Consider the following 72,089-nt stretch of genomic DNA (forward strand, 5'->3'; position numbering starts at 1 on the left):
CCTCTCCTCACAGTCACAGCATGATCATGGGTATACTGTGTGACTTCTCTTATATACAGCAAGTTCTGATTACTATAACACCCTCTCCTCACAGTCACAGCATGATCATGGGTATACTGTGTGACTTCTCTTATATACAGCAAGTTCTGATTACTATAAAGTCCTCTCCTCACAGTCACAGTATGATCATGGGTATACTGTGTGACTTCTCTTATATACAGCAAGCTCTGATTACTATAACACCCTCTCCTCACAGTCACAGCATGATCATGGGTATACTGTGTGACTTCTCTTATATACAGCAAGTTCTGATTACTATAACGTCCTCTCCTCACAGTCACAGTATGATCATGGGTATACTGTGTAACTTCTCTTATATACAGCAAGTTCTGATTACTATAATGTCCTGTCCTCACAGTCACAGCATGATCATGGGTATACTGTGTGACTTCTCTTATATACAGCAAGTTCTGATTACTATAACACCCTCTCCTCACAGTCACAGCATGATCATGGGTATACTGTGTGACTTCTCTTATATACAGCAAGTTCTGATTACTATAACACCCTCTCCTCACAGTCACAGCATGATCATGGGTATACTGTGTGACTTCTCTTATATACAGCAAGTTCTGATTACTATAACACCCTCTCCTCACAGTCACAGCATGATCATGGGTATACTGTGTGACTTCTCTTATATACAGCAAGTTCTGATTACTATAACGTCCTCTCCTCACAGTCACAGCATGATCATGGGTATACTGTGTGACTTCACTTATATACAGCAAGTTCTGATTACTATAACACCCTCTCCTCACAGTCACAGCATGATCATGGGTATACTGTGTGACTTCTCTTATATACAGCAAGTTCTGATTACTATAACGGCCTCTCCTCACAGTCACAGCATGATCATGGGTATACTGTGTGACTTCTCTTATATACAGCAAGTTCTGATTACTATAACGTCCTCTCCTCACAGTCACAGTATGATCATGGGTATACTGTGTAACTTCTCTTATATACAGCAAGTTCTGATTACTATAACGTCCTCTACTCACAGTCACAGCATGATCATGGGTATACTGTGTGACTTCTCTTATATACAGCAAGTTCTGATTACTATAACGCCCTCTCCTCAGTCACAGCATGATCATGGGTATACTGTGTGACTTCTCTGATGTATAACTAGTTCTGATTTACATGTAAAACATATCCCACATTCAGAGCAAGAATACCGCCTCTCACCTGTTACTTCTCTGATGTACAACAAGTTCTATATTACTTCTACAAGCTTTCCCGCATTCCGAGCAAGAATATGGTCTCTCACCTGTATGAACTCTCTGATGTCTAACAATTTCTGATTTATATGTAAAATATTTCCCGCATTCAGAGCAGGAATATTTGGATGCTCCTGTGTGAATGATCTGATGCCTAACAAGTTGTGACTTTTGTTTAAAACATTTCCCACATTCCGAGCAGGGATATGGTCTCTCTCCTGTATGTATTCTCTGATGTCTAACAAGCATTGAACCTTGTGTAAAGCTTTTCCCACATTCAGAGCACGGATACGGTCTCTCTCCTGTGTGAATCCTCTGATGTATAACAAGTTTTGATTTACATAGAAAACATTTCCCACATTCAGAGCAGGAATATGGTCCCTCACCTGTGTGACTCCTCTGATGTATATCAAGTTCTGATTTACGTGCAAAAAATTTCCCACATTCAAAGCAGGATCCCTCACCTGTGTGACTTCTCTGATGTATATCAAGTTCTGATTTACGTGTAAAACATTTCCCACATTCAGAGCATGAATATGGTCTCTCACCTGTGTGACTTCTGTGATGTATAACGAGTTCTGATTTACATGCAAAACCTTTCCCACATTCAGAGCAGGAATATTTGTATTCTCCTGTGTGAACCATCTGATGTATAACAAGTTTCGACTTTTCTTTAAAACATTTCCCACATTCTGAGCAGGGATACGGTCTCGCTCCTGTGTGACTTCTCTGATGTATAACAAGTCCTGAATTACTAGCATACCCTTTCCCACATTCAGAGCAAGAATATGGTCTCTCACCTGTATGTACTCTCTGATGTTGAACAAGTTCTCTAGTAGTACAACACACTTTCCCACATTCCGAACAAGAATATGGACTCACTCCTGTATGTATTCTCTGATGTCTAACAAGTTCTGCATTAGATGTAAAACCTTTCCCACATTCAGAGCAGGTATATTTGTATTCTCCTGTGTGACTGATCTGATGCCTAACAAGGTGTGACTTTTGTTTAAAACATTTCCCACATTCTGAGCAACAATATGGTTTCTCTCCTGTATGTATTCTCTGATGTCTAACAAGTTCTATATTATTACTACACCCTTTCCCACATTCCGAGCAAGAATACGGTCTCTCTCCTGTATGAACTCTCTGATGTTTAACAAGTTCTGATTTACATGTCAAACCTTTCCCACATTCAGAGCAGGAATATTTGTATTCTCCTGTGTGAATGATCTGATGCCTAACAAGTTGTGACTTTAGTTTAAAACATTCCCCACATTCCGAGCAAGAATATGGCCTCTCTCCTGTATGACTTCTCTGATGTTTAACAAGTCCTGAATTAGTTTTATACACTTTTCCACATTCCGAGCAAGAATACGGTCTCTCGCCTATATGTATTCTCTTATGTACAAGTTCTGAATTAAGAGTGTCAGTGTGTGTGAGGTCTCCTCCATCACATGAGACTGATTCCTCCTTAGTATGAGTAAATGTATACTGTGTATGATATGTGGTTGTATAATTGTCAGTGTGTGTGAGGTCTCCTCCATCACATGAGGCTGATTCCTCCTTAGTATGTGTAGGTGTATAGTGTGTATGATATGTGGGTGTATATATGTCCGTGTCTGTGAGATTTCCTCGATCACATGAGGCCGATTCCTCCTTAGTATGTGTAGGTGTATACTGTGTATGATATGTGGGTGTATACATGTCAGTGTGTATGAGGTCTCCTCCATCACATGAGACTGATTCCTCCTTAGTATGACTAGATGTATACTGTGTATGATATGTGGGTGTATAATTGTCAGTGTGTGTGAGGTCTCCTCCATCACATGAGGCTGATTCCTCCTTAGTATGAGTAGGTGTATAGTGTGTATGATATGTGGGTGTATATATGTCAGTGTCGGTGAGATTTCCTCCATCACATGAGGCCGATTCCTCCTTAGTATGTGTAGGTGTATACTGTGTATGATATGTGGGTGTATATATGTCCGTGTCTGTGAGATTTCCTCGATCACATGAGGCTGATTGCTCCTTAGTATGAGATGGATCTTTAGAACGTTCTGTGGGTAAAAACACAGAGGTTAGAGTCATAAGATGTAATTGTCCAATTCACTCCACAGCATTAAACCCTCATTAAATTGAGAAAAAAAAACAAATAAAGCCCCCCAGGGTAGATATCCAGTTTATAGGGAGATGGAGATCCACTAAAGGATCCTTTGTACAGGAAGATGGAAATCTGCTTTAAGAAAATGCACTTCTTCAGGTACCGTGCTTAAGTCAATGGGTAGGATTCATTTCCGCATGATCTGAATAGCGCCGGGAAGGAGCTCTCGGAGGTATTTAATTATTATGTCGGAGAATGTCCATTCTCGCACCTTAAACATGGTGTTTAGTCACAAGAGCCGGCATTGCCCAGCGCGATGCTGTTTCCGCCACACTAAGGCCAGAAGACAGCATTGTATCTGTAGTATTCGCGGACTTCTGCTCGTACCCCAGGAGAGATGCAAGAGAGTCTTAGTCAGGCTAAACAGCGCACTTCTCCACTGTTTCCACTGCTTCATACATCTACCCCTCTGTGTGTGTGTCACTGCGTCACACATCTACCCCTCTGTGTGTGTCACTGCGTCACACATCTACCCCTCTGTGTGTGTCACTGCGTCATACATCTACCCCTCTGTGTGTCACTGCGTCATACATCTACCCCTCTGTGTGTGTCACTGCGTCATACATCTCCCTCTCTGTGTGTCACTGCGTCATACATCTCCCCCTCTGTGTGTGTCACTGCGTCATACATCTCCCCCTGTGTGTGTCACTGCTTCATACATCTCCCCCTCTATGTGTGTCACTGCTTCATACATCTCCCTCTCTGTGTGTGTCACTGCTTCATACATCTCCCCCTCTGTGTGTCACTGCGTCATACATCTACCCCTCTGTGTGTGTCACTGCTTCATACATCTACCCCTCTGTGTGTGTCACTGCTTCATACATATCCCCCTCTGTGTGTGTCACTGCTTCATACATCTCCCCTCTGTGTGTGTCACTGCGTCATACATCTACCCCTCTGTGTGTCACTGCGTCATACATCTACCCCTCTGTGTGTGTCACTGCGTCATACATCTACCCCTCTGTGTGTGTCACTGCGTCATACATCTACCCCTCTGTGTGTGTCACTGCTTCATACATCTCCCCCTCTGTGTGTGTCACTGCTTCATACATCTCCCCCTCTGTGTGTGTCACTGCTTCATACATCTACCCCTCTGTGTGTGTCACTGCGTCATACATCTACCCCTGTGTGTGTGTCGGGCCACTACTCTACGCATTATATCACAGAAAGACTTTCTGTATGGAAGTATATAAGTGAAGGGAATTCTTCAGTCAGTCAGATATGGTGACAGCGGCTATTTGGTGCACATGTTGAATTTATTTTGATAAAATGTAAATATATATCTTCCTGGTGAAAATTAAAAAATTTATATTTTCTTGGCCTTTACTATCAAGTAGTCGAACCATATAAATGTAACAATACGAAATTAAAAAAAAACAATTACACTTTAAATGGCCCTAAAGGAAGTATAATAGTAGCAACAAAATGTAAAACAATGTTGCCAGAGATTTCCAGAACTGTCTCCTGATCCAGAATTAGTAAAAGGATCCCCTACATTTGTGTCAGAGGCATTTAGGCTACAGACCTGTGTATTAGATGTCTCTATGAGCAAAGCTCCACGGTAAGAGGATCCTCAAGACAGACAGTAATATGGATACGGAACTTATGTGGACTGCAGCAATGTATCAGACAGGAGAAGAAGGGGCCAATTTACTGACCCTATGGCTGGGTTTCATGTCACTGAAAAGACTGAAGTCCCTGTAATTCTTCACACTGAAAACTGGACATTAGGAAAGCATAAATATGCCTCTACTTATGCCCAAGGCAGGAGTAGGAGAGAAGAGAAGGAAGATCAATCCACTCTAGAAACACTCTCAGAGGATGAGGGAATCCGTGACCGAGAAAAAAATTCCCAGAACAAAGCCCATCTGAAACCAGGTGTGTCAGGGTGGGCGTCCTGTGGGCCTAAAGGACATTGAAGAAATAGAGTTAACATGGGAAAGTTAAACCATAACTCAATTTCTCCTTCAGGGTCCACAGGGATAACCATGGGAGCACCCTAAAGCAGTTTCCCTAAGGGTGGGGTTGCTTTTGAGTAGGAAGGAGAATCCTGCCCCCAACGGAAGCATCCTGAGGCAAAAAAAATCAAAGGCAAAAACAAACCTAAGGAAGGTGTGGAACGGAAGCCCATGTGGCCACCCTGCACAATTGTCTAGCAGATGCACCACGGCAAAGCATACATGAAGATCTGACAAAGTGGAACCACACACTCCATTCAAATGATAAACCCGGGATAACACTTTTGGAAAGTAACTATCCGGGTACTGAGAACAACTCTGTCCTAGATAAAAAAATAAAACAAAAGCACCCAGACACCCCTAAAACCATAGGGTCATAACATCTGGATGAGCACTGTTTAAAAATAAGAGTGCTAAGCTCTGTGACAGATGCGGGTTGTGGAAGGCTTCCTCATCCTAATCAGAGCTAGAGAAACATTTGGCTCTTAAGAGGGATGACTCAAGAGCCACGCCCTCAAAGACAGACTAGGGAAGTCTGAGTGCAGACAAGGACCCTGTGCTAAAAGGTCCTGCCATAGAGGAAGTAGAAAGGGAAGGTCTATGGAAAGATTCTGGTGCCTGGGCCAGGCTGGAGCTATCACTATCACTGTGCCACCTTCCTGCCTTAATCTCCAGAGAACCCTTGGAAAAAGGGAGATCAGAGGAAAGAGGTAAGCGAGACTGAAGTCTCACCTCGCTGCCAGAGCATCCACGAAGGGGGCTAAGGGGTCTCTGGTCCTGAACCTGTACCTGGGGATCTTGTGGTTATGACATGAGGCCATGAGGTCTACGTCTGGCAAGCCCCATTTGACCACAAGGAGTTGAAAAACACCCGGGTGAAGAGCCCATTCTCCTGCGTGTATATCCTATGGCTTATGAAGTCCGCTTCCCAGTTGAGGACTCCAGGGATGAATACTGCAGAAATTGCCAGGAGATGACATTCAGTCCACATTAGGATATGTGCTACTTCCTCCATGGCTGCCCGACTTCGCGTTCCTCCCTGATGGTTGAGGTTGGCAGCTGTGGTCGCATTGTCGGACTGGATTTGGACCGACTTGCCCTGGAGAAGGTGTTGTGCCAAAGTGAGCACTCTGTACACTGCTCAAAGCTCCAGGGTATTTATGGGCAGGCGACTTTCCTACCTGGTTTATCCATCTTCCCTGAAAGGTATGACGACCTGTCACCACGCCCCATCCACGAAGGCTGGCATCCGTAGTGAGGAGCTCCCACTCTGGGATCCAGAAGGGGCAACCCTTGTCCAGATGAGATGTCTGCAGCCACTATGAGAGGGAAAGCCGCACCTCCTGGGAGGATCGTCTGGGACCGGATCAGATGATACTGGTCATTCCACCATGATAGAATCAGTTGTTAAAGAGGCCTGGAGTGGAACTGGCCATATTCCACCATATCGAAGGTGGATACCAGCGACCCCAGGACCTGCATTGCTGAGTGAATGAATACTCTTCGGTTGAGGAGAAATATGTGCATACACAATTGCAGTACAGAAATCTTGTCTGCTGGCAGAAAGATCCTTTGTACCCGAGAATCCAGGAATGCATACAGACGTACCATCCTGTGTTGAAGAGATCCAGGCAATGGTCAGCTGGAGAAGGCATTGTAAAACAGCCTGTGTGTGTCAAAATTAAGAGGTCATCTAGGTACGGCAGGATTCTGACACCTTGACGCCTCAGGTAGGCCGTCATAATTGCCATTATCTTGGTAAAGACCCGAAGGGCCATTACCAGACCAGAAGGCAGTGCCCGAAATTGGTAATGTTGCTGCAGAACAGCAAACCGCAGAAATCATTGGTGGGATGGCGTAATAGGCACATGCAGATATGCATCCTGAATGTCCAGGGAAACCATAAAATCCCCAGGTTCCATTGCCATAATGATAGTTCGTAGAGTTTCCATACGGAACTTGGGCACCCGGATAAACCTGTTGAAAGATTTGAGATTCACAATAGGCCGGTGAGAACCATTGGGCTTCTGAATCAAAAAGAGAGTGGAATAGAAACTAGTTTCTCGAAGATCCGAATGAACAGGTATTACCACACTTAAGCTTAGCATGTAGTAAATGGCTTTCTCGAAGGCTTGGGCCTTGATGGGGTCTAATGGAAGACCTGTACAATAAAAAATAAAAAAAAATAGCTGGGGAGGACGTCTCTGGAAAGTGAGAGCGTATCCATGAGAGACCACTTCTCTGACCCAGGCGTCTGTGGTTGTCTGATGCGATGAGTCAGCGAACCGCAGAAGTCGGTCTCCCACCCTGGGATCCCCCAGGAGGAGGCCCACCCCATCAGGCGGAGGGACTGTCACCAAACTTAGGAGCTGGATGTCTGGCCGCCCAAGGCTGCTTAGATCTAGACTTGATGGTCTTGTTTGAAGCAGGGTGCCTTGGAAAGGACTGTCCTTGTGCCTTACCTTAGGGACGAAAGGCCCACCTATTAGGCTTAGGGGTAGCTGCTTATTGTAAAAAGGCATATTTTGAGGTTGGCAGATTAGCCACAATCTTGTCCAACTCTGCGTCAAACAGTCTCCAAAGAAGGGTAAGGATTCGGGCGCCTTCTTGGATTCCGTGTCCGCTGTCCAAGATATAGCCGAAGGACTCTGTGGGCGACTACCGAGGTCGCAGATGCTTTAGAAGAATTCAGTATTTAACGCAGCTTCTCCCAAATAAGAGGTCGCTTCCCGCATATTGGAGACAAAGGCCAGCTGGTTTCTGATGACATGCTTTCTTCAAGTGCATGTATCCATCTTTCAATAGCCTTAGCTACCCAGGCTGCGGCCATAGCACCAGAAAATGAGTGAACATACTTAAGAGAAGTTTATAGTTTTTTATCTGTAGCATCCTTAAGGGAAGATGTGGAGGGTATAGGCAATGTAGAGCTTTTAACTAATTATGCCACATGAGAATACACGGTAGGAGGGACTTCCCATTTAGTACACTCACCAGGTGGGAAAGGGTAAAAATGAGAGTTATGGTAACACTTACCTTTTTTAACTCTCTTTCTTCGAAGTCCATAGGGTCCACACGGAGACCTTGGGGTGTAGATGGTGGATGAGGAAACCGGGCACAATGCAGATAAAGCTTTTAGCTCCCAGGATACACTGGTCAACTCTCCCTATACCCCGCCCCCGAGCCAGGGGCACCTCAGTTTTGTGACAAGTCAAAGGCCGGAGGAGGATGAGAGAAGGAAGACAGAAAATCGGTGACCAGAACAAAGCCCATCTGAAGCCAGGTGCGTCGGGACGGGTGCCCTGTGGACCCTATGGACTTCGAAGATAGAGTTAACAAAAGGTAAGTTTTACCATAACTCATTTTCTTCTTCAGGGTCCATAGGCTCCACAGGGAGACCTTGGGGATGTCCCAAACCAGTCCTTTAAAGGTGGGGACGCTCCTGCGCTGAGAGGAGAATCCGGCACCCAAAGGACGCATCCTGGAGAGGCGAAGGTATCAAAAGCATAGAACCTCAGAAAAGTATGGACAGAGGATCACGGGGTCGCTTTACAGCTCGGTGCCACGGCGAGCCGCCCACGAGGGACCCACAGACCGAGTAGAATGAGCAGTAACAGAAGCTGTAACAGGAAGACCCGACTGCGTATAAGCCTGTGAGATTGTCATACGGAGCCATCTAGCCAATGTTAGTTTCTTTTTTTTTTAAAGGTTGTATGTTACAGCGCTCTTATGGAATTCACTAGGCTAATTGTTCTGAGTAGCAGCTTAGCTTGTGAGGCGTCCTCTCACGTTTTATGACGCAATGATATGTTTCTGCACCAATGGTAATAAGAAACAAAGGGGGGGAGTATAGTATACGTTCTATGATATGGTCTCAGTGGGCATACCTGGGTGTCCTCTGTAGCTTGTAGCAGTCAATAATACTCTAGTGTTAGTGTCCTGTACGTGAGGTTGGTAAGTAGTGTTCTGGCGGGGTGGCGTCCCATACCCCCAGGTGCACTTACTTACTCTCGACGTCCTCTATGCACACCTCCTGGTGTGCTGCGTCCTCTTGCGTTCTCCTTCAGGTATCTCCTGGTAGTTGGTGTCCCGTGTCCTCCTCCTTGTCAGCGTTCTCGCTGCTGCTATGCCTGTGCTACTATCCACACTGCTTTAGCCGCGAGACTTCTGGGTGATGCGATCTCATGAGATCTCGCGGCGCCCGGGCTCAGCATCATGTGCAGTGGCTCTACTCGGTTGTGCTGCCAAGGAGACTTCTGGTGGCTTCTGAGGGCTTGTCAGTGGGTGCAGGTAGGTAGTGGTGTCATTATTCTCCTAGGAGGAGAATAACGACACCGCTAACTACCTACACCCACTGACAAACCCTGAGTGGTAAAGGTGTAACCGGTCGTCTTTCCTTATTTTCACATGGACTTCTGGAGTTGGCAGACACTGCATAACAATGGAACCACAGGTGGAACCGCAGAAGAGGACAGAGAAGTAGGTTTGGAGAGAAGAGATGGAATATGTATAAGAAAGTTGGACTCATGGTAATGGTTACTGAGGTCAAATACTGCCCAGAGCCACCAAATTGGTGAACAAATCCTTTGAGATGTGAGGCCACGGTCTTTCTGGGATGGGTAGAGGGAGTGATGGACTGAGCAGAGACAAGGATACTTACTCCCTCTTATGGCTTCTGCTGACTGCCAGAAAAATTCCTTGAACCAAACATATAGGTAGTGATCTAACAAGCCAGACAGCTCACGAATATGATGTCAAATAAGATAACTGGCCATTGGGTTGGGAGTACAGACCCAGAATTGTAAAAATCTTGGCCGGGAAGGTGATTCTCCATTAACAACTGGGAAAGCACAGGAAAGAGGGAAGAAGACCAAGACAGCATTAAAGCATGCAGCAGTAGCCATCTGGAAGATGCAATATTCAGATACTACATGCAGGAAGGGAACGCAACATATGTCCACATATACTGCAAGTCCTATGATCTGCAGACAATACCAAGCCTATGGTAACTGTGACCAGATGGCCTTATTCCACTGGCTGGTACACATTGTGGGGAGGTTACTTATTCCTGAATGGGTTACTTTGTCACTAATGCTGCACAAGGATTCCCTCCATCAGCAGCCACCTATTACTGACACCTCCGACTGCTTTGCACAAGGGTAACTCGCTGCCACCAGGCTCCTACACTGGCACCGCTTGCTTCTTGGTTATTGTTGTAACCCAGCTGTAACACCTCCAGGTTGGTGCCTGAAAATCCTCCACTGGCCACTTACTATGGATCATCCTCAGGATAGGCAAAGTACAGATCAGCGTATTGTGCTAAGCTGGTAGGCACAGTATAAAAGCATATACAGGCGTCTTTTGAAGCAGGAAAAGCTTTATTTGCGCCATTAATTTTTTTTTTTAAAAAGGTACAAGAAATATCACATCATGCAGATGTTCTTGGCCGTTCAGATGATACACCCCATGTTCAAAGGATCTACACATTTGAGCTCTCAGAGCCCTTCTTTGAGTTTTAAAAGTGATGTTGCCCATAGCAACCAATCGCATTCTAGCTATTATCTTCCAGAAGGTGCTAGTTAAATGTTAAGTAGAATCTGATTGGTTGCTATGGGCAACATCACATTTAAAACTCACTTCTAAAAACTCTGTTTAGTAAATTTACCCCAAAGTCTCTTCCCATCGCTCAGGGAATGAATTACAACAATGTGTCAGAGGTAAGAATGACATCTCTTGTAGTGATATATGACAAATACCAGAGAGTGTGGGGAGGAGACTGGTCAGATCTCTGGGCTGGTAACACACAGTGACATGATGTGAGGGGGAGAGCAGGAGTATAATAGGGGCTGATGGCTCTCGACTCCCCCAATGGGCAGATGCTATGTCCTCATTGGTCTGTAGTGACAGAGGAGGGTGTAGGATAAGAGAGTGCTGTAGTGACAGAGGAGGGTGTAGGATAAGAGATTGCTGTAGTGACCGAGGAGGGTGTAGGATAAGAGATTACTGTAGTGACCGAGGAGGGTGTAGGATAAGAGAGTGCTGTAGTGACAGAGGAGGGTGTAGGATAAGAGAGTGCTGTAGTGACAGAGGAGGGTGTAGGATAAGAGAGTGCTGTAGTGACAGAGGAGGGTGTAGGATAAGAGAGTGCTGTAGTGACAGAGGAGGGTGTAGGATAAGAGATTACTGTAGTGACAGAGGAGGGTGTAGGATAAGAGAGTACTGTAGTGACAGAGGAGGGTGTAGGATAAGAGAGTGCTGTAGTGACAGAGGAAGGTGTAGGATAAGAGAGTGCTGTAGTGACAGAGGAAGGTGTAGGATAAGAGAGTGCTGTAGTGACAGAGGAGGGTGTAGGATAAGAGAGTGCTGTAGTGACAGAGGAGGGTGTAGGATAAGAGATTGCTGTAGTGACAGAGGAGGGTGTAGGATAAGAGAGTGCTGTAGTGACATAGGAGGGTGTAGGATAAGAGAGTGCTGTAGTGACAGAGGAGGGTGTAGGATAAGAGAGTGCTGTAGTGACAGAGGAGGGTGTAGGATAAGAGATTACTGTAGTGACAGAGGAGGGTGTAGGATAAGAGATTACTGTAGTGACAGAGGAGGGTGTAGGATAAGAGAGTGCTGTAGTGACAGAGGAAGGTGTAGGATAAGAGAGTGCTGTAGTGACAGAGGAAGGTGTAGGATAAGAGAGTGCTGTAGTGACAGAGGAGGGTGTAGGATAAGAGAGTGCTGTAGTGACATAGGAGGGTGTAGGATAAGAGAGTGCTGTAGTAACAGAGGAGGGTGTAGGAGAAGAGATTGCTGTAGTGACCGAGGAGGGTGTAGGATAAGAGATTACTGTAGTGACCGAGGAGGGTGTAGGATAAGAGAGTGCTGTAGTGACAGAGGAGGGTGTAGGATAAGAGAGTGCTGTAGTGACAGAGGAGGGTGTAGGATAAGAGATTACTGTAGTGACAGAGGAGGGTGTAGGATAAGAGAGTGCTGTAGTGACAGAGGAAGGTGTAGGATAAGAGAGTGCTGTAGTGACAGAGGAAGGTGTAGGATAAGAGAGTGCTGTAGTGACAGAGGAGGGTGTAGGATAAGAGAGTGCTGTAGTGACAGAGGAAGGTGTAGGATAAGAGAGTGCTGTAGTGACAGAGGAGGGTGTAGGATAAGAGAGTGCTGTAGTGACAGAGGAGGGTGTAGGATAAGAGATTGCTGTAGTGACATAGGAGGGTGTAGGATAAGAGAGTGCTGTAGTAACAGAGGAGGGTGTAGGATAAGAGATGGCTGTAGTGACAGAGGAGGGTGTAGCATAAGAGATTGCTGTAGTGACAGAACAAGGAGAATATGTGACTGTTCTGTACTTAGTGATTATTACTCACCTGTGCTGATAGCTGTAGGGATTTCCTCCTCCTTACACTGCTGATCACCCATCACATACGTCTCTTCTTCTACCATTAGGTTTTCTACTTTAGTAAGTTCTTCAACCTGAATATCCCACAAGACAATACAAATAACATACATATAATAATGACTGATTTAATTCTGAGTAAACAGAAGACATCAGTGTATGAGACCCGCACAGCTGTCCTACAGATCATATACTGTAGCGTCACTTTGGTATTGGGCAACTCCCTGAATTTCACCTACCTGATCCTCCTGTAGGACACTGTGATTCTCCTCTGTATCATCCTGGGAATAAAGAGGACGGGGACATCTCTCTGGGGTATTTCTGTTACTGGCTCCATCTGTAGGACACACACAGTGACTGATTACACTGTATATATGTAATTATCAGATGATGTGTATATAGGTGGCCCCATAGCTGCTCTCCCCATTACAATACATGACAGTCTCCTCTTACCCAGTGATGTGAGGGGCCGGTGATTCTCCATCATCACGTCCTTGTACAAACTCCTGTGTCCTTCTATATACTCCCACTCCTCTATGGAGAAATAGACAGTGACGTCCTCACACCTTATAGGAACCTGACACACACAATGATACAGTCATCACCCAGACACATCCCCTGGTGTTACTGTATAATGTCCCATTCCCAGCAGTCACCTCTCCAGTCATCACCCAGACACATCCCCTGGTGTTACTGTATAATGTCCCATTCCCAGCAGTCACCTCTCTGGTCATCACCCAGACACATCCCCTGGTGTTACTGTATAATGTCCCATTCCCAGCAGTCACCTCTCCGGTCATCACCCAGACACATCCCCTGGTGTTACTGTATAATGTCCCATTCTCAGCAGTCACCTCTCCGGTCATCACCCAGACACATCCCCTGGTGTTACTGTATAATGTCCCATTCCCAGCAGTCACCTCTCCGGTCATCACCCAGACACATCCCCTGGTGTTACTGTATAATGTCCCATTCCCAGCAGTCACCTCTCCGGTCATCACCCAGACACATCCCCTGGTGTTACTGTATAATGTCCCATTCCCAGCAGTCACCTCTCCGGTCATCACCCAGACACATTCCCTGGTTTTACTGTATAATGTCCCATTCCCAGGAGTCACCTCTCCGGTCATCACCCAGACACCTCCCCTGGTGTTACTGTATAATGTCCCATTCCCAGCAGTCACCTCTCCGGTCATCACCCAGACACCTCCCCTGGTGTTACTGTATAATGTCCCATTCCCAGCAGTCACCTCTCCGGTCATCACCCAGACACCTCCCCTGGTGTTACTGTATAATGTCCCATTCCCAGCAGTCACCTCTCCGGTCATCACCCAGACACCTCTCCTGGTGTTACTGTATAATGTCCCATTCCCAGCAGTCACCTCTCCGGTCATCACCCAGACACCTCCCCTGGTGTTACCGTATAATGTCCCATTCCCAGCAGTCACCTCTCCGGTCATCACCCAGACACATCCCCTGGTGTTACCGTATAACGTCCCATTCCCAGCAGTCACCTCTCCAGTCAGCAGCTGAATGATCTTGTTGGCGAGTTCCAGGATCTTCTGGTCATTGTGTCACTCATGTATCAGTGAGTGAGGTGGAGGCACCGTGATGGGGCTCTGGGTCCTGCTCAGTCCTCCTGACACACGGGGACGGCTGCTGGGTGTCTAACACTCACCGGATGTCTTCTTCACTACTGTGTAATCCTGTATATTGAGAGACATTAATGTATAGACTGTGACATTCCAAGAATTACCCAACTCCCCAGTCAGGTCCCTGTGTTAGTAATAGAGATAATAGTGATGTCACTGTGACACTCCCAGACTCCCTCACCCCCCAGTCAGGTCCCTGTGTTAGTAATAGAGATAATAATGATGTCACTGTGACTCTCCCAGACTCCCTCACCCACCAGTCATTACTGTACCAATGATGGTTATCACCGATGGTACCATCGATGGAAAACCACCGATGGCAATCCCTAGAAAATAGAGACACTACAAGACCAGTCTGAACTTGCCAGTTGCAGGGTTAGTGCAAGAAGGGTTGAACTGCAGTTATTTAATATTTTTTTTTACTCCTGTTCCCAAAGGCTTCCCCCAAAAAAGAAAAACTTCTGCCAAAGAGAGATTGTATTTAAGTGTATAACATACTTTATGTACAAAAAAAATTAAACAAACTTTTTTTTAGATATTAAAAGGTCAATGGTCACATCATGTGACCTTGAAATGTAAAAGTCAATATTTAAATATAAAACTTATTTTTTTTTTTTTTTTTTTTACATTCAGCTTCAAAACAGGACCAAAGTGAAGCTTTAGCCACAATTAGAAGCAAAGTTGCCCAGGTCACACATAACACACAGTAATCACTACACACAGGTCCCACGTACCACGCGCTGATCACTACACACAGGTCCCACGTACCATGCGCTGATCACTATACACAGGTCCCACGTACCACACACTGATCACTCCACACAGGTCCCACGTACCACGCGCTGATCACTATACACAGGTCCCACGTACCACGCGCTGATCACTATACACAGGTCACACGTACCACGCGCTGATCACTATACACAGGTCCCACGTACCACGCGCTGATCACTATACACAGGTCATACGTACCACGCGCTGATCACTATACACAGGTCACACGTACCACGCGCTGATCACTATACACAGGTCACATAACACAGTAATCACTACACACAGGTCCCACGCGCTGATCACTATACACAGGTCACACGTACCACGCGCTGATCGCTCCACACAGCTCCCACGTACCATGTGCTGATCGCTCCACACGGGTCCCACATACCACGTGCTGATCACTATACACAGGTCCCACGTGCTGATCACTATACACAGGTCCCACGTACCACGCGCTGATCACTCCACACAGGTCCCACGTACCACGCGCTGATCACTATACACAGGTCCCAAGTACCACGCGCTGATCACTATACACAGGTCACACGTACCACGCGCTGATCACTATACACAGGTCACACGTACCACGCGCTGGTCACTATACACAGGTCACACGTACCACGCGCTGATCACTATACACAGGTCACACGTACCACGCGGTGATCACTATACACAGGTCATATTGGTACTACACCTGATAATACTGAGCTCCTAAATCCAGGTGCTGATGGTCTCTCTCAGGGTCGGAAGTAAAGATGTTTGTGGAGAGTGTGTACATGTGCTATCAGATATGGAGGAGGACTTAAATCTAAACACTAGAGGTAGTGTATGTAAATGTATAAATTTCTCTCATTACGGACATTTTCCTGAAGACCATCATTTACTTTGAAACATGAGCGGTCTTACACATAATGGCGCCTGTACAGGAGACATCATATTACCAAATGTAACTCTTCTGCAGCATTCTTTGTATAAGACGTCTGTGTGGCTGCTGATTGGTTGTTATGTGTAAACAATATTACCCATGATCCTCTCCTGTTGGTGATGTGTGTAATGTATCTGTGTTGTGGTCAGTGTCTGTCTCTTCTCTACCCCAGGGGGCAGGGTGACCTGTGGCACTCCAGCTGCTGAGGAACTACACATCCCAGCATGCCCTATAACAGCAGTACTGTGGGAGAGCATGCTGGGATGTGTAGTTCCCCAGCAGCTGGGGTGGCTGCCCCTGGTGTAATGTGACAGAGATAGGATGTGATAAGAGGTCTCTGTGTTATACACAGCTGTCACCTAAGCTGCCATCATATATGTTATCATTGGGAATGTTCCTGTTAGTGAGTACAGAGCAGCCCCACAGTACAGCACATCTCATGCATGTATGTATGTGTTATGTGCTGCAGCTCTCGCTGTCTCTCTCTCTTATTATAGGTTATTATGTAGTAACGCAGAGACACAAACTTTCCTGTTGGCCAAGTGGTAAAACAAACCGGCGTCACTGCGGCACATACAGGAGGAGAATGGGACACGGGTATGTGTAAGGGAGGGAGCTGTGTCATACATGCCGACGTCTGTAACAGCCCCTCTGGGGGAGTCCTGTGGGGGGGGACCCTCTGATAGGGACGTGGTGCCGTGTTCAGGTCATCGCGGCTCTCAGCATCTTACAGCAGGGAGTTGGGGTAGGGTCACCACCTGTCCGGGATTCCTCCAGACAGTCCGGAAACCAGAAGATCTGTCCGGAGGACCTTTAATCCCAGATGGGCAGTTCCTGTAAATCTCCTGGGGGCGGCACCAGAACACTACTGACAGTCAGTGCACCCACCTCCCGCTGATCTGCAGCCTGCGCAATGGTACACACATAGATCCTCTTCCCTCTGAGAGCAGGTGATGGCCGGGCATGGGGGCGGAGCTTCTGATGGCAGGTGCCAGGCGGGGTCACCCAGGCAGCAACTGGGGGTGAGAGAGAGAAGAGCCCAGGATGTATAGAATCTGATGCTCCCATGGCGGATATATATAATGCATATTTTCCAAAACTGCCGGTACTCTCAGTACATAGAGCAGCTGTCTCAGGTCCTGGATAAGCAAACAAATAAATGTTTTGTCTGTACCTGTGTGTGTATATATATATATATATATATAGATAGATAGATATACATACACACTGTCCTCAAAATTCTACACACAATACCCCATAATGACAACGTGTGAGAAGTTTTTTTTATATTTTTGAAAATTTAATTTAGAAAAACCTAAGAAATCACATGTACATAAGTATTCACAGCCTTTGCCCAATACTTTGTTGATGCACCTGTGGCAGCAATTATAGCCTCAAGTCTTTTTTAATATGCCACAAGCTTGGCACACCTATCTTTGGGCAGTTTCGCCCATTCTTCTTTGCAGCAGGGGAGGCGTCGGTGCACAGCCATTTTCAGATCTCTCCAGAGATGTTCAATTGGATTCAAGTCTGGGCTCTAGCTGGGCCACTCAAGGACATTCACAGAGTTGTCCTGAAGCCACTCCTTTGATATCTTGGCTGTGTGCTTAGGGTCATTGTCCTGCTGAAGGATGAACCGTCGCCCAAGTCTGAGGTCAAGAGCGCTCTGGAGCAGGTTTTCATCCAGGATGTCTCTGTACATTGCTGTATTCATCTTTCCCGCTATCCTGACTAGTTTCCCAGTTCCTGCCGCTGAAAAACATCCTTACAGCATGATGCTGCCACCACCATGCTTCACTGTAGGGATGGTATTGGCCTGGTGATGAGCGGTGCCTGGTTTGCTCCACACATAAGGCCTGGCATTCACGCCAAAGAGTTCACTCTTTGTTTGTCATGGTCTGAGAGCCCTTCAGGTGCATTTTGGCAAACTGCAGGCGGCCTGGCATGTGCTTTTTACTAAGAAGTGGTTTCTGTCTGGCCACTCTACCATACAGGCCTGATTGGTGGATTGCTGAAGAGATGGTTGTCCTTCTGGAAGGTTCTCCTCTCTTCAAAGAGGAATGCTGTAGCTCTTTCAGAGTGACCATCCGGTTCTTGGTCACCTCCCTGACTAGCGCCCTTCTCCCCCGATTGCTCAGTTTAGACGGCCAGCCAACTCTAGGAAGAGTCCTGTGGTGGTTCCGAACTTCTTCCATTTACGGATGATGCAGGTCACTGTGCTCATTGGGACCTTCAGAGCAGCAGATATTTTTCAGTACCCTTCAAATCTGTTGTGCCTTGAGACAATCCTGTCTCGGAGGTCTACAGACAATTCCTTGGACTTCAGGCTTGGTTTGTGCTCTGACATGCACTGTCAAGTGTGGGACCTTATATAGACAGGTGCGTGCCTTTCAAAATCATGTCCATACAACTGAATATACCACAGGTTTTTTTTTTTTTTTTTTAATTTAAGTTTGCAAACATCTCAAAAAAACATTTTACACGTCATTATAGGGTATTGGGTGTAGAATGTTGAGGACAAACAAGAAAATATATATATATATATATATATATATATATATATAACAGTCCTTTGTAAACCTCCCTTTAAAAATCCTGCCTTTGCAGGGGGCTTTGAGGCTGGCAGGAGGCAGCAGGACAATGGTATAGATACTGGGTAGCTTGGTTTTTCACTATTTAAACTTGCTATTTATTTAAGTAAACTGAACGTTCTATTTAATATCCTCCTTTTTCCCCAATTCAAATTGCTGAGAGATTTAGGCTATCGGGGTCAGTGTGGGAACTATGTGATTCTAGCAAATCCCCAGGAAGAAGGATATAAAATTGATGAAAATCATAGGCGTCAAAGTGAGGAAATGGGGGCAAGGGGGCGGCTCGCCTCCCTCCCAAACATTTGAAAGGCACCGGCCACAGACGGTCAGGACTGTGCTTTATAGCAATAGGCTGCACTGTGCACTGCAAGGAGGAGGAGGTGTAATGTATAGTCTCTAAGCTAATAGACCGCACATTACATCTCCTCCTCCTCTGTGCGGTGCTCAGCAACTGACCATCCATGGCCGCTGCTCCAGTCTAGTCTCTATGTAGGCGTGATGGTTGCCCAGGACCATAAGATAACTAAAATTGTGGTGCACAGCTTGGCATCACAGGCAAGGGGGGGGGGGGGGAGTTTAAAGCCTGGCATTGCAGGCAGGTGAGATGAGTGGTGGACAGCCTGACATCACAGGGATGGTGAGTGGGGCACAGTCTGGCATTGCAGGGGGAGGGTGAGTAGTGCACAGTCTGGCATTGCATGGAGGGTGAGTAGTGCACAGTCTGGCATTGCATGGAGGGTGAGTAGTGCACAGTCTGGCATTGCATGGAGGGTGAGTAGTGCACAGTCTGGCATTGCAGGGGGAGGGTGAGTAGTGCACAGTCTGGCATTGCATGGGGGGGTGAGTAGTGCACAGTCTGGTATTGCAAGGGGAGGGTGAGTAGTGCACAGTCTGGCATTGCATGGGGGGGTGAGTAGTGCACAGTCTGGCATTGCATGGGGGGATGAGTAGTGCAGTCTGGCATTGCATGGGGGGGTGAGTAGTGCACAGTCTGGCATTGCAGGGGGGGTGAGTAGTGCACAGTCTGGCATTGCAGGGGGAGGGTGAGTGGGGCACAGTCTGGCATTGCATGGGGGGGTGAGTAGTGCACAGTCTGGCATTGCATGGGGGGGGTGAGTGGTGTACAGTCTGGCATTGCATGGGGGGGTGAGTAGTGCACAGTCTGGCATTGCATGGGGGGGTGAGTGGTGTACAGTCTGGCATTGCATGGGGGGGAGGTGAGTGTTGGACATCCTGGCATCACAGGGGGACGAGTGGGGTACAGCCTGGCATTGCAATAGGTGGTGTGGGGTGAGTGTTGGATATCCTGGCATCACAGGGGGATGAGTGGGGTACAGCCTGGCATTGCAGGTGATGAGGGGAGCAGAGTGGTATAAATCCAAGGCTTGCAGGGAAGGGTGCACAGCTGGTACAGGTGTATGAACATTACACCATCACACTGAAAACCTTAGCCAGCCATGTAGCAGTGCCTGGCCTGACCTGTGTGCAGGCTTCTTAGGGTTAAAAGCTTAGTAAGAGTTAAAAAAAAGTGTTTAAAAGACGCTGTGGGGTCCCCCCTGGATCCATAACCAGTCCTGGACCTATCAGCCTGGCCTGCTCATGAAAAATCAGAAGTAAAATCTGCATGGGGTTCCCCTACTATGCCCTAACCAGCACCAGACGGAACCAGTTAGGGTGGTAATGCCACAGCAAGAAGACGCAGTGTGGGGTCTTCCTGCCAAAGCATTAAACCAGCCCCCAAATTGGTCAGCCCAGGGCTGGCAATCCTTAGAAAGTGGGGATCCCCCCACCCAAAAAAAGGTTTCCCCCTCCCAAGCAACAACAAGCTCAGGGCCCTTCCCTGCATCCCTGGAGGCAGTGGGTGTTTTTCACAGTGGGACTACAGGTACCAGCAAGCCTGCCTTGCGGCACTTGTAGAACTGGCACCGGGATGCAATCGGGAAGCCGACTGACGTAAGCCCGACAGCCGGCTTCCCAACTGCATTATCCCGACGAGGGTTAAATGACAGGCATCTAAATCTAGACGCCTGTGGGCGCCGCCAGCGGACAGCCGCGGGGGGGAGGGTTAGGTTTAGGGCTCCTGGGGGGGACTTAGGGTTAAGCACCCCCCCCGGGAGGGTTAGGCTCGGGGGAGGGAGGGTTAGGCACACCCCGGGGAAAGGTTTGGGTTAGGCACCCCCCAGTGGGACTTAGGTTCAGGCAGCGGGGAAGGGGGGGGGGTAGGCATTTAGAGGGGAGGTTAGGGTTAGGCACCCATAAGGAGAGTTAGGGTTAAGGGGGTTAGGTTAGTAGATACTTACCTTAGGATGATCAGGATTTCCAGCGCTGTCGGGCTTCTGCTGCCGGGCTCTGCTGTTTTGTCGGGCTGCCGGGATTCGAACTCCCGGCCATGTGGCCGCTGAGATATCATACCGATTCCCTGGTACCGGTATGCCCACTGTGGAAAAAATATATTTTTTAAAACTACAATACATACACATCAAATACTTTATTATTTTATTACACATTCACTGACCCGTACTCACTCTAGCAAGTGATGATGACATCTTGAGAAGGTCTCTGGCATCCAGGAGTCGAAACACATTGACAGCACTTACACACTACCCTTACCTGCTCCGTACACCTGCTTGACTCTTGAAGCTATCAGCAATACCACATGTAGGTTCCGGTAACTACCTTTTGTGGGCACACTCAGCCGCACACTAACAGTTTGCCAGACCTCTGTCATGTGAGTACAAAGGCATAATAAGGGATTACCCTTTCACCTCTCCGTTCCTGCCGTCATGGCAACTAATTGCCGGACATTTGCTCCCTGCCTCGTCACATAACTAGGGTTAGCACCATCATAGCTGGGACGGCCCTGATTCAGAGCGAGCGCACTGTCAGAGCGTCCGGCTCTGAATCAGGGCCACTGTTCCTGGTTTATTTTTATCTTCTCAGGAGAGTTTTCAGCACAAACTCCTATCACTTGCTGCTATGTCAATGTAACTATTTTATTATAGTGTCGGGATTCTCCTTGTGGTTTTCCACTAATAGTCTGACATGTGGGTAAGACAGGAACCAGCTTGTAGGGTCAGGACACCAGGTTCAGTAACAGTCCGGGGAATGGTCAGGACACACTGAGGTGAAGGATCATAGAACAGGGGATAAGTTAAAGGTCAGGTAAACAGGAAATCCACATAGTAAATGATCACAAGGACACTAGTAAAGGAGAACTAATGCTCTGGCACCGTACTGAGAGCTCGGTAGGATGGAATAGGTTAGGTATTTGGAACTGAGCAGAAAACATGAATTTAGCTGTCTCATGAGCTCAGTTTTAAAAAGACTGGAATTTCAAAAAGTGTTCTCACTAGGGGGCGCACATCCACATACAGCAGATTCTGCCCGTGTCATAGATTCCTGGAGCTCGTAACTGCCGCCGTCCACTGAGAATGTGCCGGGAATAGGACTCAGCAAGTAAGATCCAAGACCCGGTGCAGCTTACGGCAGTATTCTCTGTCTTATGAGTAGACCCCAAACACCCCAAAAGGTGTTAAAGGTATTTTTTTATTGAAGAGTTGAGAATTGGATAGACATGAGTGTCGGTGGTTTTCACCCATGAACATCTCCCGGCCATACGCCTTCCAATCCACAAGCAATTGTTCTCCTCTCCTGTAAATGCGGGAATGCAAAATTTGATTAGTGTTAGGAAGCGGAGGTTTAGTCAAGGAGTTTTATTGCTGTTACAGCCTTTGGGCAGGTGACCTTCGCTGATTGTGGCCTGTGGACAGTGAGCAAGATGTGGCCTTTGGGCCGAGTAGTGGCCTTGAGGGCTGGTATTCAAAAAATAATTTAGGTGTGTATGTGTGTACTGAGTCACATATGCCAAAGGCCTACATGTGGATCAGTAACTACACATACAAACAACTGGGTGCTAACCGTAGAACAGTCTGACCAATAAATTCAATAAATAAGCACTAATGTAATCCTATAACCTCATGCTGCTCCCCAAAGACAAACGTTGGGGGTGCTGACCCCCACAAAAATACCTAGTTAAAAAAGAGAATTGTGGAGCGCTAGGTAAAAAGGATATGAATCTATTTTATTATAAAACTTAAAAATGGGGGCGTGGCTTGATTGAGGACAAGTGCAGACGTGCTGTCCGCGAGCTCCCGTTATTAAGGAGAATTTACTCCGCAAATTTTGCCCATCCAGGCTTCGAACTACATTCAGGTGGTCTTATTATCCCCCCTGCCTACCTGGCTCTGCTCCGGTGAGGTGAACTGCAGCGGCGAGTGATACCCGGCACTGAGGCCTACTCCCGACACTGGAGCCTCGGCCTCGCGTGGCGGCTGCCAGAAGTTGCCGTCACCTCCGTTCTGCCCGCGCCAGCTCTGCTGTACCTCTCTCTGGCTGCAGGTGAGCTGCCTGTGCCCCTGCCTGCCCTGCTGTATTCGGCCTCAGAGTGCGGCTGTATAGCGGGCGGCGCTCCCATCGCGGCCGCCGCCGCAGGCCCCTGCTGCCTCCCGGGAGGTGACGCCTCCTCACCTCGGTGGGTCCCTTATAGATGTGTCTCCACTCCTGCCTCCTCAAGCTCCCTGGAAACGGCTCTATAGAGTGCTCAGAAGCGTGAACGGCACCAAACATACAGCTCCCACTCCCTGTACAGCCTTCATAATAATATCCACTCAGCCCTTGCCTGTGTGATCGCCCTGAGGATACAAGCAAGAGCCCAGGTCCCCCACTGTGTATAAGGGGGTTAACCAGCTCAGCTGGATTCAGCACCCATTCACATAAGACAGAGGTGGCCATTTTCCTCTAATATCACCGCACTTACAGGGAATCTCAATCTCCTGCAAACAGGTACTCTCTCATAACATCCCCTTTATAGGAATTGGACTTCCTTTACAGTATTTCGGTACAAGGGCAATCATAGAAATAATCGGCTAGTTTACCTGCAGTGGCTACCTTGACCAAATAAAGTGTTGTGCAGGGTGAGGTCTCATTTATCAGCAAGCTACAAGCCCTCCATATTATTATTATCACTATTACTACTTTCTCCTCGGAGCTAAATCTCAGGGAAATGTTCCTACGTTAAACACGCTGATAACCTCCATCGTTCTTGCTATGATATGACATTTTTGTGAAGTACAAACTACACCTCAATCTGCATTGATCCCGATATGTTTTGCGGATTTCACTAGCTCTCATCATCCCATCGGATTACTGCCTGTTTCATTATGGGCCCTAAATGTCAGAAACCTCCCACAGCAGTTCCCCCAGTAAGCTTCTTTAAGGCGTCACCATCGTCTCAACCACCTAAAACAGGCCCAGCACAAGATAAGAGTTCTAAACAACTGTCTGCTCTCAGTGCGCCTTTTGAATTTTCCCCTCCTCTGCCGACACAACAGAGCAGTATGGCGGATGATGCCCCCTGACAATGGGGTCCATGAAGCTGCTATTGTCATCTTTTAAAGCCGATATTTCCGCCGACTTTAAAGCTGCTCTACAAACGTGCCAAAGATCGGTTGATGATTTGGGAACCCGCACTGATCACCTCGAAAATAAACTAGAGGAGGTAGTTAAATCCCATAACGAATTGATCAACCAACACGAGGAACTTCAGGCAGAAGTAATCTCACTCAAGAGCAAAGTGGGGGACCTCGAAGACAGGTCCAGACGCAATAATATTAAAATCCGCGGCATTCCGGAATCAATCTCCAATACAGACCTCAAGCAGTATGTAACAGATTTATTCATGAAGCTGCTTCCGACCACCTCGATTACCGATTTTCTCCTGGACCGCATACACCACCTACCCAAGGCGCGTGCCGCTCCACCCGGAGCCTCTAGAGACACCTTAATGCGTCTCCATTATTTTCACATAATAGAATCTATATTACGTGCAGCCAGACCATCAGATTTTTCTACTCCGATTCTAGGTGACCTCCAAATATTCGGGGACCTCTCTGCGGCTACTTTGGCCCTCCGCAGATCCTTCCTATCAGTCACCAGAGCCCTTCAGAAAGCGGACATCCCATACCGTTGGGGATTTCCCACCAAGTTGCTAATAAGACGAAATGGCTCTATTACCGTTATCTCTGGGAAGGCATACAGCAGTTGGTATCCTGGAACACACAGGACATATCTTTGAAGTTACCAGGCAGTCCGCGGATCGAAAGGGAATGGTCACAGGCGGCCTCATCAATATGATATCCTTTCATATTCGCTTCTGTTTACCTTTACCACAATCTTGTTATCCTAACTCTGTGTTCTGCTTTAGGGAGAAGGGGTTTCTATGTCACTTAATGTTTTTACATGAACAAACGTGCCTTGTAGTCGGTTGTGATCATTGTTAAGGATACTAACTCCCTACATGGTATTTCCAATGTTCTCAGCCTCTATAATCAGAATTTATTTGTTTCTACCCTGTTTCTCCTGTGGAAAAGTTAATTATAATTCGTCCTAAACTTGATCCTATGGGGTTTAAAAATGTGTTTGGATCTTCTCTACCACAGAAGATAGTTAATTAATTATATTATGGTTTCTCTTACTGGCTTAATGTGTTATCTAGTACATTACTATATGCAGAGTAGATCCTTTTTTTTTTGGGCCGTCTGGAGACCCCCATTGTGTATCTCCCCATTATTATTATTATTACTAATATTGAGGTTGAGATTATCATTGACATGCAAATTGATAACTGATAAGTTTTCCTTTCCTTTTGCAAAGTAGTTTGTACTATTTTTCTATCTATATGTATCGATGACTGAATGATGGAGGTCCTTATCCTCCGCCACTTTCCCCCCAATGTGCCGCCACGGGTGGCGGTCTTTAGTAGTTCCTTTGGTACTATTTTTCTTGTCTCTATGTATATCCTCACCATCTATTATGCTCAAGATCTCCTCTTTCTTTTTTTCCCCTATTTTTTTTCTCTCCTTCTCTTTTTTCCTGGTACACTGATAGATATATGTGTTTGCATTGTGTTCATATGTGCAATGGTTTTTAGCATGTCATTGCTCTTGCCTGATGGTTAGGATTCTCTCACTGAACGCTAAGGGTCTCAATTCCCCTAGTAAGAGAAGATTGGCCCTCAAATATTTTGCCAAAGCTAAAGCTCACATCGTTGCACTACAGGAGACCCATTTCCCTTTCTCTTCCCCTCCCCAAATGTCTGATTCCAAATATCCTAAATGTTACATGTCTAATGGACCCTCTAAGAAAGCGGGGGTCGCAATACTTCTATCTAATTCTTGTAACTTTGTAATGCAAGAACAAATAACAGACAAGGAAGGCAGGTATTTAATTCTTATCGGTTTTTTAGATGATAAACAAGTGACAATAGCCTCTATATACGCCCCAAATACCAAACAACCTGCTTTTATTAGGAAATTCTGTGCGTCTCTCCAATCTTGTAGTAAAGGGTCAGTTCTGATTCTGGGAGATTTTAACATGATTCTCGATCCCTCTCTTGATAAATCATCTGTCAGAACCATGGCCCACTCCCGACATAGCCAAGACAACTCCCACCTATTTAAGCGTATTTTATGTGAATACGATTTGTATGATGTTTGGAGGGCCAAACACCCTGGTGAAAAAGATTACACCTTCTATTCCCACGTCCATAAATCTTATTCGCGTATTGACCTGGCCCTTTCGGACAAATGGACACTCGAACTTCTATATTGCCAGTCACCTGGTCCGATCATGCAGCTTTATCCCTATGTTGGGATGTTACCCATTCCAGAACCCCTCCTGGTCCCTGGCGATTAGGTGAACATCTTCTAAATTCAGAAGCTAAACATACTATAGCTAACTCCCTTTCTTTATTCTTGGAGACTAATGATCCAGAAGATACATCCCAATTTACATTCTGGTGTGCCTTAAAGGCAGTGGTGAGGGGATCGACCATTCAAGCCGCAGCACGTATGCGTAAGAAGGCAGCGTCAATTCAGGCTGATATAGAATCTCGACTCTCTGATTTAGAAGTTAAACATAAGACAGAACCGTCCAATGATAAAATTTATCGTAAACTCCTTAAAGCTAGATAGGAATGGAACGCAATGGCATTGAAAGAGATTCACAAATCCCTATTCAAATTAAAGCAAAAATTTTATGTTCAGGGTAACAGGGCTGGACGTATGCTTGGAAGGAAATTAAGGGGCAAACGAGCGAGGGACCACATTAGATTGATATCCACTTTAGGAGGCAAGAAAATATCAGCCCTTTCTCTATAGCAGATGCCTTTTGCTGAGTACTATACCACCCTGTACAATTTACAGGCTGACTCTGAGGTCTACCAACCAACGAAGGTTGATATAGCAGACTTCTTGGGGAAACTTAACCTCCCTACGCTGGATCATGACTCGCTTATCATACTTGAGCAACCATGGTCTAGTGAGGAAATTGGGTCAGTTATTAAATCCCTTCCTTTGGAGAAGGCCCCTGGTCCAGATGGATACACCAATTCATTTTACAAACATTTCATAAACATCTTAACCCCACTTCTAGCTCAATTGTTTAATGAGGCTTCCACAGTAGGATCTTTCCCAAAAGAAATGCTTGAAGCAAGGATCATAGCGTTTCCTACACCTGGGAAAAATCAGACATTACTACCGAATTATCGCCCAATTGCACTCCTTAATACAGATGTCAAAATTGACGCTAAATTAATTGCAAATCGGATAAACCCTTTACTTCCTACGCTTTTCCATCGGGACCAGGTTGGATTTGTTCAAGGACGTCAGTCTTCTGACAATACGAGACGAGTGATTGACATAGTGGATGCCTTCTCCAAAATAGACCAGCCCCTTTTGTTGTTAGCATTAGATGCCGAGAAGGCATTTGATAGGTTGCACTGGGGGTACCTTCATGTTGTCCTTCGTAAATTTGGCTTCAAGGGCTTAGCACTTTCATCGATAGCGGCATTATATTCCAACCCTTCAGCTCGAATTTTTATTAACGGTATTTTATCATCAGTATTTCCAATTACTAATGGCACGCGGCAGGGATGCCCTCTCTCCCCACTAATGTTCGCATTAGCGATTGAACCCCTTGCCGAAACCATACGATCGCACCAATTTATTCAAGGACCAGTTTTATTTAATCAGACATATAAAATTAGTTTGTTCGCGGATGATGTCCTTCTGACCCTCATGAACCCTACTACTTCCCTACCTTACTTACATTCAATACTAGACTCTTTCTCTAGAGCATCTTATTATAAATTAAACGGTTCTAAAACCGAAGCTTTGCCTATCAATTTCTCTTCGACAATGATACAATCCCTAAAATCAGAATACTCGTATTCCTGGCAAGAGAATAGTATCAAGTATCTAGGTATTCATTTAACTCCCACTACTAATAATTTAATATCGGCCAATTATTTACCCTTGTTGCGAAGCGTAACATCATTAACAAATGACTGGATGATGCAAAACATACCCTGGCTAGGCCGCATGTCGGCCATAAAAATGGTGATTCTACCGAAAATTCTATATTTATTTCGGACAATTCCTATATTAGTCCCAAAAACAACTCTTAATAAGTTTCATGCAGTATTTATTACATATATATGGAAGGGCAAGAAACCTAGATTAGCTAGGAAGACTTTGTCTTATCCAAAATCGGAAGGGGGTTTATCTTACCCAGACTTACGATGTTACCAACTAGCTACAATGATCTCCCAACTTAACGCTTGGTTTACTCAAAGTAATCCAAAATCGTGGGCCTTATTGGAGCGCGATATGGTTTCCCCATTCCCCCTCACGGACTGTCTATGGCTCCCTTCATCGGTATCGGTGGGGGCTTTGGGACAGTCAGTGTCAGTTTCCAACTCCCGTAAAGCATGGCTTGAACTAACCACGATAACATCGAACATTGTCCTTCCCTCTGCTAACTTTTCCCTTGAGGGATTGGCTACCTTAATTCCAAATCTATCTTTTGACACGTGGCAGGCCCGAGGAATCTTAACTTTAGAGGATGTAACTGCCCCTGATTCTTTGTTATCATATACTCAACTACAAACATTATTTTCTCTCCCCTCTCCCCTCCAGATTTTTTCAAGTATCTACAATTAAGACATTGGCTAGGTAGTATTATTCCCTCTCCATACATAGTGCAGAGACCACCCAAATTTATCATTGATTGATTGTGTGGGATTGGAGGCAGAGGAGAAATTTCCTGGTGGTATTTATATTTAACTACTCCTCATGATTTCACCAAATTTAAATCCCTCCTGAAATGGGAAGTAGATCTTTCATGTATAATCCCTGAGGAAGATTGGCATATAATTTTTCGAACTTGTTTTAATCTCTCTAAGTGTATTACCCACATCGAACAGTGCTATAAACTGCTCCATCGTACATATCTCACCCCGGTGCTAATGCATACCTTTTGGCCCTCACAGTCCAACCTGTGTTGGCAGGACTGTGGAAATGTGGGCTCTCTAATCCATATATTTTGGTCATGCCCTTGCATCAAAGTGTTATGGTCATCGGTGTTTGGCCTAATCTTTAAAATCTATCCCACCTAGTCCATCAATAGCTCTATTCCATCTATACCATGGTGGCTTGACCAACAATGATCGCTATATTATGGGTCATGTCTTCCTGGCCACTAAACTGTTGTTGGCACGACAGTGGCGTACACCTTATATTCCCAGCCTAGATGCTATCGAGAAGGAGGTGCAATCACATTGCGAGTTCGAGACAGCGGGAATATTGTACTCCTCCTCTGCCTCCAGCCCTCCTATTAGATGGTTTAGATGGTCTGAATATTGGGAGTCAAAGATGAGGGCCTAGCTTTGTGTTCCTCCTGTATTCTTATGATCCCTCAACGAAATGTTATGTATTTTCTAGATATTTTATTGTACAATATTTCACTGTGTGAGCATTTTGTATTGATATACTTTATATATGTCTTGATAATGTGTACCTATGTTCGTGTTTTTTTTTTTCCCCTCTCTCTCCTTGTACTTCTTTAATATTTTCTGTATCCTATTGTTTTTCAAAGAATTCAATAAAAATTTAATGTTGCAAAAAAAACTTAAAAAATGAAAACTAGACTGAAACATGTTTTGCTCAATATCCCTGGATTTAGCACCATCCATCTTTCCCTCGACTCGAATCAGTTTCCCAGTCCCTGCTACTGAAAAACATCCCCACAGCATGATGCTGCCACCACGTTTCACTGTGGGGATGGTGTTCTTGGGGTGATGGGATGTGTTGGGATTGCACCAGACATAGTGTTTTCCTTGGTGGCCGAAAAGTTCAATTTTAGTCTCATCTGACCAGAGCACCTTCCTCCATACATTTGGGGAGTCGCCCCCATGCCATTTGGCAAATTCAAATCGTGTCTTCTTATTTTTATCACTAAGTAATGGCTTTTTCTGGCCACTCTTCCATAAAGTCCAGCTCTATGGAGTGTATGGTTTACTGTGGTCACATGCACAGATACACCAGTCTCTGCTGTGGAACTCTGCAGCTCCTTCAGGGTTACCTTTGGTCTCTGTGCTGCCTCTGATTAATGCCCTCCTGGCTCGGTCTGTGAGTTTTGGTGGGCGGCCCTCTCTTGGCAGGTTTGTTGTGGTACCATGTTCTTTCCATTTGTTGATAATGGATTTGATGGTGCTCTGGTGGATCATCAAAGATTTGGATATTTTTTTTATAACCCAACCCAGAATTGTACTTCTCAACAACTTTGTCCCTGACTTGTTTGGAGAGCTCCTTGGTCTTCATGGTGTGATGCCTCTTGCTTAGTGGTGTTGCAGCCTTTGGGGCCTTTCAGAAAAGGTGTGTTTATACTGACAGATCATGTGGCACTTAGGGGTAAATTTACTAAGAATTGAGATAGGTCGAGATGACAATCTCGTGGTGTTTTTAGGCATGTTTTTCATCTCGCAAATTTACTAAGGGCAAACTCGGGTGGGTTTTTCAGTGAGTTTTGTTTCCTCACTTTTTTTTCTCTCCCGAGATGTAAATCTCGGCTTACCTCACCATTGGCAAAAATCAGTCAGTTTCTTAATGTCAGATATACATCCCGCAAATTTACCAAGAATCGAGATTGTAAACAGGCCTGGGAAATTCCTTATCTCGACCGAGATTTCCCGTTTCAAACAGACCTGCCTGTCATCTACGGGTTTTGTTTAAACATTGCAAAAATTTTTTTTCTTTTTTTTCAAAATATCTTAATTTTTTTTTTTTAAATTACGTGAGGTTCCCCCCCCCAAAAAAAAAACACTAAACAGCCCCGGACTTGGCAGCCTGTCCTGGTACCTAAAATTACCGAGAACAAAATGAATAGGGTTACCCCGTAAATTAGGCACCAAGCGGCAGGGACAGGGCTGGTTTTAAATATAGGGGCAAAAAATTTGCGTAGTGGTACCCCTATATTTAAAACCAACCCTGGGCCCTTACTAGTGGGGGGCTGATGCTACAGCCAGGGGAGCCCTTTCACTGGGCCCCCCAGCCGCAGCATCAGTCCTGACCGCTAGTCAGCCCAGGCCAGGGGTCCCTGGGGAGTTGAGTGCCCCTTCAATCAAGGGGTACCCCTCTCCAGGGCACCACTGGCCTAGGCTGATAGCCGACGGCTATCCCCGCCACCCCTGGGCGGTTTGTAGTTCAGTCAGACTTGTCAACTGAACGATTTTCAATAAGGGAATATGCAAAAATTGTTTGTAGTTCATAAATATCGTTCATTACACTTTAAAAAATCTGACAGTTAATCTGACAGAAAATCGTTCATAAAATCGTTGTGTATGCAGCTTCAGTATGCAAAACGTGTGGTCTCCAATTAGTATAAAACCAGGTCATAGATCATGAATGGTGTAATAAATCAGTTACTGTCTTAGCATGCAGTCTCCGTTTGTATGTAAATAGAGTGAAAAGTGATAAGAAATTGATAAGGTGCCAGCCAATCAGCTCCCAGCTGTCATCTCACAGGCTGTGTTTGAAAAATGACTGTTGGGAGCTGATTGGCTGGCACCTTATCACTTTTCACTCTGTCTCCTAACACTGCTTAGTAAATAGACCCCACAGTCACAAATAATGTTGGTTCTGAGAATTGGCAAAGCTTGCAGTCTCCAGTTACAAAGCATGTAGTCCCAGTCAGAGAAGCATAATATTGTTAAAGAGCAGGCTAGTAGCGTATGTATGGTGAACTTGATATTACCCGGACACAGGTCTGCTGTCCCTGATCAGCGGTGGCCAGCCGCGACACTGAGGGGCTGTCTAGGCAGTCAGAATAGTGATTCCTGGAGTCCAGGTCAATTCAGGGCTGCTGCTATGAATGGACGCTGATTAGGATGGTTCCAGCGTGAGTATGGAGACAGGTCATAAACCATGTGCAGCTGTGTTTCCCATCGTGAGACTCTGGTCTACACACTCCTTGCGGGGAGGGGAATCCCACGGCTGTGAGAGAGACAGTGTATTCTGTGAAACACTTCCTGGTATGCTGAAGTCACCTGTATCAGGGCAGGTATGCCTTGCCAAGATGAGGCTTTTGGGCGGAGCAGCTGCCTTGAGGGCTGGTATACCTTGGCTGGTTGTAATAGAAGATAATCTAGTGTCACTGGGTTGACACTAAGGATGGTACACAGGAGACGTACTTAAGATGCAGGTTTGCAACTTGTGTTGCCGGGTTGACACAAGCGTTGGTACACTGGGTTACGTACCTAGGACGCTGAAGTGCGGCCTGTGTTGCCGAGTTGACACAAGCGATGATACGCTGGTTTGCACACTGAGGACTGTGAGTGTACCGTCTGGATAACACACGTGGCAGGAAGCAGGAACGCACACCGTGCCGCCCAGGTGACACAAGCGGCAGATATTATGCGGACCGTGCCGCCTCGATGGTACAAACGGCAGATAAGAAATAAAGCAGGCAGGATGACCACAACCGGAAACACGTGAAACGCAATCACCGGCATCAGAGCAGCGTTCACACCAGGAGGAAAGAGAAGCAGGAACCAATCCAGATCAATCCGGGCATGATGGACAGGAGGTAGGAGTTTCAGCGAACGCTCGCCCGGCATTAGTCTTGCCCTGCATTCACAGTGCCGCGGCTTGTGACAATTAGACTATTAATTAATATTGGTGTTGAATAATAGCGGGAGGAGGATGAGGACTGGAGAAAACCGATTAACAAGAGGTTTCAGAAGGGGAACCCACATAGACAGGGAACCTATAAAGAAGCTGGTACCATAAAGCGAGGTGCTAGTTTCATGGTGTGAGTCTAAGGAGTAAACTTCAAGTAAGATAACCACACTCCGGGCTTGATACAGTTTATTGATTAGCAGTTATTATACTGAGCACATATATTTCATAGCACGGAACATAAACATCTACATTTCCCACACAGAGAATGAATATGGGTATGTTTCCGTGTCATTTCCCTGATGTGTAACAAGTTTTTGATTTTTGTTTTAAAACATTTCCTGTCTGACTTCTCTTATATACAGCAAGCTCTGATTACTATAACACCCTCTCCTCACAGTCACAGCATGATCATGGGTATACTGTGTGACTTCTCTTATATACAGCAAGTTCTGATTACTATAACACCCTCTCCTCACAGTCACAGCATGATCATGGGTATACTGTGTGACTTCTCTGATATACAGCAAGCTCTGATTACTATAACACCCTCTCCTCACATTCACAGCATGATCATGGGTATACTGTGTGACTACTCTTATATACAGCAAGTTCTGATTACTATAATATCCTCTCCTCACAGTCACAGCATGATCATGGATATACTGTGTGACTTCTCTTATATACAGCAAGTTCTGATTACTATAACGTCCTCTCCTCACAGTCACAGCATGATCATGGGTATACTGTGTGACTTCTCTTATATACAGCAAGTTCTGATTACTATAATGTCCTCTCCTCACAGTCACAGCATGATCATGCGTATACTGTGTGACTTCTCTTATATACAGCAAGTTCTGATTACTATAACACCCTCTCCTCACAGTCACAGCATGATCATGGGTATACTGTGTGACTTCTCTTATATACAGCAAGTTCTGATTACTGTAACGTCCTCTCCTCACAGTCACAGCATGATCATGGGTATACTGTGTGACTTCTCTTATATACAGCAAGTTCTGATTACTATAACGACCTCTCCTCACAGTCACAGCATGATCATGGGTATACTGTGTGACTTCTCTTATATTCAGCAAGTTCTGATTACTATAATGTCCTCTCCTCACAGTCACAGCATGATCATGCGTATACTGTGTGACTTCTCTTATATACAGCAAGTTCTGATTACTATAACACCCTCTCCTCACAGTCACAGCATGATCATGGGTATACTGTGTGACTTCTCTTATATACAGCAAGTTCTGATTACTATAACGTCCTCTCACAGTCAGAGCATGATCATGGGTATACTGTGTGACTTCTCTTATATACAGCAAGTTCTGATTACTATAATATCCTCTCCTCACAGTCACAGCATGATCATGGGTATACTGTGTGACTTCTCTTATATACAGCAAGCTCTGATTACTATAACACCCTCTCCTCACAGTCACAGCATGATCATGGGTATACTGTGTGACTTCTCTTATATACAGCAAGTTCTGATTACTATAACACCCTCTCCTCACAGTCACAGCATGATCATGGTTATACTGTGTGACTTCTCTGATATACAGCAAGCTCTGATTACTATAACACCCTCTCCTCACAGTCACAGCATGATCATGGGTATACTGTGTGACTTCTATGATGTCTAATAAGATGTGATTTACGTGCAAAACATTTCACACATTCAGAGCAGGAATATGGCCTCTCAGCTGTGTGACTTTTTTGATGTATAACAAGTTCTGATTTACATGTAAAACATTTCTCACATTCAGAGCAAGAATACGGTCTCTCCCCTGTGTGACTTCTCTGATGTATAACAAGGTCTGTAATACTACCACATTCTTTCCCACATTCCGAGCAGGGATATGGTTTCTCGCCTGTATGTATTCGCTGATGTCTAACAAGTACTGAAACTTGTGTAAAACATTTCTCACATTCAGAGCAGGGATACGGTCTCTCTCCTGTGTGACTCCTCTGATGTATAACAAGTTTTGATTTACATGTAAAACATTTCCCACATTCAGAGCATGAATATGGTCTCTCACCTGTGTGACTTCTGTGATGTATAACAAGTTCTGATTTACATGTAAAACATTTCCCACATTCAGAGCAAGAATATTTGGATGCTCCGGTGTGAACCATCTGATGTCTAACAAGTTTTGACTTTTCTTTATAACATTTCCCACATTCTGAGCAGGGATATGGACTCTCTCCTGTGTGACTTCTCTGATGTGCAACAAGTTTTGATTTATATAGCAAACATTTCCCACATTCAGAGCAGGAGTATGGGTCCTCACCTGTGTGACTCCTCTGATGTATAACAAGTTCTGATTTAAATATAAAACATTTCCCACATTCAGAGCAAGAATATTTGGATGCTCCGGTGTGAACCATCTGATGTCTAACAAGTTTCGACTTTTCTTTAAAACATTTCCCACATTCTGAGCAGGGATATGGTCTCTCTCCTGTGTGACTTCTCTGATGTATAACAAGTCCTGTATTACTAGCAAATCCTCTCCCACATTCAGAGCAAGAATATGGTCTCTCTCCTGTATGTATTCTCTGATGTATAACAAGTTCTGATTTACATGTAAAACCTTTCCCACATTCAGAGCAGGAATATTTGTATGCTCCGGTGTGAACCATCTGATGTCTAACAAGTTTCGACTTTTCTTTAAAACATTTCCCACATTCTGAGCAGGGATATGGTCTCTCTCCTGTGTGACTTCTCTGATGTATAACAAGTCCTGAATTACTAGCATACCCTTTCCCACATTCTAAACAAGAATACGGTCTCTCACCTATATGTATTCTCTGACGTACAAGTTCTGAATTAAAAGTGTCAGTGTGTGTGAGGTCTCCTCCATCACATGAGACTGGTTCCTCCATAGTATGTGTAGATGTATAGTGTGTATGATATGTGGGTGTATAAGTGTCAGTGTCGGTGAGATTTCCTCCATCACATGAGGCTGATCCCTCCTTAGTATGAGATGGATCTTTAGAACGTTCTGTGGGTTAAAACACAGAGGTTAGAGTCATAAGATGTAAATGTCCAATTCACTCCACAGCATTAAACCCTCATTAAATTGAGAAAAAAAATAAAAATAAAGCCCCCCAGGGTAGATATATAGGACCTTGCAGCATTTGCATCAATATCCAGTTTATAGGGAGATGGAGATCCACTAAAGGATCCTTTGTACAGGAAGATGGAAATCTGCTTTAAGAAAATGCACTTCTTCAGGTACAGTGCTCAAGTCAATGAGTAAGATTAATTTCCGCATGATCTGAATAGCATCGGGAAGGAGCTCTCGGAGGTATTTAATTCAGCGCACTATTGGTGTTTAGTCACAAGAGCCGGCATTGCGCAGCGCGATGCTCTTTCCGCCACACTAAGGCCAGAAAACAGCACCATGTCTGTAGTTTTCGCGGATTTCTGCTCGTACCCCAGGAGGGATGCAAGAGATTCTTAGTCAGGCTAAACAGCGCACTTCTCCACTCTTTTCACTGTTTCATACATCTACCCCTCTGTGTGTGTCACTGCTTCATACTTCTATCCCTCCGTGTGTGTCACTGCTTCATATATCTCCCCCTCTGTGTGTGTCACTGCTTCATACATCTACCCCTCTGTGTGTGTCACTGCTTCATACACCTCCCTCTCTGTATGTGTCACTGCGTCATACATCTCCCCCTCTGTGTGTGTCACCACGTCATACATCTACCCCTCTGTGTGTGTCACCGCGTCATACATCTGCCCCTCTGTGTGTGTCACTGCTTCATACATCTACCCCTCTTTGTAGGACACTGCTTCATACATCTCCCCCTCTGTGTGTGTCACCGCGTCATACATCTCCCCCTCTGTGTGTGTCACTGCTTCATACATCTCCCTCTGTGTGTGTCACTATCATACATCTACCCCTCTGTGTATGTGTCACTGCGTCATGCATCTACCTCTCTGTGTGTGTCACTGCGTCATACATATACCTCTCTTTGTGTGTCACTGCGTCATACATCTACCCCTCTGTGTGTGTCACTGCATCATACATCTCCCCCTCTGTGTGTGTCACTGCTTCATACATCTACCCCTCTGTGTGTGTGTCACTGCGTCATACATCTACCCCTCTGTGTGTGTCACTGCGTCATACATCTCCCCCTCTGTGTGTGTCACTGCTTCATACATCTCTCCCTCTGTGTGTGTCACTATCATACATCTACCCCTCTGTGTGTGTGTCACTGCGTCATACATCTACCTCTCTGTGTGTGTCACTGCGTCATACATATACCTCTCTGTGTGTGTCACTGCGTCATACATATACCCCTCTGTGTGTGTCACTGCTTCATACATCTCCCTCTGTGTGTGTCACTATCATACATCTCCCCCTCTGTGTGTGTCACTGCGTCATACATCTCCCCCTCTGTGTCACTGCGTCATACATCTCCCCCTCTGTGTCACTGCGTCATACATCTCCCCCTCTGTGTGTGTCACTGCTTCATACATCTCCCCCTCTGTGTGTGTCACTGCGTCATACATCTCCCCCTCTGTGTGTGTGTCAGGCCACTACTCTATGCATTATATCACAGAAATACTGTTGGAGGGTGTTGGTGGTGAAACGTGTGGGGTTGTGGTGACATACACTGAACAGCTGGTATGTGGCCTGTGGTTCCTATATTGCTGGATGGAAGTATATAAGTGATGGGAATCCTGCAGTCAGATATGGTGACAGCGGCTATTTGGTGCACAGATTGAATTTATTTTGATAAAATGTAAATATATATCTTCCTGGTGAAAATTAAAAAATGTATATTTTCTTGGCCTTTACTATCAAGTAGTCGAACCATATAAATGTAACAATACGAAATAAAAAAAAAACAAGTACACTTTAAATGGCCCTAAAGGAAGTATAATAGTAGCAACAAAATGTAAAACAATGTTGCCAGAGATTTCCAGAACTGTCTCCTGATCCAGAATTAGTAAAAGGATCCCCTACATTTGTGTCAGAGGCATTTAGGCTACAGACCTGTGTATTAGATGTCTCTATGAGCAAAGCTCCACGGTGTGAGGATCCTCAAGACAGACAGTAATATGGATACGGAACTTATGTGGACTGGAGCAATGTATCAGACAGGAGAAGAAGGGGCCAATTTACTGACCCTATGGCTGGGCTTCCTGTAATTCTTCACACTGAAAACTTGGACATTAGGAAAGCATAGATATGCCTCTACTCATGCCCAAACATGCCCAAGGCAGGAGTAGGAGAGAAGAGAAGGAAGATCAATCCAATCTAGAAACACTCTCAGAGGATGAGGGAATCCGTGACTGAGAAAAAAAATTCCCAGAACAAAGCCCATCTGAAACCAGGTGTGTCAGGGTGGGCGTCCTGTGGGCCTAATGGACTTTGAAGAAATAGAGTTAACATGGGAAAGTTATACCATAACTCAATTTCTTCTTCAGGGTCCACAGGGATAACCATGGGGGCATCCTAAAGCAGTTTCCCTAAGGGTGGGGTTGCTTTTGAGTAGGAAGGAGAATCCTGCCCCCAACGGAAGCATCCCGAGAGGCAAAAAAATCAAAGGCAAAAACAAACCTAAGGAAGGTGTGGAACGGAAGCCCATGTGCCTGCACAATTGTCTAGCAGATACGCCACGGCAAACCATACATGAGGATCTGACAAAGCGGAACCACACACTTCATTCAAATGATAAACCCGGGATAACACTTTTGGAAAGTAACTATCCGGGTACCGAGAACAACTCTGTCCTAGATAAAAAAATAAATCAAAAGCACCCAGACACCCCTAAAACCATAGGGTCATAACATCTGGATGAGCACCGTTTAAAAATAAGAGTGCTAAGCTCTGTGACAGATGCGGGTTGTGGAAGGCTTCCTCGCCCTAAGCATCGTCCTAATCAGAGCTAGAGAAACATTTGGCTTTTAAGAGGGATGACTCAAGAGCCACGCCATCAAAGACAGACTAGGGAAGTCCGAGTGCAGACAAGGACCCTGTGCTAAAAGGTCCTGCCATAGAGGAAGTGGAAAGGGAAGGTCTATGGAGAGACTCTGGCGCCTGGGTCAGGCTGGAGCTATCACTATCACTGGGCCACCTTCATGCCTTAATCTCCAGAGAACCATTGGAAAAAGGGAGATCAGAGGAAAGAGGTAAGCGAGATTGAAGTCTCAGCTCGCTGCCAGAGAATCCACGAAGGGGGCTAAGGGATCTCTGGTCCTGAACCTGTACCTGGGGATCTTGTGGTTATGACATGAGGCCATGAGGTCTACGTCTGGCAAGCCCCATTTGACCACAAGGAGTTGAAAAACACCCGGGTGAAGAGCCCATTCTCCTGCGTGTATATCCTACGGCTTATGAAGTCTGCTTCCCAGTTGAGGACTCCAGGGATGAATACTGCAGAAATTGCCAAGAGATGACATTCAGCCCACATTAGGATATGTGCTACTTCCTGCATGGCTGCCCGACTTCGCGTTCCTCCCTGATGGTTGAGGTTGGCAGCTGTGGTCGCATTGTCGGACTGGATTTGGACCGACTTGCCCTGGAGAAGGTGTTGCACCAAAGTGAGCACTCTGTACACTGCTCAAAGCTCCAGGATAGTTATGGGCAGGCGACTTTCCTGCCTGGGTTATCCATCTTCCCTGAAAGGTATGGCGACCTGTCACCACACCCCATCCACGAAGGCTGGCATCCGTAGTGAGGAGCTCCCACTCTGGGATCCAGACGGGGCAACCCTTGTCCAGATGAGATGTCTGCAGCCACTATGAGAGGGAAAGCCGCACCTCCTGGCAGGATCGTCTGGGACAGGATCAGATGATACTGGTAATTCCACCATGATAGAATCAGTTGTTAAAGAGGCCTGGAGTGGAACTGGCCATATTCCACCATATCGAAGGTGGATACCAGCGACCCCAGGACCCGCATTGCTGAGTGAATGAATACTCTTCGGTTGAGGAGAAATATGTGCACACACAATTGCAGTACAGAAATCTTGTCTGCTGGCAGATAGATCCTTTGTACCCGAGAATCCAGGAATGCATACAGATGTACCATCCTGTGTTGAAGAGATCCAGGCAATGGTCAGCTGTAGCAGGCATTGTAAAACAGCCTGTGAGTGTGCCAAAATTAAGAGGTTGTCTAGGTACGGCAGGATTCTGACACCCTGACGCCTCAGGTAGGCCGTCATAACTGCCATTATCTTGGTAAAGACCCGATGGGCCATTACCAGACCAGAAGGCAGTGCCCGAAATTGGTAATGTTGCTGCAGAACAGCAAACCGCAGAAATCATTGGTGGGATGGCGTAATAGGCACATGCAGATATGCATCCTGAATGTCCAGGGACACCATAAAATCCCCAGGTTCCATTGCCATAACGATAGTTCGTAGAGTTTCCATACGGAACTTGGGCACCCGGATAAACCTGTTGAAAGATTTGAGATTCAGAATATGCCGGTGACAACCATTGGGCTTCTGAATCAAAAAGAAAATGGAATAGAAACTAGTTCCTCGAAGATCCGAATGAACAGGTATTACCACACTTAAGCTTAGAATGCAGTAAATGGCTTCCTCGAAGGCTTGGGCCTTGATGGGGTCTGATGGAAGACCAGTACAAAAAAAAAAAAAAAATAGCTGGGGAGGACGTCTCTGGAAAGTGAGAGCGTATCCATGAGAGACCACTTCTCTGACCCAGGCGTCTGTGGTTGTCTGATGGGATGAGTCGGCGAACCGCAGAAGTCGGTCTCCCACCCTGGGATCCCCCAGGAGGAGGCCCACCCCATCAGGCGGAGGAACTGTCACCAAACTTAGGAGCTGGATGTCTGGCCGCCCAAGGCTGCTTAGATCTAGACTTGGTGGTCTTGTTTGAAGCAGGGTGCCTTGCAAAGGACTGTCCTTGTGCCTTACCTTGGGGACAAAAGGCCCACCTATTAGGCTTACGGGGTAGCTGCTTATTGTAAAAAGGCATATTTTGAGGTTGGCAGATTAGCCACAATCTTGTCCAACTCTGCGTCAAACAGTCTCCAAAGAAGGGTAAAGATTCGAGGGTCTTCTTGGATTCCGTGTTCGCTGTCCAAGATATAGCCGAAGGACTCTTTGGGCGACTACCGAGGTCGCAGATGCTTTAGAAGCAAGAATTCAGTATTTAACGCAGCTTCTCCCAAATAAGAGGTCGCTTCCCGCATATTGGAGACAAAGGCCAGTTGGTTCCTGATGACATGCTTTCTTCAAGTGCATGCATCCATCTTTCAATAGCCTTAGCTACCCAGGCTGTGGCCATAGCACCAGAAAATGAGTGAACATACTTAAGAGAAGTTTATAGTTTTTTATCTGTAGCATCCTTAAGGGAAGATGTGGATGGTATAGGCAATGTAGAGCTTTTAACTAATTATGCCACATGAGAATACACGGTAGGAGGGACTTCCCATTTAGTACACTCACCAGGTGGGAAAGGGTAAAAATTAGAGTTATGGTAACACTTACCTTTTTTAACTCTCTTTCTTCGAAGTCCATAGGGTCCACACGGAGACCTTGGGGTGTAGATGGTGGATGAGGAAACCGGGCACAATGCAGATAAAGCTTTTAGCTCCCAGGATACACTGGTCAACTCTCCCTATACCCCGCCCCCGAGCACCTCAGTTTTGTGACAAGTCAAAGGCCGGAGGAGGATGAGAGAAGGAAGACAGAAAATCGGTGACCAGAACAAAGCCCATCTGAAGCCAGGTGCGTCGGGACGGGTGCCCTGTGGACCCTATGGACTTCGAAGATAGAGTTAACAAAAGGTAAGTTTTACCATAACTCATTTTCTTCTTCAGGGTCCATAGGCTCCACAGGGAGACCTTGGGGATGTCCCAAACCAGTCCTTTAAAGGTGGGGACGCTCCTGCGCTGAGAGGAGAATCCTGCACCCAAAGGACGCATCCTGAAGAGGCGAAGGTATCAAAAGCATAGAACCTCAGAAAAGTATGGACAGAGGATCACGGGGTCGCTTTACAGCTCGGTGCCACGGCGAGCCGCCCACGAGGGACCCACAGACCGAGTAGAATGAGCAGTAACAGAAGCTGTAACAGGAAGACCCGACTGCGTATAAGCCTGTGAGATTGTCATACGGAGCCATCTAGCCAATGTTTGTTTCTTTTTTTTTTAAAGGTTGTATGTAACAGCGCTCTTATGGAATTCACTAGGCTAATTGTTCTGAGTAGCAGCTTAGCTTGTGAGGCATCCTCTCACGTTTTATGACGTAATGATATGTTTCTGCACCAATGGTAATAAGAAACAAAGGGGGGGGGGGGGGGGGGGGGGGGAGTATAGTATACGTTCTATGATATGGTCTCAGTGGGCATACCTGGGTGTCCTCTGTAGCTTGTGGCAGTCAATAATACTCTAGTGTTAGTGTCCTGTACGTGAGGTTGGTAAGTAGTGTTCTGGCGGGGTGGCGTCCCATACCCCCAGGTGCACTTACTTACTCTCGACGTCCTCTATGCACACCTCCTGGTGTGCTGCGTCCTCTTGCGTTCTCCTTCAGGTATCTCCTGGTAGTTGGTGTCCCGTGTCCTCCTCCTTGTCAGCATTCTCGCTGCTGCTATGTCTGTACTACTATCCACACTGCTTTAGCTGCGAGACTTCTGGGTGATGCAATCTCATGAGATCTCGCGGCGCCCGGGCTCAGCGTCATGTGCAGTGGCTCTACTCGGTTGTGCTGCCAAGGAGACTTCTGGTGGCTTGTCAGTGGGTGCAGGTAGGTAGTGGTGTCATTATTCTCCTAGGAGGAGAATAACGACACCGCTAACTACCTACACCCACTGACAAACCCTGAGTGGTAAAGGTGTAACCGGTCGTCTTTCCTTATTTTCACATGGACTTCTGGAGTTGGCAGACACTGCATAACAATGGATCCACAGGTGGAACCGCAGAAGAGGACAGAGAAGTAGGTTTGGAGAGAAGAGATGGAATATGTATAAGAAAGAGTTGGACTCATGGTAATGGTTATTGAGGTCAAATACTGCCCAGAGCCACCCAATTGGTGAAGAAATCCTTTGAGATGCGAGGCCACGGTCTTTCTGGGATGGGTAGAGGTAGCGATGGACTGAGCAGTGACAAGGATACTTACTCCCTCTTATGGCTTCTGCTGACTGCCAGAAGAATTCCTTGAACCAAACATATGAGTGATCTAACAAGCCAGACAGCTCACGAATATGATGTCAAATAAGATAACTGGCCATTGGGTTGGGAGTACAGACCCAGAATTGTAAACATCTAGGCCGGGAAGGTGATTCTCCATTAACAACTGGGAAAGCACAGGAAAGAGGGAAGAAGACCAAGAGAGCCTTAAAGCATGCAGCAGTAGCCATCTGGAAGATGCAATATTCAGATACTACATGCAGGAAGGGAACGCAACATATGTCCACATATACTGCAAGTCCTATGATCTGTAGACAATACCAAGCCTATGGTAACTGTGACCAGATGGCTTATTCCACTGGCTGGTACACATTGTGGGGAGGTTACTTATTCCTGAGTGGGTTACTTTGTCACTAATGCTGCACAAGGATTCCCTCCATCAGCAGCCACCTATTACTGACACCTCCGACTGCTTTGCACAAGGGTAACTCGCTGCCACCAGGCTCCTACACTGGCACCGCTTGCTTCTTGGTATGCGTCGTTACCCAGCTGTAACGCCTCTAGGTTAGTGCCTGAAAATCCTCCACTGGCCACTTACTATGGATCAGTCTTGTGCTTGATAGAGGGCAGAGGGCTTGAGATTGGAGACACTGGCTCATCCTCGGGATAGGTGAAGTACAGATCAGCGTATTGTGCTAAGCTGGTAGGCACAGTATAAAAGCCTATACAGGCGTCTTTTGAAGCAGGAAAAGCTTTATTTGCGCCATTCAATTTTTTTAAAAAGGTACAAGAAATATCACATCATGCAGATGTTCTTGGACGTTCAGATGCTACACCCCATGTTCAAAGGATCTACAGATTTGAGCTCTCAAAGCCCTTCTTTTGTACCATTCTGACACAGGATACAGTAGGGGTAATCTAGCCCCAGGCCCTGTAACCTATGCACAGGGATACTTGCACTATGCACGTGTTTCCTCCTGTAGAGGATACATGGTTACCAGTGGACAGAGGGTAATGTTCTCCCCTCTGTGCTTGAGGCTACCTGGGAAGTAAGCCCAGCCCTTAGCTATTAGAAGGAAGCTGGAAGCCTAGGAGTGGGTGATGTTATCTTTATATCCCCAACTAGAAAACTTATAGGTGGGCTACTCCAGCCTTTTTCCCCTGGTCAAAAATGGTCTCCAGAGGACAGGAATCCAGACTCTGATTCAGCAATCCCCCTGCCACAGGGGACAGGTCCTCGGCCACAGTAAGGGGTACATTTACGAAGATGAGAGTTTTTAGAAGTGGAAATGTTGCCCATAGCAACCAAGCAGGTTCTACTCAACATGTAACTAACACCTTCTAGAAGATAATAGCTAGAATCGGATTGGTTGCTATAGGCAATATCTCCACTTCTAAAAACTCTCACTTTAGTAAATTTACCCCTAAGAGTATTAGAAGCCAAGAAGCGTGTAGGTTCTAGTTAGAAACCTCCACTCTCCAGGGTCTAATAAGTTACCATATATCTTCCCTGTTATGGACAGTAAGACGTTGTCCCCAATTACTAGCATTACCCATGGTCTGAAAATATGAGATATGGTAAGAACTTACCCTTGTTATCTCTATTTCTACGAAGTCCATAGGGTTCCACAGGATACCTTGGGGTATAGGTGTGACGTCAGTCGCAGGGCACCAAAGAGTTAAGCTTTCAGCCTCCCAGGATGCACTAGGTCCCCCTCCTATACCCCGCCCCCGGGCCAAGGCACCTCAGTTAGTTACCAAGCCATAGGCCGGAGGATGAGAAGGAAGAGAGAGAACAAAGATCTGGACACATACAAGAATCACATTCTCACCAGAGGGAGACGGAAAACCGGTGACCAGAGCAAAGCCCATCTGCAGCACAGGTGCGACAGGGCGGGAGTCCTGTGGAACCCTATGGACTTCGTAGAAATAGAGATAACAAGGGTAAGTTCTTACCATATCTCATATTTTCTACTTCAGGGTCCATAGGGTATCCACAGGATACCTTGGGGATGTCCCAAAGCAGTATCCTTTAAGGGTGGGGACGCTCCTGTGCAGAAAGGAGAATCCGCCGCCCGAAGGAAGCATCCTGAGAGGCGAAGGTGTCAAACCTGTAATACCTCACGAAGGTATGGACAGAAGACCACGTAGCAGCCTTGCAGATCTGAACTGCCGAGGCACCACATCGAGCTGCCCACGAAGGACCCACAGACCTAGTGGAATGAGCCTTCAGAGAAGGAGGGACCGGTAGGCCTTCATGAAGATAAGCTTCAGAAATAGCCATACGGATCCAGGCTGCCAAAGTTTGCTTTGAAGCAGGCCAACCCTTTTTACAGAAGCCATAGAGGACAACAAAACGTCCGACTTCCTAAACAAAGAAGTGCGGTCAACATAAGTCCTTAAGGCCCGCACAACACCCAAAGAGGCCTCACCCACGGAAAGACCCGGTGAGTTAAAGGCCGGAACAACTATTTCCTCGTTAACATGAAACTGGGAAACAACTTTGGGAAGAAACTCGGGCCGAGTGCGGAGCACTGCCCTGTTCCCATGAAAAACCAAGAAAGGGGGTCTACAAGAAAGAGCCCCTAACTCAGAAACACGTCTGGCTGAAGCAACGGCCAGAAGGAAAACAGTCTTAGCTGTTAGCCATTTAATATCCACTGAGCCCAGTGGTTCAAACGGCGGTCCTTGGAAAGCCCTCAGGACCACAGCCAAATCCCAAGGCGCCACAGGTGGAACAAAGGGCGGCTGAATACGGAGAACACCTTGCATAAAGGTGCGCACATCCGGGATTGTAGCAATCCTACGGTGAAACCAGACAGATAGGGCCGAAACCTGTACCTTCAAAGAAGCAAGGCGAAGCCCATGATCTAGTCCCGCTTGCAGGAAGGCGAGAATCCGAGACAGACGAAACTCCCGCGGTGCATAACCTCTCGGTCGACACCACTGGAAGAACGTATGCCACACGCGATGGTATATCCTCGCGGAAGACGGTTTCCGAGCTCGTAACATGGTACGCACCACAGAGCTGGAAAACCCCCAGGACCTCAGCATGGCCGTCTCAACAGCCACGCCGCCAAAGACAGCCGAGTCAGGTCCGGGTGAAGACAAGGACCCTGAGACAGAAGGTCCGGTCGTAGCGGCAACCGCAGAGGACTGTCCACGGACAGACCCTGAAGGTCTGAGAACCAGTGCCGTCTGGGCCACGCGGGAGCTATCAACAGGAGCGTCCCTCCTTCCTGTTTGAATTTCCGGATTACCCGTGGAAGAAGGGAGACCGGAGGGAACAGGTATGCGAACCTGAACGTCCACCGGACGGACAGAGCATCCACCAGAGACGCCCCTTCGTCTCTTGTGCGAGACCCGTACACCGGCAACTTGTTGTTGTGCCGGGACGCCATGAGGTCGATTTCTGGAAGACCCCACCTGTCCACCAGTAGTTGAAAAACGTCCGGGTGCAGGGACCATTCCCCTGGATGAACGTCCTGGCGACTTAGAAAGTCCGCCTCCCAATTTAGCACTCCCGGGATGAAGACCGCTGATATGGCCGGAAGATTGCGCTCCGCCCAAACCAGGATCCGAGAGACCTCTACGAGAGCCGCCCGACTGCGAGTTCCTCCTTGCCTGTTTATGTAGGCCACGGTGTTAGCATTGTCCGACTGGACCTGCACCGGGTGACCCTGGAGAAACCGCTGTGCCTGCAGGAGAGCATTGAAGACCGCACGGAGTTCCAAGATATTTATTGGAAGCTCCGCTTCTGTCGGTGTCCACCTGCCCTGGAACAAGTGTGGACCCGAAACTGCTCCCCAGCCCCGAAGACTGGCGTCCGTTTTCAACAGGACCCAATTTGGAACCCAGAACGGACGTCCCTTGTTGAGGTGGGTCGTCTTTAACCACCACGCAAGGGACAGGCGAACCTCCGGGGTGAGCACAATCGTCTGGAACTTCAGAGACTGAGGCAGCCCGTTCCACTTGGACAGGATCAGGTGCTGCAGAGGTCTGGAGTGAAACTGGGCGTATTCCACCATGTCGAACACCGACACCATGGAGCCCAGTAACCTCATCGCCGAGTGTAAGGACACCCGGCGGCTGTGCAGACAACTGCGCACCCTTGACTGTAAAGCAGAGATCTTGTCCTCCGTCACGAAGATCCTTTGCTGTCCCGAGTCCAATAAGGCTCCAAGATGCTGAATCCTCCTAGACGGGATTAGAGTGGACTTCTGCCAGTTGATTAGCCAGCCGTGCCGTTGCAGCAGTGCAATGGTCAGGTCCAAGTGGTGTAACAGGAGCTCTGGAGATCCTGCCACCAATAACAGGTCGTCCAAGTACGGCAACATGCGGACTCCTTGCAGCCGCAGAGAAGCCGCCATGACCGCCATAGCGTCCTGTATGTCCAATGACACCATGTAGTCCCCAGGTTCCAGCGCCAGAATGATGGACCGTAGGGTCTCCATCCGAAACTTCGGGACCCGCAAAGACTTGTTGAGTGCTTTGAGGTTGAGAATCGGACGATATGACCCATTGGGTTTCTGTACCAAAAATAGAAACCCTGGCCCCTCTGGGAGAATGGAACAGGCACTATAACTCCAGCCTGGAGCATAGTGTGCAATACTTTCCGCAGCTCCGTAGCCTTGTTCCGGTCTGATGGTAGACCCGTGGTGAAGAATCGAGCCGGGGGTCTGTGCCGGAAGGAGAGGGCGTACCCGTGAGAGACCACCTCCAGAACCCAAGTGTCTGTCGTAGTGAACGACCAACACCGGGAGAACTGCAGCAGGCGGCCTCCCACCCTGGGATCCCCCAAGGGGAGACCCGGACCGTCAGGCCGCAGGCTTGTCATCTGGCTTGGGGGCCGGACGTCTGGTACTCCATGCCTGTTTCCGGGGCTTGACCGATTTCTTAGGGCCAGCCTGTCGAGGAAACGACTGTGGTTTGGGCCTGCCCTGGGCCCTAGATGACCGAAAGGACGATGGTCCAGAACCAGAAGGAGCAGCGGCCGACGGGAGACAAGCAGATTTGGCTGCCGCCAGCGTGGCCACAATCTTATCCAGATCCGGACCGAAGAGAACTTCTCCGGTAAACGGCAACGCTTCCAGACCTTTCTTGGATCTGCGTCCGCCTTCCAGGATCGCAGCCACAAGGTGCGACGAGCAGCTACCGCTGCTGAAGAAATTCTAGACACCAGAGTACTAATGTCTAGAGCCGCCTCGTTGATGTAGGTGGCCGAATCACGGAGATTGCCAATCAACTCCGCCTGTTCGGCCGGACAGTCGGATTCAAAAGAAGCCTCTAATGAATCCGCCCAGCGCTCCATCGCTCTGGCAACCCAGCAAATGGCCATAGCCGGCCGTGCTGCCCCCCCTGCAAGGGAATAAGCGGACTTCAGGCAGATTTCTACCTTGCGGTCCGTAGCATCCTTAAGGGAGGACATGGATGGCATCGGCAATGTGGCACTACGGACAAGACGGGTCACGTGAGAATCCACCTGTGGAGGGGATTCACACTTAGCAAAATAATTATCCGCGAACGGATAAGCCACCGCCAGGCGTCTCTGCGGCTGGTATCTTTTGCCAGGTTGTTTCCACGCCTCCTCTAAATGGTCCACCAACTGACCCGAAAGAGGAAAGACTGTGGCATCGCCCTTCACATCTTTGAAAAAGGCATACTTAGATTTAGCCGCTGGGGGAACTTCGTCCTCAATCACCAAGGCTGTGCGGACCGCCCGAATAAGTCCAGGAATATATACTTTGGACTTAGCATCAGCGTCCTTAGTATGGAAAGGTTCCTGATCGTAAGGATCCAGAATCTCCCCATCATCAGACGTCCCTTCGTCATCCTCATAAGGAGCGGACAGAGACGCCACCGGCCTTTTATGAGGCCGCATCACAGACTCCCCTTGCAACACATCCGACAAGTGCTGTACAGAACTCGTCAGGGAGTTAACCCACGCTGGCTCCTGAGAACCCGGGAGCGGGGAAATAGGGAGACTGTGGGGTACCACCAATTGTCGTGGGAACCCCTGCATGGGTGACGACACCACAGACTGCTGGGACAAACCCATCGGAGTAAACGCGGGCTGCGGAGCTAACTGGCCCACTAAAGCTGTTAACGCCTGAGCGAAACAAGCCCAGGGCGGCTCCTGTACCGGTGCTGTAACCGTAATAGGCCGCGCCATGGACAAACACTGCCGGCAAAGGCCCTCCGCGCTACCCTCCCCCTCCGCTAACGGTACTTTGCACGTGGTACACTGTAGCCGGAGGGGAAAATCACTTTCAGACATGATGGCACCACGTATGTGACCTCTCTCACCAATTAAGTATTAAATAGGCGAGAGACCACCCTGCAGCACCGCACCGCAAGGGCTTTAGCAGAAAGAACAGGGACAGTAATAAAGCTGACAGTTTAGAGAAGAAAAGTTACAGGCAGCGCTAGCACAGTCACATACAATGCAGAGAAATAACAATTCCTGCACTAACAGCGCTGATCACTCAACTACACAGACACAGGGCCTGGTAGGACACAGCGCTGCATACACAGACCTGAGCCACAGCGGAGGAGAGGTATGCGGGGGGACCCAGACCACGATGCTTCCTTCCAGACTTCCAGCAGCGTTCACCATGCGTTGCAGAGAAGATGGCCGCCGAGGAGCAGAGAGAAGCTGGCCTGGGGGAGGAGCGCTGACACAGGACCAGTCAGCACAGTGCAGAGAGGGCTGTGTGCAGCGGGGGAGGCGCCGGCTGTGAGACAGGGAAGGCGCGCTCCCCTGGCATGCATTTAACCCCTGGGACGCCGCAGCGCTACCGCTCTGCTGCGGTCCGCTGTCCCAGGGGGTAGTGGAAGCGCAGGTTGGTCGCCTGGCTCCACGCTGCAGCCAGTCCCCAGGGAGCCCCCTGCCTGGGGACTTAGGACCATGTGATCAGCGGGGACCCACCGCGGGACCCCGCTGCTTACCTCTGTCCCCCTTGAATCCGGCCATGGTCCGGAGCATCTGGGGTCACCGCTAGCTGTGACCCCAGACGCCCACCAGCATCCCCGGATCAGTACCGGCGTTCTGGTACCGGCGGGGTGTAGGGAAGACAGCATGGACGTCAGGACTGACTGTCCATGCTGTTCATCCAGATGTGCAGCCACAGCTGCATGAAGAAAAAGCTTCAGGGGCTCTTCTAGCCCCCACTCCAACAGGTGCACCCGACTCCGGCCGGGCACCAAACTAAACTGAGGTGCCTTGGCCCGGGGGCGGGGTATAGGAGGGGGACCTAGTGCATCCTGGGAGGCTGAAAGCTTAACTCTTTGGTGCCCTGCGACTGACGTCACACCTATACCCCAAGGTATCCTGTGGATACCCTATGGACCCTGAAGTAGAAAAAACCCTGCTCAATGAGCTACTGAGTCAGGATAGTTATATGACCTCACACAGCCTGACTCCAATCCAGGGGCGTCTTAAGAGAGGAGGGGGCTCGTGTGCATTCCCTGTGCGGGGCACCCTCCTCTCTCCCCGATGGCTGGCAGCCGACTGATGCGGCTGGCCAGCCACCGCCACATTAGTAGACTCCGGGCACAATCTAGTGCCCGGAGTCTACTGCGCATGCGCAGAACCCCGAAAAAATGGCCTCCGCGGCCATTTTCCGGTGGTCTGAGCAGAGCTGACACCTGACGCGGGACCACAGACAGGCTAGTTTAAAATAATAAGGGTGCAAGGGGTGCGGGGCCCCCCTGTGCCTGGGGGCCCGTGTGCCGCGCACACACTGAACCCATTATAGATACGCCACTGCTCCATTCCTCACACCTACATGCCACACGCCTGTAACATTTACATGACATTACATATTTTATACCATACATAAGTGCTAGTGTATAGCTTAGCTCAGACCATATCAGGAATATCCTTACAGAGCACTTCATGTATAGATATTACTATTAATAGTGCACAGGGAGGACCATGGGTAATGTCACATGTGGTGAGGTCAGTAGGATCTTGGGAAATGAGACAATGGGGTACATTTACAAAAGAGAGGAGTTTTTAGAAGTGAGTTTTAAAAGTGATGTTGCCTATAGCAACCAATCGCATTCTAGCTATTATCTTCCAGAAGATGCTAGTTAAATGTTAAGTAGAATCTGATTGGTTGCTATGGGCAACATCACTTTTAAAACTCACTTCTAAAAACTCTGTTTAGCATTTACCCCAAAGTCTCTCTCCATTGCTTAGGGAATGAATGACTACAATGTGTCAGAGGTAAGAATGACATCTCTTGTAGTGATATATGACAAATGCCTGAGAGTGTGGGGAGGAGACTGGTCAGATCTCTGGGCTGGTAACACACAGTGACATGATGTGAGGGGGAGAGCAGGAGTATAATAGGGGCTGATGGCTCCTGACTCCCCCACTGGGCAGATATGGATAAGAGATTGCTGTAGTGACAGAGGAGGGTGTAGGATTAGAGATGGCTGTAGTGACAGAGGAGGGTGTAGGATAAGGGATGGCTGTAGTGACAGAGGAGGGTGTAGGATAAGAGAGTGCTGTAGTGACAGAGGAAGGTGTAGGATAAGAGATTGCTGAAGTGACAGAGGAAGGTGTAGGATAAGAGATGGCTGTAGTAGTGACAGAGGATGGTGTAGGATAAGAGATGGCTGTAGTGACAGAGGAGGGTTTAGGATAAGAGATTGCTGTAGTGACAGAGGAGGGATTAGGATAAGAGAGTGCTGTAGTAGTGACAGAGGAGGGTGTAGGATAAGAGAGTGCTGTAGTAGTGACAGAGGAGGGTGTAGGATAAGAGAGTGCTGTAGTAGTGACAGAGGAGGGTGTAGGATAAGAGAGTGCTGTAGTAGTGACAGAGGAGGGTGTAGGATAAGAGTGCTGTAGTAGTGACAGAGGAGGGTGTAGGATAAGAGATTGCTGTAGTGACAGAGGAGGGTGTAGGATAAGAGATGGCTGTAGTAGTGACAGAGGAGGGTGTAGGATAAGAGATGGCTGTAGTAGTGACAGAGGATGGTGTAGGATAAGAGATGGCTGTAGTGACAGAGGATGGTGTAGGATAAGAGATGGCTGTAGTGACAGAGGAGGGTGTAGGATAAGAGAGTGCTGTAGTAGTGACAGAGGAGGGTGTAGGATAAGAGTGCTGTAGTAGTGACAGAGGAGGGTGTAGGATAAGAGAGTGCTGTAGTGACAGAGGAGGGTGTAGGATAAGAGATTGCTGTAGTGACAGAGGAGGGTGTAGGATAAGAGATGGCTGTAGTGACAGAGGAGGGTGTAGGATAAGAGAGTGCTGTAGTGACAGGAGGGTGTAGGATAAGAGAGTGCTGTAGTGACAGAGGAAGGTGTAGGATAAGAGAGTGCTGTAGTGACAGAGGAGGGTTTAGGATAAGAGAGTGCTGTAGTGACAGAGGAGGGTGTAGAATAAGAGATGGCTGTAGTGACAGAGGAGGGTGTAGGATAAGAGATGGCTGTAGTGACAGAGGAAGGTGTAGGATAAGAGATTGTTGTAGTGACAGAGGAGGGTTTAGGATAAGAGAGTGCTGTAGTGACAGAGGAGGGTGTAGAATAAGAGATTGCTGTAGTGACAGAGGAGGGTGTAGGATAAGAGATGGTTGTAGTGACAGAGGAGGGTGTAGGATAAGAGATGGCTGTAGTGAGAGAGGAGGGTGTAGGATAAGAGAGTGCTGTAGTGAGAGAGGAGGGTGTAGGATAAGAGAGTGCTGTAGTGACAGAGGAGGGTGTAGGATAAGAGAGTGCTGTAGTGACAGAGGAGGGTGTAGGATAAGAGAGTGCTGTAGTGACAGAGGAGGGTGTAGGATAAGAGTGCTGTAGTAGTGACAGAGGAGGGTGTAGGATAAGAGTGCTGTAGTAGTGACAGAGGAGGGTGTAGGACAAGAGAGTGCTGTAGTAGTGACAGAGGAGGGTGTAGGATAAGAGATTGCTGTAGTGACAGAGGAGGGTGTAGGATAAGAGATGGCTGTAGTAGTGACAGAGGAGGATGTAGGATAAGAGTTGGCTGTAGTGACAGAGGAGGATGTAGGATAAGTGATGGCTGTAGTGACAGAGGAGGGTGTAGGATAAGAGATTGCTGTAGTGACAGAGGATGGTGTAGGATAAGAGAGTGCTGTAGTGACAGAGGAGGGTGTAGGATAAGAGATTGCTGAAGTGACAGAGGAAGGTGTAGGATAAGAGAGTGCTGTAGTGACAGAGGAGGGTGTAGGATAAGAGATTGCTGTAGTGACAGAGGAGGGTGTAGGATAAGAGATTGCTGTAGTGACAGAGGAGGGTTTAGGATAAGAGATTGCTGTAGTGACAGAGGAGGGTGTAGGATAAGAGATTGTTGTAGTTACAGAGGAGGGTGTAGGATAAGAGATTGCTGAAGTGACAGAGGAAGGTGTAGGATAAGAGAGTGCTGTAGTGACAGAGGAGGGTGTAGGATAAGAGATTGCTGTAGTGACAGAGGAGGGTGTAGGATAAGAGATTGCTGTAGTGACAGAGGAGGGTTTAGGATAAGAGATTGCTGTAGTGACAGAGGAGGGTGTAGGATAAGAGATTCCTGTAGTGACAGAGGAGGGTGTAGGATAAGAGATTGCTGTAGTGACAGAGGAGGGTTTAGGATAAGAGATTGCTGTAGTGACAGAGGAGGGTGTAGGATAAGAGATTGTTGTAGTTACAGAGGAGGGTGTAGGATAAGAGATTGCTGTAGTGACAGAGGAGGGTGTAGGATAAGAGATTGCTGTAGTGACAGAGGGTTTAGGATAAGAGAGTGCTGTAGTGAGAGAGGAGGGTGTAGGATAAGAGATGGCTGTAGTGACAGAGGAGGGTGTAGGATAAGAGATGGCTGTAGTGACAGAGGAGGGTGTAGGATAAGAGAGTGCTGTAGTGACAGAGGAGGGTGTAGGATAAGAGATTGCTGTAGTGACAGAACAAGGAGAATATGTGACTGTTCTGTACTTAGTGATTATTACTCACCTGTGCTGATAGCTGTAGGGATTTCCTCCTCCTTACACTGCTGATCACCCATCACATACGTCTCTTCTTCTACCATTATGTTTTCTACTTTAGTAAGTTCTTCAACCTGAATAGCCCACAAGACAATACAAATAACATACATATAATAATGACTGATTTAATTCAGAGTAAACAGAAGACATCAGTGTATGAGACCCGCACAGCTGTCCTACAGATCATATACTGTAGCGTCACTTTGGTATTGGGCAACTCCCTAAATTTCACCTACCTGATCCTCCTGTGGGTTATTGTACTTTTCTTCTGTATGATCCTGAGGACGGGGACATCTCTCTGGGGTATTCCTGTTACTGGCCCCATCTGTAGGAGACACACAGTGACTGATTACACTGTATATATGTGATTATCAGATGATGTGTATATAGGTGGCCCCATAGCTGCTCTCCCCATTACAGTGACAGTCTCCTCTTACCCAGTGATGTGAGGGGCCGGTGATTCTCCATCATCACGTCCTTGTACAGACCCCTGTGTCCTTCTATATACTCCCACTCCTGCATGGAGAAATAGACAGTGACGTCCTCACACCTTATAGGAACCTGACACACACAATGATACAGTCATCACCCAGACACATCCCCTGGTGTTACTGTATAATGTCCCATTCCCAGCAGTCACCTCTCCGGTCATCACCCAGACACATCCCCCGGTGTTACTGTATAATGTCCCATTCCCAGCAGTCACCTCTCCAGTCATCACCCAGACACATCCCCTGGTGTTACTGTATAATGTCCCATTCCCACCAGTCACCTCTCCAGTCATCACCCAGACACATCCCCTGGTGTTACTGTATAATGTCCCATTCCCAGCAGTCACCTCTCCAGTCATCACCCAGACACATCCCCTGGTGTTACTGTATAATGTCCCATTCCCACCAGTCACCTCTCCAGTCATCACCCAGACACATCCCCTGGTGTTACTGTATAATGTCCCATTCCCAGCTGTCACCTCTCCAGTCATCACCCAGACACATCCCCTGGTGTTACTGTATAATGTCCCATTCCCAGCAGTCACTTCTCCAATCATCACCCAGACACATCCCCTGGTGTTACTGTATAATTTCCCATTCCCAGCAGTCACCTCTCCGGTCATCACCCAGACACATCCCCTGGTGTTACTGTATAATGTCCCATTCCCAGCAGTCACCTCTCCGGTCATCACCCAGACACATCCCCTGGTGTTACTGTATAATGTCCCATTCCCAGCAGTCACCTCTCCAGTCATCACCCAGACACATCCCCTGGTGTAACTGTATAATGTCCCATTCCCAGCAGTCACCTCTCCAGTCAGCAGCTGAATGATCTTGTTGGTGAGTTCCAGGATCTTCTGGTCATTGTGTCTCTCATGTATCAATGAGTGAGGTGGAGGCACCGTGATGGGGCTCTGGGTCCTGCTCAGTCCTCCTGACACACGGGGACGGCTGCTGGGTGTCTCACACTCACCGGATGTCTTCTTCACTACTGTGTAATCCTGTGTATTGAGTGACATTAATGTATACACTGTGACTTTTCAAGAATTGCCTATCTCCACAGTCAGGTCCCTGTGTTAGTAATAGAGATAATAGTGATGTCACTGTGACACTCCCAGACTCCCTCACCTCCCCAGTCAGGTCCCTGTGTTAGTAATAGAGATAATAGTGATGTCACTGTGACACTCCCAGACTCCCTCACCTCCCCAGTCATGTCCCTGTGTTAGTAATAGAGATAATAGTGATGTCACTGTGACACTCCCAGACTCCCTCACCTCCCCAGTCATTATTATACCATTGATGGTTATCACCGATGGTACCATTGATGGTGTCCATCGATGGAAAACCACCGATGGCCATCCCTAGAACACAGAGAGACACTACAAGACCAGTCTGAACTTGCCAGTTGCATGGTTAGTGGAAGAATGGTTAAACTACGGTTATTTCATTTTTTTTTTTACTCCTGTTCCCAAAAGCTTCCAAAAAAAAAAAAGATTCTAACAAAGAGAGATTGTATTTAAGTCAGGCCCTGACAAATTTTTCTAAAATCTAGGAGCCAGGGCGAAAGTGTAGGAGCCAGATCACAAAAAAAAAATAAGACAGGATTAATAGTGTGTTTTGCAGCTGTTACACAGCACGTGGGGTAGTGGTTACCTCCTTGCTTTTGCTGGGAGCCCCCGGCTGGGTCACTGTTTCCTCTCTGCAGTGTCCACCTTCCCTGTCTCCTTCCTGCACAGAGCTCAGCTTGCCGAAGGAGTGCTGGTTGCTATATGGGCCCGGCCCCACCAACATTACACCTGCCCGATGGATGCAGTGAAAACAGGTGCAGCGGAGAAGACGCTTAGCAGGGGTGACGCCGTGTGGCGATTGGCTGGGGGGAGGAGGCGCGCGGTGATTGGCTTGCTAAACGCCGCGTGGCGACCTGGCCCCCGGGATTTGTCGAGCCCTGATTTAAGTGTATAACATACTTTATGTACAAAAAAATTAAACATACACTTTTTATTAGATATTCAAGGTCAATGGTCACATCATGTTACCTTGAAAAGTCAATATTTAAATATAAAAACATTTTTTTTTTTAACTTCAAAACAAGACCAATGTGACACTTCTACCACACAGGTCACACGTACCACACGCCGATCACTATGCACAGGTCACACGTACCACACGCCGATCACTATGCACAGGTCACACGTACCACACGCCGATCACTATGCACAGGTCACACGTACCACACGCCGATCACTATGCACAGGTCACACGTACCACACGCCGATCACTATGCACAGGTCACACGTACCACACGCCGATCACTATGCACAGGTCACACGTACCACACGCCGATCACTATGCACAGGTCACACGTACCACACGCCGATCACTATGCACAGGTCACACGTACCACACGCCGATCACTATGCACAGGTCACACGTACCACACGCCGATCACTATGCACAGGTCACACGTACCACACGCCGATCACTATGCACAGGTCACACGTACCACACGCCGATCACTATGCACAGGTCACACGCTGATCTCTATACACAGGTACCACATAACACACAGTAATCACTATACACAGGTCACACATACCACATGCTAATCACTATACACAGGTCACACGTACCACGCGCTGATCACTATACACAGGTCATATTGGTACTACACCTGATAATACTGAGCTCCTAAATCCAGGTGCTGATGGTCTCTCTCAGGGTCGGAAGTAAAGATGTTTGTGTAGTGTGTGTACATGTGCTATCAGATATGGAGGAGGACTTAAATCTAAACACTAGAGGTAGTGTATGTAAATGTATACATTTGCTCTGACTAGTGGTAGTAAAATAAAAGACCTAATCCTGCTCAGATTTCGGACATTTTCATGAAGACCATCAGTCCCTGTGAAACATCAGCGGTCTTATACAAAATGGCGCCTGCACAGGAGACATCACGTGACCAGCTTAAACTCTACTTCAGCATTCTTTGTGTAGACGTCTTTCAGGCTGCTGATTGGTTGTTATGTGTAAACAATATTACCCATGATCCTCTCCTGCTGGTGATGTGTGTAATGTATCTGTGTTGTGGTCAGTGTCTGTCTGATCTCTACATCAGGGGGCAGGTGACCTGTGGCTCTCCAGCTGCTGAGGAACTACACATCCCAGCATGCCCTATAACAGCAGCACTGTGGCAGGGCATGCTGGGATGTGTAGTTCCCCTGCCCCTGGTGTAATAACAGGAGCAATGTGACAGAGGGGCCCATTTATTAAGGATCGCATTTTGCAATGCGATCAGGGCATGCAGTACCGCCCATGATCGCATTGCAAAAGGCGATCATACCGGCCGAATGTATCACCGGGCACATGCAGGGAAACGGGCTCCGAAAAGAGCCCGTCCCTGCGATGTGGCCGGAGTGCATTCCGGGCTGCTGCGCATGCGCAGGCCCTGCGGACTGCACATGATCGGCGCCCATTGCTGGCAGAGGGATCTGGAAGATCCGTCCGCCGGCTGAAATGCGGGTAAGTGCCCATAGGACACAGCGGCTAACGCTATCTTCAGATAGCGTTAGCTGCTGGGGCCAATATCGGGAATGCGACGCATTCCCGATATTGATACATTTGGCAGCATCGCATCCCACATAGGAACCTATGGGGGAGGCGGCTGCAGGCGGCAAGGGAGGGATCGCAGCAGGTATCGGAGATACCTGCTGCGGTCCCTCATTCATACATTCGGGGGATACTAAGTATTTGAGGTAAACCCCCGAAAACAGATGTTTTCGGGGAATTTACCTCAAATGCACTTTGATAAATGGGCCCAAGAGATAGGATGTGATAAGAGGTCTCTGTGTTATACACAGCTGTCACCTAAGCTGCCACATATATGTTATCATTGGGAATGTTCCTGTTAGTGAGTACAGAGCAGCCCCACAGTACAGCACATCTCATGCATGTATGTATGTGTTATGTGCTGCAGCTCTCGCTGTCTCTCTCTTATTATAGGTTATTATGTAGTAACACAGAGACACAAACTTTCTTGTTGGCCAAGTGGTAACACAAACCGGCGTCACTGCGGCACATACAGGAGAAGGGGACACGGGTATGTGTAAGGGAGGGAGCTGTGTCATACATGCCGACGTCTGTAACAGCCCCTCTGTTGGAGTCCTGTGGGGGGGAACCCTCTCTGATGGGGACGTGGTGCCGTGTACAGGTCATCGTGGCTCTCAGCATCTTACAGCAGGGAGTTGGGGTAGGGTCACCACCTGTCCGGGATTCCTCCAGAAAGTCCGGAAACCAGAAGATCTGTCCGGAGGACCTTTAATCCCAGACAAACACTTTCTGTAAATCTCATGGGGGCGGCACCAGAACACTACTGACAGTCAGTGCACCCACCTCCCGCCTGATCTGAGGCCTGCGCAATGGTACACACTAGATCCTCTTCCCCCTGAGAGCAGGGGGGCAGAGTTTCTGATGGCAGGCGCTAGGCGGGGTCATCCAGGCATGCTCCCCTGCCAATCCCTCCTCTGCTTTCTCTGGTTTTACTGTGCAGTCTTATGGCATGATTCAGAGATGTACTCTAACCCGATGGTTAATGCACATCTCCGATGTTCTGGGGTCAGCGCATGTGGAGGATCCTGATCTGTGCATGTGCAGACCCCGTCAAGCCACAGCATGATTGACACGCTGCAGCATTTGGGGAGTGAAGTGGGGGCATGTCTGGCCACTGTACCCGGAGACGGGGGGGTCACCTCCATTTTTCGGGAGCGACGAGGCCATCATCTGTATCTGTGGACCCAGATTTCCTGGCCTCGCAGCTGCCAGGACCTAGCCAGGCTGCGGTAAGCTTCAGCTAATGCAGCCTAACCAAAGAAGCAGCCATCACCACCATCGGTCGCGATGCTAATTCCAGGCTGCCACTTTGGTTGCAGCGCTGGGGTCACAGATGCAGCAAGGAGGTGTCTGTTTGCCTGAGATGGACAGTATTGCACAGCTGCTTGTATGAGGCTCTGCAATTCCGCCCATCCCTGAATCAGGCCCTTAATGAGCCTCCTCAGTGCCATGATCTCATACCCTCCTAATTGTGGGCCATGAGCTACAGGGTATAAACGGCCCCTGCTGTCTTGCTGTCATATAGGATATAACAATAAATGTCTCCCCTGTTATAAATGGAGTGCGCTACTGTGCGGTCTCCACCAATACGTGTGCCGTGTAGTAGGTAACATAACTTGGTTATTCCATACCTACAGAGTGCAGGATGCACCTTATTATAGAGGAGCCACTTTGCCTTGATAATCCTCACATTGTAGGTAGACAATAACTGACCCATCCTACAAGCTGCAATGCCCGGTCTTCAAGATCAGCCGCTAAATGCCGACATATAGTACTTATTACAGCCGCTAAATGCCGACATATAGTACTTATTACAGGTTTCAGTTCTGACTTAATAAAGGGATTATGTTGAATAAAATAATAATTAGCCCTCCCAATGGCCAGAATAGCATAGCAGGATGCAGCTGGAGAGAGGTGCCAACCTTGACATGGCAAGGGAGATGGTAAGTGGTTCACAGCCTGGCATTGCAAGGGGGTAGGCGATGGAAAGCCTGGCATTAAAAGGAGGGTTGGTGAGTGGTGAAAAATGTCCGACATTGCAGAAATGGTATAGTGGGGCACAGCCTGGCATCATTGGGGATGTGGGGGGGAGGGGGGGTAGTGCTGCACAGCTTGGCATCACAGGCAAGGGGGGGGAGTTTAATGCCTGGCATTGCAGGGGGGTGAGATGAGTGGTGGACAGCTTGGCATTATAGGTGTGAGTGGGGCACAGTCTAGCATTGCAGTGAGTCAGTTGCGGTGAGTGGTGGACAGGCTAGCAACACAGGCAAGGGGGGGGTGAGTGGTGCACAGTCTGGCATTGCATGGGGGGGTGAGTAGTGCACAGTCTGGCATTGCATGGGGGGGAGTGGACAGCCTGGCATTACAGGGTAGTAAGTGAACACAGCCTGGCATTGCAGTAGGGGGTGTGGGGTGAGTGTTGGACAGCCTGGCATCACAGGGGGATGAGTGTGGTACAGCCTGGCATTGCAGGGTATGATGGGAGGAGAGTGGTATAAATCCTGGGCTTGCAGGGAAGGGTGCACAGCTGGTACAGGTGTATGAACATTACACCACCGCTCTGAAAACCTTAGCCAGCCATGTAGCAGGGCCTGGCCTGATCTGTGTGCAGGCTTCTTAGGGCCGTATTCAATTAGAGGCGAAATCGGCCGTCCGATCGGGCATTATATATCGCCCGCGATCAGCTGATTTGCAGCCAATTTTGCCAACGATGGCAAAAAATGGACGTTTCTCGCCTAAAAACTGGAAAAAAATATAGCAAAATCCCTATTTTTGGGTAAAAATGTGGGGATTTCTTACAGAACCCTTTGGACAGCCGTCCTAATGATACTTTAGTGAAAAATGTTTTCGTAACTTGCGTACTTTGGTGAAAAACGGCCTCTGAAATTTCGGTCAAAATTGTTTTACGAAAAACAAATTTCGCTAAAGTATCATTAGGGAAGCTGTCCAAAGGGTTCTGTAAGAAATCCCCACATTTTTACACAAAAATTGTGATTTTGCACACCTTTTTTTAAAATGGAGAAAAGTTTTTCTGAATTTTTACATGAAAAATCGACGAGATATTATCGCCAAAATATCGGCAATATTATCGTGGGTTCAATAATATCGCCGCTAATTGAATACGGCCCTTAGGGTTAAAAGCTTAGTAAGAGTTAAACAAAATGTTTTAAACACGCTGTGGGGTTGCCCCCTGGATCCATAACCAGTCCTGGACCTTTCAACCTGGCCTGCTCATAAAAAATTGGAAGGAAAATCTGCATGGAGTTCCCCTATTATCCACTAACTAGCACCAGATTGAACCAGTTAGGGTGGTAATGCCACAGCAAGAAGACACAGCGTGGGGTCTTCCTGCTAAAGCATTAAACCAGCCCCCAAACTGGTCAGCCCAGAGCTGGCAATCCTTGGAAAGTGGGGATCCCCCCACCCAAAAAAGGTTTTCCCGTCCCAAGCAATAGCAAGCCCAGGGCTCTTCCCTGCATCCCTGGAGGCAGTGGGTGTTCTTCACAGTGGGACTACAGATACCACGCCCACTGTGTAAAAAAACCCCCCCCACAATACACACACATAAAATGTTTTATTAATTACACATTCACTGACCCGTACTCACTCTAGCAAGCGGTGTTGACATCTTGAGATCTCTGGTATCCAGGAGTCGAAACGCTTTGAAATCACCACTTGCACACTACCCTTACCAGTTCCATACACCTGCTTGACTCCTGACGCTATCAGCTCTACCCGGTGTAGGTTCCGGAGACTACCTTTTGTGGGCACACACTGCCGCACTCCAACAGTACAAGAGCATAATATGGGATTACCCTTCATCTCTCCGTTCCTGCTGTCATGGCAACTAATTGCAGGACATTTGCTCACTGCCTCGTCACATAACTAGGGTTAGTACCATCATAGCTGGGATGGTAACTTCAGCCAGATCCCTCCTTCAGGAGACGTTGTAGTGCTCTAACCCGTCATTTACATGTGAGTAACTATTGGAGGAAAGTTAATTCTATATATAAGAATTGGAAAGCTATTATTGGGACTTTATTCCCTAAGTCAGCAGTGGCCAATCTGTGGCTCTTGAGCGAAATGCGGCTCTTCCATTGCTCTTATGCGACTCCCCTGACTGACACGGACTGCCTCCTTTAATAGGCGCGCAGCGGTTCAGAGGAGGCTTGTCCTTTGTTGCAGCAGTCTGCTCTGGAGCCATGTATGGGCGATGTGATGTCATGACACAAACAGGAGGAGCTCGAGTTGTGACTAAGCCTGCAGCCACCAGGATGATGTGGTCGAAGACACTGGAATTTACCTACGTGACGCAGAGTCGCAACAGGGTAAAAGCTGCGGGGGCTTTTATTTGTTTTTTTTATGATATGTGGGGGAGCTGGAGAGGGCCTTGGAGTGGAGTGTGGGAGGGAGTGTGGGGGAAGGTGGCTGGATTGAACTGATGGGAGGAGGGGCTGGAGTGGCACTTCGGGGTCTGCTGGAGTGTCATATGGATTGTTGCTGGAGTTAAACATGGAGCGGCTGCTGGAGCGACACATGGAGGGCTGGAGTGACACAGGAAAGACTGCTGAAGTGACACATGAGGTGGACTGGAGTGACACATGGAGGGGCTGGAGTGACATTAGGGGGGGTTGAATTGTATTTGTGTATCTGACTTTTTGTTTTCCAATGTATTTTTTTGTGGATGTGGCTTTTTTAATGTATTTTATGTGTATGTGGCTTTTTCAGTGTATAATATGTGTATGTTGCCTATTCAGTGTATTTTATGTGGATCTGGGTTGTTTCAGTGTATTTTACGTGGATCTGGCTTGTTTCAGTGTATTTTATGTGGATCTGTTTTTTTCAATGTCTTATATTGTTCTGCCTTTTTTTCCCTTTAATAGTTACCTCCACGGTGATTGTGTGCCTGCTTCTACAAACATCATACCAGCTAGGCCACATTCCTTTTTGCAGGTGCACCTTCAGCATGTGCATGATCTCGGCTCTTTTACATACCTACAGATATTTGTGGGCTCTTTGCCTGGAACTGGTTGGCCACCCCTGCCTTAACTATAGGGATATGGATATATACTTTTAAAGACTTAGGGGTAAAGTTACTAAGATGGGAGTTCTATTTAAGTAGTGATGTTGCCCATAGCAACCAATCAGACTCTACTTCTCATATATCTAGCAGCTTCTGGAATCTGATTGGTTGCCATGGGCAACATCACTTCTTAAATAGAACTCCCATCTTCAAAAATGTACCCCTTACTGTAATGCGGTCCTGCTATATTGTTCTTTATTGTATATTAACCACTTGCCTGGCATGGTCACAATTTTCCGACCACTCCAGACAGTTCTTTATCTGCTCTGGTCGCAAAATTTCAACTAGTCAGATAAACATGAGGGCGACTGCAGGAAGAGCCTTCTGGTCCCTCTGCTGCCTGCACCCTTTTTTTTTTGCAAATCTTTAAGAAAAGCTTTTTTATTCTTTTTTGATGAAATCATTTTGGATAAGTTAAAAATAAGAGTTATGGTATAACATACCTTTGTTAACTCTTTTTCTTCGAGGTCCATAAGGTCCACAGGAATTACTTTGTGGTATGTATTTGGAGCGATCCACTGCACCAAACAGCAAAAGCTTTGGGGCTCCCAGCATGCACTGATCCTCAAATGCAGGGCGTGACGAATATTGGGCGAGTGTTCGCTGAACTCCTCCTACCTCCTGTCCATCATTCCAGGATCATTCTGGGTTGGTTCCTGCTGCTATTTCCCTCTGGTGTGAATGCTGCTCCAATACCGGTGATAGCGTTCACGTGTTTCCCGTTCTGTCATTGTCTACTGTCTTTCAGTCGAGTACCCAGTTTTTTCCAGTTTAGCCTTGTTCTACGTGCAGTTTGTGCCATCTTGGGTGACACGCTCCGTATACTATCTACCTACCGCTTGTGTCACCTAGGCGGTATGGTCCGCATACTACTCTCTGCCGTTCATGTCAACCCGGCGGCATTGACCGCACTCCAGCATCCAGCTGTCTGTGTCAACCCGGTGGCAAAAGCTGCACTCCTGCATCTGCCGCTTGTGTCAACCAGACGGCACAAGCCGCACTCCTGCGTCAGCTGCTCATGTCAACCCAGCGGCACAAGCAATTCTTCAGCAACAACTAGCCAAGACATTCATACTTCACAGCCCAAAGTACCCATCTACTCCATGGCCCGCAGGCCGCAACAAGCCAAGGAATACCAGCTTTCAAGGTTGCTTCATGGCCCAAAGGCCGCATCCATTCCTCGGCCCACAGGCCGCAACATGCCAAGGTATTCCAGCCCTCCAGGCTGCTTCACGGTCCAAAGGCAGCATCTACTATGTTCTATGACCGCAGCTAGCCAAGTATTCCAGCCCCCAAGGCTGTGGTGGGACTCTCTCTCACCTTTAAATACCTCAGTACTGACAACTATTTGTGGAGATTCCTCAATCCTAACATATACCCCGCCATCAGCCACAGGCATTCAGTTTGTAAACAAGCCTAATGGCAAGAGACGGATAGTAGAGAAGGAAGTACAATGTACACAAGAAACACTCAACATACAAAGAGGGAATCTGTGATACAAAAAGGCTAAAGAACAGATATCAACTGAGGCCAGGTGTGTCAGGGTGGACACCCTGCTGCCCGATGGACCTCGTAGAGTTAACAGAGTTTTGTTATACCATAACTGTTATTTTCTTCTTCAGCGTCCATAGAGTTCGCAGGAACTACCTTGGAGACGTCCTAAAGCAGTTCCCTTAAGGGTGGGGATGCTCCTTCGCAGAGAGGAGAATCCGTCGTCCAAAGGAAGCATCCTGGGAGGCAAAAGTATCAAATGCATAGAATTTGATAAAAGTATTGACGGAAGACTAAGTGGCTGCCTTGAACAGCTGTTCAGCCGAGGCGCCATGACTTACCGCCCACTATGGTCCCACAGACTGAGTGGAATGTGCGGTCACCTTGTTCGGGACAGCGAGATCAGCCTGTGTATAGACCTGAGAAATAATCATACGCAGCCAGCGAGCCAAAGTTTGTTTGTTTGCTGTCCAGCCTTGTTTGTGAAATCCATATAACACAAATAGAGAATTTGATTTCTTGATGGAGCTGGTGCAATCCACATAGATACGAAGGGCTCGAATCACATCCAGACAGGTCTCAAGACTGAAAGGCTGAGGCTACAATTTAATATTTATATGAAAATGGGAAACAACCTTTGGGAGGTAGCCCGCCGTGGTACGGAGGGCAGCTCTATTTTGCTGAAAAATCAAATATGGAGAGCGACATGACAGTACTGCCAAGTCAGACTCTGCGAGCTGAAAAGATGAGGAGGAAAAGTGTCTTCGCTGTCAGCCATCACAAGTCCACCTTATCCAAATGGTTGAAAGGGATGAGATTGCAGTGCCCTAAGAACCAAGAATAAATCCCACAGTGCCATCGGTGGGAGAAATGGAGGTTGCAGCCAAAGAACCCCCTGTAAGAATGTTCTAACATCCGGCAGAAGGGCAATCTTGCGCTGGAACCAAACTGTCAAAGCAGAAACTTGGACTCTCAAGGTAGCCAGACGAAGACCTAAGTCTAATCCAGCCTGAAGAAAATCAAGTACTCTTGATACCTTGAAAATCTTAGGATCATATTTTCTTTGGGAACACCAAAGAAAAAATGAATGCCAAATTCTGTGATAGATGCGGGCGGAAGCAGGCTTCCTAGCCCTCAGCATAGTCTGAATCAGAGAGGAGGAAAAACCATTGGCCTTTAAGATGGAAGACTCAGTGACCCAGAATAGAAATAGAAGACTCAGTGACCCAGAATAGAAATAGAAGAAAACAGACAGCAAACCTTATATAGAGTTTTTTAATCTGAGAATCCAACAGTGCATAGCGCAGTAAAACAATTTTACACTTTCTTTTGTTTTTGTGGAGACTTTTGTCTCTAGGTTTTTGACCAAACCTGTATTACTTGCAGCTGGCACTGATTACAACCAAACAATTTTTGTATTGAGCGCCGGGATATTTGCAGCTTTGACTGCAAATAGTTTTTTTCTTTCGGTGACTTATAAAGGGATGAATATTGCCGAGATTGCTGGAAGATGACATTATGCCCACAGCAGAATCTTTGCCACTTCCTTCATGGCTTCCCGGACTTCGTGTTCTTCCCTGATGATTGATATAGGCCACTGCTGTCACATTGTCAGACTGAGCCTGGACGGGCCTGCCCTGTAGGAGGTCCTGCGCCAGTATGAGTGCTCTGTGTACTTCACGAAGCTCCAATATATTTATTGGCAGGTGACTTTCTTGGACCGTCCACCTTCCCTGAAAGGTGTGACGACCTGTCACCACTCCCCATCCTTGCAGACTTGCGTCCGTGGTGAGATGTACCCATTCCAGGTTTCTTCTCCAGCCACCAAGTGAGGGAGAGCCGAACCACTGATGAGATGCGAATCATCGGAGTCTTTATCCGATGATACTGACCATCCCAATGAGCCACGATCCAATGCTGTAAGGACCTGGAGTGGAACTGGGCATAAGCCACCATGACAAATGTGGCTACCATGGAGCCCAGCACCTGCATAGCTAGGTGAACTTGCAGAGTAGACTGCGCACACAAGATTGTAGTGCCACAATCTTGTCTTCTGGTAGAAGAATCCTCTTTCCCATGGAGTCCAGCAGCACCCCCAAGTGCACCAACTGCTGAGTTAGAGAAAGAGAAGGCTTTTTCCAATTGATTACCCATCCGTGCTCTTGTAAGCAAACAATGGTTATCCGTTGATGACATTGTAACATCTCCTGGGACTGTGCCAATATCAGGTCGTCTAGATATGGCAGTATCCTGACTCCTTGTCATCTGAGATAAGTCATCATGACTACCACTATCTGGGTAAATACCTGTGGGGCTGTGGCTAGACTGAATGGTAGAGCCTGAAATTGGTAATGTTGCTGATCTACCACCATGGGATTTTGCAATCGGGACATGCAGATATGCATCTTGTATGTCCAGGGAGACCATGAAGTCTCCAGGCTCCATCGCCAGCATAATTGACCATAGGATTTCCATATGGAATTTGGGCACCTTGATGAATCTGTTGAGAGACTTCAGATTCAGAATAGGGCGGTGTGACCCATTGGGCTTTTGAATCAAAAATAAATTTGGATAATAACCCCTTCCCATTTGCATCACAGGAACGGGGACTACGACTCCCGAATTTCAGAGGGGCCACAATAGACTCCCGGTAGACCGAAGCTCTGACCGGGTATGCAGGAAGAGTTGTACCAACAAACCTCTGCGGAGAATGCCTTAGGAAGGTGATGGCATAACCATGAGAGACCAGCTCTCACACCCAGGCATGTGTAGTTGTCTGCTGCCAGGCCTGGGTGAACTGTAAAAGTCAGCCTCCAACCCTGTCATGCTCCAGGCCCGCCCCATCAGACAGTAGGGTTACCATCTGACTTGGAAGCTGGGTGCTTGGCTGACCAAGATTTCTTGGACTCAGTTTCCTGTGGGAATGACTGTCTGGAAGAGGACTGTCTCTTTGTCCTACTCTGTGGACAAAAGGACCGAGATGACCACTGCCTCTTAGAAGTAGACGTGGATGGAATTTCAACGACTTCAGTGTTGCCAAAGAAGTCATTATGTCATCCAGCTCTGGTCCAAACAGTACCTTCCCCGCAAAGGGCAAACATTCCAGAGACATTTTAGACCTTGCATCCGTCTTCCAGGTCTTTAGCCAAAGGGATCTTCGGGTTGCCACTGAGTTTGCTGAGACCCTAGAAGCCAGGATTCCTGCGTCAATAACCGCTTCCCCAATACACAGCTGCTTCTCACATTTGACTGAGAAGAGACTGCTGCTTCTGGTCAGTCTCGTCACATGAGCATCTATCGTTGGGGGAACTTCCCATTTGTTACACTCTCCTGGTGCAAATGGATATCGAGAGGCTACGTTCCTTGTAGCATGGAAATGCTTACTAGGAGTACCCCATGCGTCAGACATGAGATTCGGCAGTTGCCCAGTGTCACAAGCTGCTGCACTTCTAATACTGTGCGACTAGAACGCCAGGCAAGCGTTAGCAGAGTCTCCACCTATCCCCTGTCTATCATCCTGGAATCAGTCCAGACTGGCTCCTGCATCTAATGCCGCTCCGATGCCTGTGATAGAGTTTTTGTGTTTCTGGCTTTCTCTTCTGTCCTCCAGTCGAGCTATATTGTAGTTCTGCCGTTTGTGTCATCTTGGCAGCATGGTGTTACATATTATCTACCTGCCGTTTAAGTCATCCAGGCGGCACTCTGCAAATCTGTCCCCTGCCGTACGTGTCATCCAAGCATCACGGACAGTACTCTGAGTCCAGAGCGGCAACTGCTTGTGTCAACTCATTGACACAGGCAGCACTACTGTGTAAGCTGCTTGTGTCAACCCGGCGGCACAGGCCGCACTACTGTGTCAGCTGCTTGTGTCTACCTGGCGGCACAGGCCGCACTACTATGTCAGCTGCTTGTGTCAACCCGGCGGCACAGGCTGCACTCCAGTGACATTAGTGTGCTATCCTGCACTACAACACCTGACTTTGTTGTAGCTATTCTACAGCCCACTGGCCACAGCAAGCAAAGTTATACCAGCCCTCAAGGCTGCAACACGGCCTAAAGGCCGCTTCATACTCTACGGCCCACTGGCCACAGCAAGCCAAGTTATACCAGCCCTCAAGGCTGCAACATGGCCTAAAGGTCACTTCATATTCCATGGCCCACTGACTGCATCTATCAAAGTTAATCCAGCCCTCAAGGCTTCAACTGGGCTCAGAGGCCGCTTCATACTCTACAGCCCACTGGCCACAGCAAGCCAAGTTATACCAGCCCTCAAGGCTGCTGCACGGCCACATTCAGACAAGAATTACCAACCCTCAAGGCGGTTGTTAGACATTACCCTCAAAAGTCACACCCATGGCTTAACACCCAGACTGAGGGAAATAATCCTTAGTCACCTTCTGACGTCTAAAGATCGGTTCCTTAGATGTCAGTGATACTGCCTCTTTCTCTGTATTGACGATAGATCTAACCGCTCTCACCAGAGAGGGGACATCCACGAGGGACTGATGGTCTTCTTTCACTGAGACAGACCCAGAACTCTAAGTATCAGAGTCTGATCAGGTCGAGTAAGACTCTTGAGGCAACAGCTCCTCTCTTATGCCCCTGCTTTACCACCACTGGTCTATCTGCCTGCGGAGAGGCTGTAGATGGTGGCATACTCTGACTAGAGTGAGCAGCAGAATTAGCCCAACAGGAATTCATGGGGGGCATAGACATAGAAGGACACAAATGCTGTGAGCACCCCATAGCATGAGGCACTTCAGCCGGAGCCCGGGCTTCTGCGGCTTTGTCCACTAAGTGCAACAAAATGTGAGACCAAGCGGCCACCCACTTGGGTGGCTCTAGTGCTGGTGCAGATGTACCAGAGATACTAGGTAGCTGTTTACAACAGTTACTACACAATCCATCCTGGTTAACATCCTGCTCAGACAAGCCTGCAGCAGAGGACTTACATGATCTTAGCACTGGCAGGTCATCCTTCTCACCTTACCTTTAGACATAACAAATGTATAAATGGTATAAGGTATACAGTATAAATGCAGTGTGACCTATATCAATGAAACACCCCACACACCTGAAGGATGAGGAGAAACACAGTGATATATATAACTGAGTTGAAATCAGGCAGTATTAATACAGCAGCTAGCATTACAGTCACATACACTGCATAAATACGCACATTTGCTAACGCAATATGGACTCTGAATCAACTGACCAGCCCCGCTGGGGTAATGGTAGGATATAGAGTGCACTATATACCAAACCCAAGGGAGAGGTATATAGAGACAGACCAAACCTCTGAGATCAACCGCTTCAGCAATACACACACACACACTAACTGCGAGCGTCTCATACACGAGGTGGTCAGATATAGCAAGCCAGATGCTGGAATCTGTACCCTGAAGTTTGCTTCTGTGGGGATAAGCGGCCAAGGGAGCGCCTATCTCCCCTAGGCTGCGATTTTGATGGAGGGGTAGCAAGACAATTGACTAGTGCGCCTCACCACCCGTCCCCGGCGACAGACTATATGGCCCCGGCTGCCTTAGTGAGGACGTTACACGAGGCCTTCACCCGCAGCAACCACCAATGCGTATCTACACCGGAGGCCAGGACTGCCGCGCATGATTCCTTGAAAGGAATCGCTTATCTGACATCTCCGTGACCCGACTGGAGTCCCGGACCTCAGCAAAAGTCACTAACTAAGCCATGCTGAGGCCTGCCGAAAACCTCAGGGCATATAGCGGTACTGGTGTTTCGGCATCAGTAAAGTCTCGGTGCATGCGTCATTCTCGGTGCCTGGTACCGCTAAACTCTGAAGTTAAGAACTAAGGTAAATCATAAAAGAAAAAAGCTTAGGACTGCCTAGGCAGTCCAGTCTGTATAACAGGTGTGACTGGCTTGCCGTGCACCAAACAAAAAACTGAATGCTTATGGCTGAGGGCGGGGTATATACTGAGGACCAGTGCATGCTGGGATCCACCAAAGCTTTTGCTGTTTGGTACAGTGGATCGCTCCAACTACATATCCCAAGGTAATTCCTGTGGACCCTGAAGAAGAAATCAATGTTCCTCACCTAATTCACTCATAAAAAAAAAAAAAAAGTAGTTTTTAGAAAAAAAACAAAATAGTTAAGTGGATAAACCAGGTGATAAGTATCATTGTATTTTGTATTATAATTTGCTTTATTGTGAAATTTACTATGTATCAGTAAACTATTTGCAGTTTTAAATATCATTGAGCCTTGGCATCGTTCAATGTAGAGCAGACTTGTACATATGAGTCTCTAATACAGATTACTATGACACACCCAGCACTGTGGAGACTGTTCCTGGTTTATTTTTATTTTCTTGTGAGTTTTTAGCACAAACTCCTATCACTTGCTGCCATTTTAATGTAACTATTTTATTGGGATGCAATCAGAAAACCGGCTGACGTGATCCCGACAGCCAGCTCCCCGATTGCTTTATCCCGGCGTGGGTTAAATGACAGGCGTCTATATCTAGACACCTGTCATTTTCCCGACGCCAGGAGATGGGCGGATAGCCGCGGGAGGAGGGTTAAGTTTAGGGCTCCCGGAGGGGGGACTTAGGGTTAGGCACCCCCCCAGGAGGGTTAGGCTAGGGGGAGGGAGGGTTAGGCACCCCCGGGAGGTTTAGGCAGCGGGGAAGGGGGGTGTTAGGCACTTACGGGGGGGGATTAGGGTTAGGCACTTGGGGAGGTTAGGGTTAGGTTAGTATATACTTACCTGAGGACGATCGGGATTTCCAGCGCTGCCGCGATCTGTCCATCGGTGCGGCTGGCGGTATTTCATACCGATTCCATTTTATTATAGTGTCGGGATTCTCCTTGTGGTTTTCCTACTAATAGTCTGACATGCGGGTAAGACAGGAGCCAGCTTGTAGTGTCAGGGCACCGGGTTTATTAACAGTCAGGCAGGTAAGGTACAATAGTCAGGGCAAATGTTGGTGAAGAATCATGAAACAGGAGATAAGTTAAAGGTCAGGTAAACAGGAAATTCATATAGTAAATGATCACTAGTAAAGGAAAACGAATGCTCTGGCACCGTACTGAGAGCTCGGTAGGATGGAATAGGTTAGGTATTTGGAATTGAGCAGAAAACATGAATTTAGCTGTCTCATGAGCTCAGTTTTAAAAAGACTAACATTTCAAAAAGTGTTCTCACTAGGGGGCGCACATCCACATACAGCAGATTCTGCCCGTGTCATAGAGTCCTGGAGCTCGTAACTGGTGCCGTCCACTGAGAATGTGCCGGGAATAGGACTCAGCAAGTAAGATCCAAGACCCGATGCAGTTTGCTGCAGTATTCTGTGCCTTATGGGTAGACCCCAAACACTCCAAAAGGTGTTAAAGGTATTTTTTATGGAACAGTTATAGAATTGGACAGACATAAGTGTCGATGGTTTTCATTCATGAACATCTCCTGGCTATATGTCTTGCAATCCACAAGCAATTGTTCTCCTCTCCTGTAAATGCTGGAATGCAAAATTTGATTA

At 47.4% G+C, this 72,089-nt stretch overlaps 2 protein-coding genes and 1 pseudogene across 3 annotated transcripts in view; all 3 read right to left on the minus strand.

The window, feature by feature from the left end:
* Positions 1–1,136: 1,136 nt before the first annotated feature.
* Positions 1,137–55,251, minus strand: LOC148506465 (uncharacterized). Its single transcript, XM_088446737.1, is given in 6 exon segments — positions 1,137–1,256; positions 1,258–3,343; positions 12,761–12,866; positions 13,029–13,126; positions 13,243–13,323; positions 55,208–55,251. Coding segments are annotated over 5 exon segments (2,424 nt in total). The 5' UTR covers positions 13,277–13,323; positions 55,208–55,251; the 3' UTR covers positions 1,137–1,156.
* Positions 32,984–57,266, minus strand: LOC148506466 (uncharacterized). The gene is made up of 6 exons (XM_088446736.1): positions 57,070–57,266; positions 55,208–55,399; positions 54,345–54,423; positions 54,144–54,232; positions 53,876–53,981; positions 32,984–35,823 (listed from the first exon to the last, which is right to left on the minus strand). The coding sequence occupies exons 1-6, from the start codon at positions 57,151–57,153 to the stop codon at positions 34,430–34,432; spliced, it is 1,944 nt and encodes a 647-aa protein (XP_088302862.1). The 5' UTR covers positions 57,154–57,266; the 3' UTR covers positions 32,984–34,429.
* A 14,808-nt stretch (positions 57,267–72,074) lies between these two features.
* LOC148506467 (uncharacterized) overlaps positions 72,075–72,089 on the minus strand; it is a 23,556-nt pseudogene continuing 23,541 nt past the window's right edge. The window contains exon 6 of the transcript XR_015869787.1: positions 72,075–72,089. This exon is cut by the window's right edge and continues 1,964 nt beyond it. The product of XR_015869787.1 is annotated as an uncharacterized LOC148506467 (transcript).

Source organism: Taudactylus pleione, unplaced genomic scaffold (assembly GCF_031769625.1).
Source record: "Taudactylus pleione unplaced genomic scaffold, aTauple2 ptg000403l, whole genome shotgun sequence".
Classification (NCBI taxonomy): Eukaryota; Metazoa; Chordata; class Amphibia; order Anura; family Myobatrachidae; genus Taudactylus; species Taudactylus pleione.

Coding starts and splice junctions, on each gene's coding strand:
- LOC148506466 (XM_088446736.1), bottom strand. CDS start 57,153: ATGTACACACACTACACAAACATCTTTACTTCCGACCCTGAGAGAGAC. Junction 54,233..54,344: donor CCGGCCCCTCACATCACTGG/GTAAGAGGAGAC, acceptor TGTCTCCTACAG/ATGGGGCCAGTAACAGGAAT. Junction 53,982..54,143: donor ATAACCCACAGGAGGATCAG/GTAGGTGAAATT, acceptor TGGGCTATTCAG/GTTGAAGAACTTACTAAAGT.